Genomic DNA, 72,089 nt, shown 5'->3' on the forward strand with positions numbered 1-72,089 from the left:
ATCTAAGAGGGAGTTTTAATTGGTGGCATTATATACTAATGGCTCTTGGTTGTTTACTTGTAGGTAGCATCATTTACTTGTAAGAAAGTCATTTTTGTGAAGTACAGAAACCTGGCTCATGCTGTCAATTTGGATCCAACCAATTGGTAAATAGGGAAAGTGTGCTTTTTCTAAAGACACAAGTCACCACTCCAGCAATACCAGGCTTAATTTCCAGCATGCTCATTGAGGGAGGCCTAACAATTGAGAAAGCTCCAGAATTTTAGAACCGGTTCAGTCACCCAATAGTGAAATCAATAGAGCAGGTATGATGACTGGAGTAAAAGTTTGGCAGCAGCTTTCTAATGCCCCAGGTTTACCACGTTCACCATGTCACATTTAATCTCTAGCTCCAAATCTATCTTAAGACCAAATAGGATTGAAACTTAAGTAGATGGCTGCACTTGGAATTCAATGCTGTGTCAACCCATTTGAATTACTTCAACAATGTGGGTTTTGAAAACTCCATATGGATCCCATTCAATGAACTCATCTCAGATGTTCTAATGCTCAGAAGTAGAGGCACAGGACAAGAACCAGAGTGATTCATTTCTAGATTAAAAAAATAAGATTCTTTCACAGCATTTGTTGAAACAAATTAAACTTAGTGTGGTTAGTTTCAGGATTTAATGGTGTAGAGTTCAAAATAGTCAAACTCAGCACCTGGTCTTGTATGGTTAAATCACTCTACACATCACTAAATTAGTGTACAGGTGAGCATTTTGGTCTGTTCTGCAGGATTATTGCAAGTAACTCTCATATTAAGTGGTGTCTCACTGCTGTCAATCAGCAAAGCATTCAAATCTTCACCGTATTCGATAGGTAAGCATGCAAAAATCCAAGTGGTAACTCCACAAATCTGTGTTGTAACTAAACAGAAAAACATTTCAAAACTGATTGAGAAATGACAACACAACATTTCTTGACTTTTTGTTTAATCATCTTCCTTGTGAAAACCCTTTTTTCTACATCGAAGAATTTACCTGGATAAAATAATTCCAGAATAATATTCCAGTGAATATAAAGGGCTACATTTCAGTTCTTAAGTACATTGCTGATGCAAATGTAGGCATGAAAAAGCTTGATGCAGTACAAAGAGTGCAGTGAAATACAGTTTTAAAAACAAACAGTATTTGTCTTCTGTGCGAAGCAATTTGATGCCTACCTTGGCAGTGGTTTAAGTATTCTCAACTACTGATGATACAGTACACATACATACATTGGAGCAACAGCTGACACTTCTGCTAAACATGTAAACTTGTATGTGCTTTTTAAAAACATTTAAACCAGCCCAGCAAACTGCAGAGAATGGGGGAGGAAAAAAAGTATCCAAAAGGAAAAATCTTAAAACAAAGGTTAGGCTTTCAAAAGTGCCCAACACATCTATGTTGTGCCAGCAGCAAATATCTGTGCGTTTTCCTTGTCGACAACGGCCAAGTCTACCTGTCATTTTAGATGTTACAGTTAATACACAAACTTTGGTTTGACCTAATGTAGTCAGGAGACATGGTGATATTTTACTCAACTGAAGAGTGCAGCTTGGATCAGACCTACTACTGGATTCTTTTATTAAAAAGGATGCAACAACGGAAATGAGTATTGCAGTCCAATTAAGTTTCTATGGCATCAGTGCTGGCTTTTTGAATTTCAGTAAGTTGACCTTCTCTCACGGTGGTGTTTGCTAATGAAGTACTTAAAGAACTCATACACAGACCAGGCAATAGCTGTGGATGGCATCTGATAGATAACTCTGGCCTGTACTCCCTTAAAATATGCTGGGATACCACCCAGCCGGTAAACCGTCCTGAAGGCATTTGCCATGCCAGAAAGATGTCCACTGATGTTGAGGGAGTTAAGAGCCAAGGATTCCTGCGTGTTTAGTAGTGTTTTGCAAACATCCAGTGGTGTTGTTACCGCTGCTGAGACAGCGCCCGCCATTGCCCCAGAGAGCACATGTGAGGAGGGGTTGTATTGTCTGTGCGGATTCAATTTCTCCTGCAGGAACTCATAAGTCATGAAATGAACAGCTTGGAAGGGGATGTTCATAGTCAGTTGGGTGGTGTAGCTCCGATAGAATGCTCCAGCCCCTTCAGTTTTCCACACTGTCCTCATGCAGTCTAAGACTCGTTTGTAGGGCGAGTTGTACATCTGCATCCTTTGCTTCACCACTATGCAGTTCAACAACAGGTTAATAAAGAGGTTCCAGGTCGAAGAAAATGGGAGTGGAGACGGGGTTTCCATGGCATCCCAGGTCACATGCAGGCCATGTCAAAGAGAGATGGGTTAGAGCAACAAAAGCAAAACATTAAAACAAAGGGAGAAAATGGAAAACAAGTTAGTGAAACACATTCAGCAACTTTTTCCCCCTACCCACCCGCCAACTTAAAAACTGATTAATTTCTTTGGTTTCCAAACGCAAAGGCTCTCATCTTTTTCCTGATAAAAATGTAGTTTACTACTTTTTAAGCCAAAACTGTTAATGTGCAAAAGCAATTCAAATGTACAAAAACAAAAATACAAGTTAGGAATGCAGGAGCGTAAGTAATTCAGTTCCTTCAGCCTATTGTGTTTTTTAATGAAATCATGTCTAACCTATGACCAAATCCATACCTTTGTCTAACATCCTTCAATACCTTAGCTAACCAAAATAAACTATACTGCTCTAGCACAAATCAGTTTGAATTCTGAAGGTAAGTGAACCAGCCATATTTGACAGTCCTCAGCCTTGTGCTGAATATCCCATTTGCTGGGTAGGAGCAGAGAAGTTGATTAAATAAAAAAGTTTAAGGAGTTAATAAGATATTTTATAAACAACCAGTTCAGAGATACATACCTGTGAAACAGGTGGGACTTGAACCTGGGCCTCCTGGCCCAATGGTAGGGATACTACCGCCATGCCACACGATTCCCTAAGGGAGTTAATACATGCACTACCCCGAAATTGGCTTTACCTGTTTGGTACCATGACAGATGTGTTTATTTCCCTCCCAAGCTGCAAATACTCTTCATTGTACGCTTTGCCTCTTCTCCACATTTAAACCCAAATCAAAAATCCTATCCATCTCAACTGCCCTAATGTGCTGCACATTAGCAGGTTTTGACATATTAAAAGCCATTATCTACCCAATACACCACATAATTTTGGTATGGTCATACCCAATATACTACACTTTGAATTTTCACCCAGACGTCAGGTAAAACTTCTAATGCAAGCATCTACAATTTACAAAAAACGTTAACAATTAAAAATTCCAATAGGAGGAGTTCCTATTTCAACAGAAATACTACAATACCAAATGGGAAAAATAATGGTTCAAGTCATCTGCTAGTCTACATGTAAAGTAATGAAGGAGGTCATACATAAAGTTTTAAAAAAGTGATCATTTAACTGACTATAGATGGTGTCAATTTTTAGGCCAATTTTAAAACACCACTAAGATGTGCTGTTAATGACACTATTGGAATGATGTCAAACACAGGGCCCTTTTGGAGAAAAGGCCAAATACAAAGCAATGAATTTTAAAACAAATCAAAGTGGAAAAAATGTGCTCAAGTATTTGTAATTAACCCATCAAAATAGCAGAATGATACATACATAAACATACAAGCAACTAGCAAAAAACTACAGCTGCAGGTAACATTTCAAACCCAGCCTGGTTCTTTATGCACTTAGTAGCTGATTTTACAAATACAATAATCTGTGGAGGAGACGACAACAATAAGGTTCAGCAACTGTCCGCATCCAAAGGGTGGGGGCAAGATTTACTAAAGAATGACAGCAATGCTCACTGCAGCGTTCAAAGCCTTGCAGAAATCCTAACCTAAAATCTTTTTAAGAGACAAACTTTGTTTGCAGAGGGCTCTAACTCAATTGATACCGGATGTTACAGAAAAGGTACTTATTCATCAGCAGTTAAACTGCTTTAAGTTCACCCAGTCTGGTCAACAGCCAGTGCAGAAGTCAATTATTCACTGACTGATCTATTTTTTAAAAAAGTGTTTAGACAGTATGGTAATTAGGAATTTAAGAACATGTAGCCAGATAATGATTCTGCTATATGTCACAACTGGGGATGGACTTCGCTGGAAAGTTCCCCAGTCATCAGTAGCTTTAGAAAGTACTTCTTCCAAATAGCAACTTATCAATTTGAGATTCCAGGCAAAGCAGCCTTAGTGGTTGGAACTGCCCAGCTGTAATGGACAGACATCTTCTAGCACAAAGCAAATTGTGTTCTTTTTGTTTTCTTGTTCCAATGAACTGATCCAGCATTGTCATTTGTATTGACTTTACATAAAAAAGATATAATAACTCAGAATGATATCAAAGCTGGAAAGTTTCCTGATTGACAGCAAATCCATACAGCCAAACAAACGTTTTCCCACTAAGCCATAAGGGGACTTGTTTTAAATTACACATTCTAGCTTGCAGTATTTTAACAGCTGCAGCACTTACAAAGCTGTCAAGTTATACCACCTTTCAAAATAATGTGTGATGGCTTTGCTTTCATGTAATAAAAATCCCAAAGCACTAGTCAGAATCATTATGGAACTAAATTGGACACCCTTGGAGGTATTAAGACATATTTCTGTTAAATGAGATCACTTTTTAAGTATTCCTCCACACAATAGGAGCAAGATTGAGAGAGTTAAAGTCATGGGAATGAAAGAGATTGGTATCTTAGCAGCTGCAAGTATGGTTGTTCATGGTAGATTCACTGCCTTGTTAAATAACTTGAGTAGTGTTTGAATGACTCCTGCAATCTGCAGATAGGAATATGCCTGGCCATGACCCTCAGGGCTATGTCACAATGACTAGCTGACAGGCAGTCAGGTAACAGAGATAATGGGAACTGCAGATGCTGGAGAATCCAAGATAACGAATTGTGGAGCTGGATGAACACAGCAGGCCAAGCAGCATCTCAGGAGCACAAAAGCTGACATTGAGCCTAGACCCCTCATCAGGAGAAAAAAAAGCTAACATTTGTTCTCTACAAAACATTAAGCACATTAAGTCAACTGCAATAATTTGCAGGCTCTTTTGGAGCAAACTTCTGAATGATAAAGAAGTTGATTGCAGAAACACAACATTCAATAATTACTTATTGTTGTAACAGTTCTATTTTCAATATAACAAAGAGGGGCTTCGGCCGCAAAGCCAGTCAAATGAAAGTCAAGTTTCCCTTAAATCTTCAAAGAAAACTCTCCATGTGATACTGAGGCTTTAAATGATTTACCTCAAATCCTTCAGAGTAAACCACAAATCTTTATTCATCTTGATGTACCTAAGATTCATGATTAGCATGACAAATGCAGTAGCCACTACCATTTTTCTGAGGCCTAATATTCTGGGCCCAAACATTCCATATGATATTTCGAAACATGCAATTTCAAACTGACGTTGAAAAAAATTTATCCCCTAGAGTCTGAAAGCAATCTAAAGTAAACCCAACACTTGATTCCCAAATAGGTCTGAATTAACATACAAGTGATTCTGTTTTGGCATGCCAAAACAATGCAGGTTGTCACTTTAGGCTTGTCAACTTAAAAATATTGCTTCAAGTGTATTGCACATGTTTGAGATTGTATAATTTGCTGACAAGCTGGACACAGACAACACCTGCCTCTTACAAAAGCAAATCGCAAGCTATAATATCCAAGGCTATCACTCAGTCCCTGATAATAAGAATGCTAGTCAATGCCAAGTTTGGGTATTCTGTTTCATCTCATGTACTTTGTTTAAAGTATTGAAATGGCTGACAACTGATTAGAGATGGAAAGGATTTTAAAGCAAAATTCCCACTCCAAACTGTTCTCTATAGAAGGCTGCTGAAAATCCTTATATTTGTGTCCGTTGTATCAGCCAATAATACCGTGGCCATATTCACTGTGAGCTTGCACAGCAATTTCCACGCGTGTTTATGAAACAGAAAAAGAACTAAGGTGGCAAGATTCAAATAGTAGGATAGCAAGCAAAGCCCAAAATCAGTGAAGCTGGTCAGTTGTAACAGAGGTAGTCATGCAATTGACATTAAAAACAAAAGCCAAATTTGTTCCAGTACACAGTAGGTGAAAGAATCACAAAAAAGAGTGGCCATTAGAATTAGAATTGCAGACACTAATGGAATTTATACCTATACTTTAAGGAAATATGATCCCATCCAGTATAATAAAATTTCCATATTTACTGAAGGAACATTTTCACAACTGAAATTTGGGAAGGGAGAGAGAGAGGAAAAATGAGTAAGGAAGTTCCCATTCTAAATCATAGTTTATTTACCTCTGCTGGCAAAGACTTGGATGGATACTGGGGTAGAGCAACTGTTTTGCCCTTCACAGCTGAACAGCCCATTAGCATGAATATTTAGGCACCTTCATAAAAGAATGGCCACTCGGACATGATACTTGAGCAACAAATCCCCTACATGTAGTCAACACCTTCAGGAAAGTAGAGAACTGATGGTTGAGGAGGGTCAGGTGTAGAGGAGTAAGCTATATAGTGAGAAAAAAAAGGGATAAAGACAGCAGATACATCAAAAGTATGCAAAAAGCAGCCAAGTCATTTGAAACTGCAGCTGCAATGTGCTGTTTACATATTAAGCAGAATATTGCTGGTAAATCTTCGGAGAAAAAGAAAAGAAGGTGTTTTTTCAGGAAGTTCGTAGTGAATGTTATCTACAAAATATAGGTCACCCTGATCTAATACCCAACGCACCGGCAAAATCCTAAAGACCAGTCTTTCCCCAAAGCCACACGCAGAGGTTTAAGTGCGTTCATACAAATGACCTTGCCTTCACCAGCTGGGCATTCCCATCACAAGGTGACGCTAATTAAGCTATTTAAAACTTTAAATTTTTCTTTCAAAAAGCTAGCTTACAGCAACCATCTGTCACTTGTCATTCAACACCAATTCCCGCCGTCATTTGACCACCTGGCCATTACCTTGAACTTTTACTTTAACATTCTCATTCCAAACACATGCCAGGGAACACAAACTCAAGACTGCAATCCAGCAAGCTACTGGTGCTGAATCCTTGGTAAAATCAAGCTGAAGAAAAGTGCTGATCGGTGGAACGTATCTGCCAACATTGGATAGTGTCAGCATATGTTTGGCCTCTAGATGGAGTACTGATTTACAGACAGAGTAAACAACAGCAGCCAGCCAAGCTGCAGTCAAAAATCCATTACATCTACTGACCTGGCGTGAACCACTTGTCAATTTTAGTTGAGTCAGCTTAACACTTCAAATTACAAAGGAAACAACTTGGCAGGCAGGCAGACAGACAAACTATTCATTGTTGCATCTGCCTCACCCACACAAAAGTTGCAATATCATTCCCACTCAGTTCAGGTACCAACAATTAACTTGTTCTTTCAGGTCAGGACCATTCTTCAAAATCGAAACATAAGCTTCCCTGCTCTTCTGATGCTGCCTAGCCTGCTGTGTTCCTCCAGTTCCACTGCACCCCTCTGACTCCAGCATCTGCAGGTCTTACTATCTAAGCTAACTGGTTCTTAAGCCTTCTGCAATATACTCCTTATATCAGAGATAACTGTCAATTCTGTTCTTGAATGAACGTGTTTACGGTTGTGCCATGTTGCATAAAGCGTGCTTACACTTCGTACATGCAGAATGTCCAAACAAAATACCATTAGCATAACTCCTTGGCAGAAATAGAAATGCCAAGAGTTTCAAAATACATTGCAGCAAACTAAATACAGAATCAAAAAAATTCAAACCCTTTCTTCCTATGAATATCGACTAGGCTACAAGTTGTAATTTGACTTGATCTGTTAACCCATGACAGCTGGGAGGAAAATCACTTTTCACCACAAATGCAATAGCTTTATGGCAACAAACCTGCACAGTGCAAGCTGAGGGAGCCTGAAGTTTAAAAGATCACAAAAGTACCATAGTCAAATAATTTCACAATTGTATTGTCACGCTTAAAGATACAAAACTAAAACACAATTAATAATCCTGCAAAGAAAAAAACATTAGTTACATAGACATACTCTTGCAATTTTTAAAACTGCCTGCAGAAAACTAGAGGGCATAAATAATTCAACAACGCTATCCCAATCACATGTAAATTCAAAATCCCATGTCTAAGTCCAATTCTTAAAAGTGGTTTTATTTTTATTGACAAATATGCTTAAATGACCTGAAACACAAAAGTAGAACTGCATGTTAAATCTGATCAAAACTGAAAGAAGAAAGGACTGAAGGATATACATTACACATATGCTACATCTGAGCAGTACCGGAGGAAGCCAAGGGAACAAGCTAACTACACTCTTTAAATGCTCTAATGAAAAGGAGATAACAGACACAGCACATAGATTAAACAGAGCCTCAACTAATATTATCTGATTCCCTAAAACCAACTTTTGAGCAAAACGTAAAAATGGAAGACAGCAGAACGCAGATAGGAAGCGCATTTTTAGCTGAGGTGGCATATCAGAAAAATACAATTTACTTTACTGCTTCCAAGACTCAAAAGAAGCCCATTGCTCCAGGTATCCTTGAATGATTTTGAAAACTCTAAAGAAAAGGGGACCTCGATCTAGAACTTGTTATAAGAAGTTACAAATCCTGGAAAGGACAAGTTCATTTCCTCTTCTGAAAAGTTTGCCTTAAACTGTCATCGTGCTCACTGAGGTTACAGATTTGAATTGGTTCTATAGACCAAAATATCTTAATTTAGTTGATTACTGCTGATTAGTAATGTCTGAGTCATAGTATTGCACAAAGTGGATTCAACAGAGGATATCTCACATTTCATGTAAAAATTTGAAGCAGCCCATTTGTTTATGAGTAAATGAATCTGAGGGACAACAGTGCAGCAGTCATGTCATTAGACGGGAGATAAGTAATCTGGAGGCCTGTGGTAATGCTGGTAGGACAAGTGTTGAAATCTCAGCACAGCAACTTGTGGCACCTAAGTTCAATTAATTCTGCAATGACAGTTTGTCTCAGCAATTAAGTCCAAAAATAAGTAAGTGCCATCAAAATGCATCTTCAGTGAAATCCTTTGGAAAAATGAAAAATCGGCCATCTTTATAGTCTAGCCTACGTGATAGTCCACACCAGCAGTAGGGTGGCTGACCCAAAACTGCCCTCTGAAATAGAGTCATACCACGTGGAAAAAGAGACTGGGCCCAACTTGTCCAAGCTGACCATGTTCACAAACTAAACTAGTTACACCTGCATGCATTTGGCTCACCCTCTAAACCTTTCCTATTGATGCACTTATTTAAGGTGTCTTTTAAAATGTTGTAACTGTACCTGCATCCACCACTTCCAGTGACAGTTCAATCCACATGCAAACCACTATGAGAAAAAAAAATTGCCCCTCATAATCCTTTTTAAGGCAAGGGGAGAAAGATTTTAAAAGTGTGCCCTCTAGTTTTTAACACCTCCAGGTTAGGGGAAAGGCCTTTACTATTCATTCTATGCTCATCAGTAAGGTCACCCCTCAACATCCTACTCTCTGGTGCAAGTTGTCCCAGCTTATCCAGCCTCTCTCTACAACCCAGTCCTCCATTTCTGGCAACTTCATGGTAAATCTTTTCTGAAGCCGTTCCAATTTAATAACAGCCTTCTTGCAACACGGCAACCAGAAGTGCACACAGTCTTGCAGAAATGGCCTCAATGTCCTGTATAATCTTAACATGACATCTCAATTTCTGTACTCAAGATGTCAGACTACATAAACGCTGTAACAGCCTTGTCTCTCTGTTACAGAAATTTCAGAGTGTTATGTATGCCAACTCCCTCAGTGTCTGTTCTACAACATTACCCAGGGCCTCACCTGTAACTGTGCAAGTTCTGCCCTTGTCTGTTTCACAAAAAAAAAACACAATAGCTCACATTTATCCAAGTTAAAATCCAACTGCCACTCCTCAGCACATTGACTCAACTGATCAAGATTTCTTTGGAATCTAAGGTAACCACCTTCACCATTGACAATTTTAGTGTCATCCACAAACTACTAACCTGATCGTGCCAGTGAAACCTACATCTCATGTAACAAACAATCATTCAAACTTTAGGAAACAGTTTGTTACGTGATTGAATAAGATTCTTTCACAACATCCCGAAAGCACTTTACAGCCAATCCAATACATGAAATGTAATCAGTGAAGTACAAACAACTAATGAGCTTCAACTCAGTTTGTGCATACAAGCCCTCACAGACTATGAAATTCAAATTACATTCTATAACTTGGTCAGAATGCCAGAGAGGATAGTCCTACTCTTTGAGTGTCATGACATCATATGTCCGCCAGAAGGGCCAGACAGTTCGATTTATCACCATCGAAAAGATGGACCTCTGACACTGCAGCATCCCCTCAAATGCACTGTAGCATCAGCCTTGATTTCTTTTGCACTCAAATCTCAAGTTCTGCTTGAAACTACAACCCAAGTCAAATCAAAAATGCTACCAAAATGAGCTATGGTTGACAGTGGCTGAAGAGCAAGAATACAGGGCATTAAAACAGCCCCAGTATTTAAAAAAAAACACCAAAATGATAAAATCGCCTCCCCAATACAATTTTCTGATCAAGATTTGTACCTACGCAACACTACTGGACAACCACCACTCACACTTCATTCCCCAAAAAGGGGAATGGTCAGGGACAAAATGCAATGTCAGTCCAATTGCTAGCTGTACTGTTAAGTTTTGAAATACGCAGATGCATAAATTGTTTTTACAATGTATCTGCACCATTCTTAAATCAAAAACAATAGCAGAAAATCTTGCAATTAGATTTTTTAACCTTGTTAACATTACCTTCAGCAGGGTTCATGGCTGCATCATGAAACAAAGTCGCCACACATCCTGCTGCACCTGCAAAAGAAACTCCACACGTGAGTATGGATGAAGGTCACCCAGAGTAAATGAGACTAGTGGGGAAAATGGTACCCTCAAAGTCAAGGCTGCAAATCAACATTTAAGCAACTTCAGCCATCAAGTGCAAGCACCTTAAAGTGCACAGACTTCAGAAAAGACCAGAAATGTTTTAAATTTTGATCACAGATCGGTGCATTAAATCCAAGCATTTCCTTTCTGATGTCCACCCATGAGAAAACAGTACAAACATGAGCAGTAACCTCAACCATTGATCCAACCTAATGAAGGGGGAGAGTGGGAAAGAAATATTTGATTAAAGTTTGATTTCAGAAACTACATCTACAAAATTCCCCATAAAAATTAACCGGTATTCAACTCACATTTAACCCTTCTCTTCACCTTCAACACTGCGCTCAGTGAACTTCTACGAGTTGTCAAATGTCACTGAACAGTAGTTCAAAGATGCCAATTTCTAAAACCTGCATCTAATTTCTATCAAGTACCCAGTGAGAAGGGGCATCCATCCTGACAAGCAGAGGAACATGAACTGTAGATCTCAGTGCACTAGTTTGATTCTAAATACAAGGATTGGGCAGCCTCAACTCATGAGACAATGAGTTTGTAGGGCATCGGTTCCATCAGACTAGCTGGCAATTTCCAAACAACAGATAGCAAATGCTCTAAAAGACACACCACCACCAGGTAGGTGAGTTGGCATATCTGAGGCATGACAGCAGACATGTACATGCAGATGGAAATCGAGTGGGAGGGAAAGAGGTGCTCTCTGGGCCTTCATTATTAACCAACATCCTGCTGGATGTTTGAGAGAATGAGGTAGTAGGGGTGTCAAATAAGTAACAGCCATGGATGAATTTTCCTGATGACAGTCAGAACCCACCTGGCATCTGGGCTGAGTTAGGAATTGAGGACAGCAAAACACACCTATGCATAACTTTTGCAATCTTCTGTCTAGAAATTTGCTACACATTATTCAAAATTTACACTGAATAGTCATCATGCCTTTCTCATTGCAATAACAATGTTGCGCAACATGCTCAACTTCAGAATCTTTGTCCAAAGCTGAAAGTGACCTAGATGACTCATTCTCCAACAGTTGTTTGGGTTCGCAAGTGCAAGTGTTTTCTGGCAGTTAACAGCTCTCCGTTAACTAGTGGGCTGCAAAAACAACTCCAAGTGCCAGAACTTCAGGAGTCAAAGCATCTGATATGATGGGCTTAAAGATCTTGTCGTCCCAGTTTTTAAGATGTCAATGCATTAGATTAGCTTTCCAACAGACTAACATGAAAATTTTTTAAAAAGTGTCTAAAAAAGTTACAGTAAGACTGATTACATATCACTTGAACTAATGTTTAAATATACAAAGCATGCCTTCCAAGTTAGGGCTTGGAGGGAGATTTTGTAGTTCAATCTACTGGTCAACAACTCAATCACAATATGTGTCAGTTCATTACTTACCAAACATTATAACCTGAAAAATTAAAATCGGAACAAGGAGGGATAGAGGAGTAAGAGGAATTCAATGAAATGCTGAATGATAGTTAAAGCAAAACACTAGCTACAAATTTATGCAAAAGGGACCAAAAAAAATTGAGAAACATCAATGGAAGGTTTATTTGCTCCTCCCACTTGGAAATTTGCTAGTTATTGCAGATTATGTTAGCAAGCAAAGACAAGGTAACAGTGTTGGGTGCAGAGAATTATGGCATTTTAGGTTGAAAATTTAGAAAATTAACATCAGCCAAAGTGTCAAGGGAAGCAATGTAATGAGTAAAACCAAAGAAAAACAAACTTTATTTTTGGATGAGGGGTGGGGAGTGGACTGAAGAACTGCGTACCAGAATACAAGTTACACAGGGCAATATCACACGATTCATGGGGTTCTGAACTGCAGGGAACACAACCGGCTAACTAAGCAATGCAGAAACAGAAGCTCAACGAGACAGAATGCCAACACCATTCTAATTTCACTCAAGACATCTTCCAAAAAGAAAGGACTTTTGAAAAAGGAAGGATGCAACATTAGATGGAGGATAGCTTATTTAGTGAAGACTTAAAGAATCGTTATTGCTCCAAAGAAAGCACGGTTGAATCACAAGGAAAGGAAGGGGGCAAGGGGCGAGGGAGAAGTTGAGAGATCACCTACTTGTAGGTCAGAATTTAAAGAGATTGACATGAGAGACACTGTCTCTTAAAAAATGTTCTACAAGTAAACAAATAATTAAAAGAGGTAGAATTTAAATATACTAGTATAAGTAAATAGTAAAGCCAAAATCATAGTTGAATCAGAGTTTAAGTGATTTAAGAGTTATGTAGTTAAGGCACAAGTGAGACAGAGGAGTACAGAATAATTGCACAAGTGATCTGATCCTCAGACTAAATTCTTCCATGGCTAGTCAAATCTGCTCTATTAGTAATTGGAATGACCAAAGTTTCTACTCCAACAACAATCTGTGCAACCTCAAACTTTTCTTCAGTGTATACTTAAAAGTCACAAGTTAGTAATAAACTTTAAAATCTGCAATACAAAGTTTATTCATAAATTCAGTGAGTGCTATGAACATTTGGTTTTACCATCAAGAGTGATACTGCAAAGTGTCAAAAGCATAATATGAACTGAGTCACTTTCATGAACTAAAGGTGCAAAAGATGTTTTTAAGCTACATTTAAATTTTGCTGAAACAACCTTGATTTGCCAAACCAAAAGTAACCATTTAGCTTACGTTCCACGTAAGCCTCCATATGCCTTAAATAATCTCACCGCAACACATACTCATGTATGCCCTCATGGACCTACGCAGTTCCCTAAAGACATCTGTCTCACTGACAAGCAGAAACATATTTCACATCATACATTGTCACATTTTGCTTTTGAAAAAGACATTTACATTTAGGCTATTACTCATCACACGAACACATGGAAAGAAATTATCTGGGCTGTTGGCAGGAAACAGGTCAGGCCTACAAGTCCTGTATGCAGCATTACAAATATAAAAAAAATTGTAGAGCAAAGCTAGATTCCTAATAGCACAACATCAGGTAGTGCGTTGTGTTTGGCTGAATTCACCCAATTGGGTCCCAAAATGTATTCTCTAGTCAGTCACAATGTGTAAAACTATGTTACATCGCAGCAACAAACTTAAAAAAAGCAAGGCTAGAAAAAGACTAACATGCTTACAGGAAGGCAGATTAGTAGATTTAAAACCAGGACAGCACAAGTAGTTTTCAGCATTAGGTGAACATTCTGGTCAAGGCACCTGCACAGAGCATTAAGAGGTTACATGAAAGAAACAAACGGGAAGAAGGGGCACAAGGATGCTTAACTGTAGAAGAATCACTTAAGTAGTAATTAATACCATTAGCTATGTGACTATTGCCACCTGGATGGATGGTATCACTCAGTGTCTTTTTAATTTTTTCATAGCACGCAAAGTAGAGGGCATGCGCTGGCCCTGCACCAGTGGCAGTCACATTTAATCCCCTCATTGGCCTCCAAAACCCTTCGGTGCGGACAATCCTCTTCAAGGCATCCATTACATTCCTGTACCGGGCAGCAGGGTCTGGCTGTAGGCTCTGCATTCGTGTCTGAAATCAAAAGAATAAGCAATGTTTAAAGCAAGTGGAAAACCAAAACATCTGCCTGAACTACAGAGCTGTCTTAAAATAGAGCAGAATCATGCAGAAACATAACTGCGCATTAGGTACCTGATCTGATAGGCTAAGTAAATAAAAATGTGAATGAATAATAGTTTTAACTATTCAGACCTTGGAAAAAATACATGAACTTTTCAGCAAGATAAGTTCTTAGGGATTCATCGATCAAGTGATTTCAGTTGCAGCCATTACTTGGAACCTACTCATTTGCATAATGTTTCATTAAGCTTTGCAAACTTTCCCATGTTCTGCATTGGCAGGAAAGAGACAAACTGGATGCTTCAGAAACAACAATTTAGTTTAGAACAAACGCGAAATACTTCAGATGCTGGAAAAAAAGGAAAAACAAACCAAATACTCAGGACAAAGTAACAGATAATAAAACGTGAGGCTGGATGAACACAGCAGGCCAAGCAGCATCTCAGGAGCACAAAAGCTGACGTTTCGGGCCTAGACCCTTCATCAGAGAGGGGGATGGGGAGAGGGAACTGGAATAAATAGGGAGAGAGGGGGAGGCGGACCGAAGATGGAGAGTAAAGAAGATAGGTGGAGAGAGTGTAGGTGGGGAGGTAGGGAGGGGATAGGTCAGTCCAGGGAAGACGGACAGGTCAAGGAGGTGGGATGAGGTTAGTAGGTAGCTGGGGGTGCAGTGTTTTGGGGGGGGGGGGGGGGGGGAAAGAGAGAGAGAGCTGGGCTGGTTGTGTGGTGCAGTGGGGGGAGGGGACGAACTGGGCAGGTTTAGGGATGCAGTAGGGGAAGGGGAGATTTTGAAACTGGTGAAGTCCACATTGATACCATATGGCTGCAGGGTTCCCAGGCGGAATATGAGTTGCTGTTCCTGCAACCTTCGGGTGGCATCATTGTGGCAGTGCAGGAGGCCCATGATGGACATGTCATCAAGAGAATGGGAGGGGGAGTGGAAATGGTTTGCGACTGGGAGGTGCAGTTGTTTGTTGCGAACTGAGCGGAGGTGTTCTGCAAAGCGGTCCCCAAGCCTCCATTTGGTTTCCCCAATGTAGAGGTAGCCGCACCGGGTACAGTGGATGCAGTATACCACATTGGCAGATGTGCAGGTGATGCAGTATACCACATCACCAACACCTTCCACCCCAACCTTCAGTTCACCTGGGCCATCTCCAGCACATCCCTCACCTTCCTGGACCTCTCAGTCTCCATCTCAGGCAACCAGCTTGTAACTGATGTCCATTTCAAGCCCACTGACTCCCAGCGCTACCTGGAATACACCTCCTCCCGCAATAATTCCATCCCCTATTCCCAATTCCTCCGCCTCCGCCGCATCTACTCCCACGATAAGACATTCCACTCCCGCACATCCCAGATGTCCAAGTTCTTTAAGGACCGCAACTTCCCCCCCCACAGTGATCGAGAACGCCCTTGACCGCGTCTCCCGCATTTCCCGCGACACATCCCTCACAACCCGCCCCCGCCACAACCGCCCCAAGAGGATCCCACTCGTTCTCACACACCACCCTACCAACCTCCGGATACAACGCATTATCCTCCGACACTTCCGCCATTTACAATCCAACCCCACCACCCAAGACATTTTTCCATCCCCTCCCCTGTCTGCTTTCCGGAGAGACCACTCTCTCCGTGACTCCCTTGTTCGCTCCACACTGCCCTCCAACCCCACCACACCCGGCACCTTCCCCTGCAACCGCAGGAAATGCTACACTTGTCCCCACACCTCCTCCCTCACCCCCATCCCAGGCCCCAAGATGACATTCCACATTAAGCAGAGGTACCCTGCAGCCATATGGTATCAATGTGGACTTCACCAGTTCCAAAATCTCCCCTTCCCCTACTGCATCCCTAAACCAGCCCAGCTCGTCCCCCCCCCACCCACTGCATCCCAAAACCAGTCCAACCTGTCTCTGCCTCCCTAACCAGTTCTTCCTCTCACCCATCCCTTCCTCCCACCCCAAGCCGCACCCCCAGCTACCTACTAACCTCATCCCACCTCCTTGACCTGTCCGTCTTCCCTGGACTGACCTATCCCCTCCCTACCTCCCCACCTATCTTCTTTACTCTCCATCTTCGGTCCGCCTCCCCCTCTCTCCCTATTTATTCCAGTTCCCTCTCCCCATCCCCCTCTCTGAAGGGTCTAGGCCCGAAACGTCAGCTTTTGTGCTCCTGAGATGCTGCTTGGCCTGCTGTGTTCATCCAGCCTCACATTTTATTATCTTGGAATTCTCCAGCATCTGCAGTTCCCATTAACTCAGGACAAAGTATCCATTTAAGGGGATACACTAAGAGCATTAGAACTGGTTAAAAAGAGGAGACCTGAAAAAAAGTCACACACACAGCTTATTTAATGTTTCTAAAGTAATTTAGTCTAGCTTTTTATTTCTTTTCCACAAAGTAAAGTTTTGAAAGAAATTTCTTACTTTCCTACTCACTTGAAAATAAAAGAAACTCAATTTCAAGAATGTTGAAGTATCTCACCCAGCATATCTAAAAATCCAGCTGTCATTAAGTCTATGCAAACTGCTGAGTGGATAGAGGAATATTCTACTAGCACGTGCGCATTTGGTTAACCAGACCTGGAAAATTTATTAGGTGAATCCTGTATTCATTTGTAATATTTCAAATAAGGTACTTCATTTGCTATAAGCAATTCCAACAGCCACAGGAGCTTATATAAAAATGTTAGAATCTTTCCCTACATGAGTACTCAAACTAGAAATGCAGTATTTGCAACAGGAAAAAGTAAAGATATTGGATCCAAGTGAAAAACGTTTGGAGTCTGCCAAATGATAATTACTGGCACTTTAAATAGTCACGTATAAGGCAATCAACACAGTTTGCTACACTAGATCTGTAGACACTTGGTTAATCTTGACTAGAGATTGATCTGCCACGTTTACCCATCACATGAGTTCTCTTGCCTGAAAGAAGTCACTTTTCATGTAAAAAATAAGAAATGTTGGAACATTATATAAGAAAGAGCACAAAATGATGCAAACCAGAAAGGGTGTTAAAAAATCCACTGACCAGATAACGTTCCAGCTATGACCTTTCAAGCAGAAGGAATAAACACAAGTGACAACCAAGATCATTTCATCTTCATGCTGAATCACAAGTATGAAATCTAGCTGCCTGGCTACTGCGATGACGCTTAATTAGACTACCTACACAGTGTGGAAACGGGCCCTTCAACCCAACAAGCCCACACCACCCCTTGGAGCATCCCACCTAGCCTGTACATCTTTGGACTGTGGGAGGAAACCGGAGCACCCAGAGGAAACCCACACAGACACAGGGAGAATGTGCAAACTCCGCACAGACAGTCGCCTGAGGGTGGAGTCGAACTCGGATCCCTGGCGCCGTGAGGCTGCAGTGCTAACCACTGAACCACCGTGCCGCCGATTTTTGGCTTTAGAGATCTAGGCTTCAACTAATCACCAATCGACTGCACAGTACCTGAGTGCCTCAGCTTATTTCAATTGAAACATCAAGTGCAATGCTAATTTGCACAAGTTATACTTACAAATAAAAACAAAAAATTGTTAAAGTTTTTAAAGATGACCCATCACCTACCCTTACCAGAAAACTACACAGGCTATAAATACAGTTCCAGCTAATCTGTGAAACAGTGGCTTAAGAATAGTATTAGTGTAGCAGTTAAATCTTTCACGTCACCATCTTTTCCACTAGTCTATACAATGCATCCCCTTACTTGGCTTCATCTAATCTTAACCCATTTTCACCCTCTGCAATAAATATGGAAGTAATGTTCTCGTTTCACAGAAGAACCATGCTATTCCATATTTCCACAGCATTAATACAATAAGAGCAGCTTCTTCTAACAATGATGCAGGTGTTTAAAAGTGATACAGGGTATATCATCGTCAAAAGTACATAGGGTTTCCAAACAAAGTCTCCCATTTCAATTATGCTTTGAGGAAATTCACAAGATCATTGTTTCTACATTGTGTTGTCTGCAAAAGCAAAAAAAAACAAATTGCACATACCCCCCAAAAAAGTAGTGTGCTTACTGGATGAAGCAATAGGGCAAAGTAAGAGGAGCAAAATTAGAGGAGCAAAATAAGAATTCAACAAGAATTCACACCAAAAGAAAAAACACCAAACAGGGCACTATTGGCATTCTAAAAAAAATGTCCTTTATAATACATTACCAACCAGTTTAAACTGAAGTTTTTTTTTCCCCCTCTGTGGCTCAAGGCAGTACCCACAAGTACAACAGGAAAAAATAAACTAATACCAATTCTGACAAAATGCATTCAATCTTTCAAAACTGCATTTAAAAGCAGCTCATGGATATATGTTTAACAAAAACAGAATCCAATCGTCTACACAGCAGGAGCCATTTGCAGCTAATGGTCAATTTTCTGGTTTCAGTTTTCACTTTTTGCTCACTCTTCATAGTGGAACTGAAACTCAGTCAGTATTTGCTTTCTTGACAAATTTTAGTAAGGTCAATGTCAAATATTTTCGCTGAATTAAAATACTAAGTTTTCAATACAATCTAAAATGTAAATACTGTAGAAAAAGAAGCATGTACAAAATGAAAAGCTAACATCAGTACAGACAAAAAAACGCCAAAATTCAAAACAAATAACCTTGATGTTTATACTACAGGCGAAAAGCACGCAGGCTGGTTGGCAAGTGACTACCTGCGGAAATAAAAACAATGAAAAAATTGTGGAAAAATACAAACCTTTACCCGACTTAATAGTACTACAGTACTTTCTAATTTCATTAATATAACTTTAGATATTAGATTCAACCTACAAAAAAAAAGTCAACAGTACAGATAAACTTGGCTGAATTCATTTTGCGGAGATAAGCCACAGCTTAAAGGCTTGGTCTCTAAATTTAAGCTGTGCCAAAATCATACTTTCTTCCTACATCACCGTCCGTTTTTCTGTTCAAAGGATTTCACATCTGTGGTGACTTTGATATCTGCAGATATGTAATTTAACCTTTTGCATAGGTGCATCAAGGAGGTTAGTAATACAAAAGTAACTGAAATGACAATATATAAAATATTTTGTTAAAAATCTAGGAGAATTGATTCTATAGAGACAATGATAATTCCAATCAATTTAAGACGAGTTGTTGAATCAAATGGGGGTAAACGACAAAGGATAGATGTTTTACAAGTTCACAGGATTGCTTCAACTTAAGCCATTTTAAAATTAATCCTGTTCTACAAAATTGAATACTCAATCTATTACGAACCCAGATCTACACAAAGAAACAAGAGTAGACCATGTCCCCTTAAGTTTTTTTCCAGAAAGTGTGGTCAGTCAAAGAAGTCAGAAAATTGAACACACTGCATTCAGTTTAAGGAAAGGTTTGATACTGTTGTATGTAACACAACAAACAATACCTCTAACTAGCCGAGTGTAACTTTATGCCATGGCTACATAAGCCCAAAGACAACCCTCACTCCTTCCTTAAACCGGAGTCAACATCTTGAAGAGGTTTGACAGCATAAAGTGGTTGGCTCTTCTGACTGAGGAATCGAGAACAGTGGCAAGGCTCGAAGATAAAGGTTTGATCATTTAGGACCAAGATGAGAATTTCCTCTCGACTCCAAACAGGTACGAATCTTCACTATTCCCTATGTTAGGATTGTGCATGCTCCATTTTTTGAACATGAGTTAAAGTAGAGACACTGAATATTGGAGTCTTGAGGAAACGCAAGACATGGGAGAATGAACGGGAAAGGGGAACTGAGGCAGACATTTGTATGAAATGGTGAAACAAGCTGGAGGGTATGGTTCAATCCAGAGCACTGTTATGAAATGAACACAAACTTCAACTGAGAGATAACAGTGTGGAGCTGGAGGAACACAGCAGGCCAAAGGAGCAAAGTGGTCGTTTCAAGTCAGGACCCTTCTACAGAAAATTTCTGAAGGCTCCCAATCCAAAACGTCAACTTTCCTGCTCCTCTAAAGCCGCCTGGCCTGCTGTGGTCCTCCAGCTCCACACTTGTGACTCCAGCATCTGCTGTCCTACTATCTGTGAAACAAACTTTAACTGGCAGCTTGAGAAGTTTCTAAGTACCATATACCTGTAAGATTTTAACAGTTAGAAGTCAGAACATACAGGTACAGTCAGTCATATGGAATGAAGATCCAAAACTAAAAATTGGCTCGTGGTTCCAAAATTGAATTTTTTCAAATTTTAAACCTTACTGTTCTCTCTATCGTAATATTATTAGTTTGATTGAGATGGCAGCACCATGGCCCAAGCGGCATTCCTAGTGCTGATTACATAATCAAAGCTAACACTACAGGGGTACTGCCTTTCAGCCAAGGAGCTAGGAAAAAAACAGACCTGTTCTGGATCTGCTCAAATAGATTTGCAAGAAGCCAAGGTACTACTACACGAGGAGAAACTATTAGTTCAACAGAAATCTTTTCATGTTGCTCAAAGCTGCAGTGCTGAAACAATAAATACAGAAATTAAGTAAATGTTTGGCAACTACGCAGAATGAAGGAAGTAACATCTACAAAGACTCAGGTGTCATATCTGACTTTTTATTTCAGTATTATGTTTTTCTTTACATGTGAAGTTAATCTTCATCTGCTGTGATACTTGTAATAGTTTTATGATTACGCACATCCATCTAACAGCAATTGTACTTCAAAAGTACCCAACTGTTGTAGAGAACTCCAAGGGCACAGAAATATAACCCGATTCTTCCTCAGAAAGTGTTTTGAAGCATCAACACCCACACAAAATCACACTAAAGAAACTCAAGAGGGGCTGTGCAAAACAAGAGGGAAGAGAAAAGTTGCAACGACTGAAAGATCGTTAAGAAAGACATTGATCAGATATTTTGAAAGTCAGGTGGCGTAACAAGGCGATGGTATTGGAAAAAAATTGCAGAACCAAGTAATGGAAACATTTCAAAGAGACTGGTGGTATCCCATTTCAGCAGGTACTCAGTAATACTGGTAAACCTTCAAATCACTTAACTTGCACATATTTCAGATAGTGACCTCTCTGTAGCACTGCATGTGGCGCCGGGTTATGAGACGTGCACGGGCAGAACCCAATCATCTTTAAATAGTCCGTTTACACAGGCTACAGTCCAAAGCCCTTACAAAAACATGAATAAACTTTTAATATTTTTGTTTACAATGACTGTGGAAATCCATCATAAACAAAAGAGAGTCTGAAACACCATATCCTCCCACTAGAAGGGAAATTACACTGAAAGTCTCCGATAAGCCTTTGGAATTAGTCCACTCTAAATTTAGTGGTTTCTAAAAACTTAATGCTCCAGTGACTGCAGACTTCTCCAAATTATGTACTCCAGTGATCTTTTTATAATTAGAACTTGAAACAAAGCTTTTCTGATTCTGCATTGATATGCAAGTGCAAAAGAAGTTACTACTTAACAATAGTACCAAACCCCTCTTCTCTCCAAATCAATTGCAATGAAGGTTTTCATCCAACACTGAATAGCTTGATTTCTACAGTAATTTTAAAAATTCTTGTTGTCTATTCAAAAATCAAAACACTCTGTAGCTAATGAATTGCTGCTTTACAAGACAAATTACTGGTCGAGCACCAACAGGTCTCCACTACAAGTTAGAATTTTACGCAACAACATTACCACAATACAAACCTGATCAGTGAATTAGCTTCAACCAATATGGTAAACAGTAGGCACAGCAGTAATTCACTTCTGCATACACCAGTCATCTGAATGCCAACTTACACCCTTTTCCCACCCCCAAATATTTTTGTAAACCAAGGGAAAAAGCGTTTAACTAGAGCTGAAAAGTAGCTTTGAAATAGGTCTGCAGAGATCAACAGTAACTTCGAGAGAGATCGGCCTGTCCATGAGGTTTGCAAGGTGCAATAGCAAAATTTACCTAAAGTTCCTACCCTCATCGGCACCAACTCAAAAAAGAGGAAGTCTAGAAAATTGAGAATTTCCAATATATAAAACATGCAACAATCTACTTGACTTGGTCTACATATGGGCTCAGTTCCTCCTGAATTCACAGTAATACCAGTCAACTTTTCATGCACACGTGCATTTGTTTTGTGACTGACTAGATAAAATTTTAAACCAACAAGACCCAGATAAGCTCAAAAAAACCAACTCCCAGAGTCAGACATAATTCTCACTCTTTAGGAATGCATGTCATGAACCCACAATAAGCTTGAGAACCCCCCAACATGTTCTCTTGTCACGTTAATAATGATGGCCATTTTTATGGTCTCACCATAGCACAGAGATCCAGCTCAGCCAAACAGTTCTAAAATTTACCACATTTAAACAATTCCCTACAGGAAGGTTGCTAATAACCAATTTAACTACTCAATTACAGCCTTCAGTAACATGCAATTGCCAAACGAAGCTCATATTAAAGCCATCCAAGCTGGGAAAAAGTTAACATTATCAATCAGAGATCTTATCCTTCCAAAAGTGGCCTGTAGCTACAGTCTGTTCAGCTATGATATAGAATCCCAGGAGAAACACTGTTTCTGGTACTGATAATGGGAATAATTTGAAGTGGTGAACTGGCAAAACATCAAATTACATTAAAGTAGCCTCAATACACTAATTGCAAATAGATTTGTGACTAAAACATCTACAGCACTTCAATGCTAAGTGAATGGGACATGGTCATTTGTTGTTGGAGGCCCACGCTTTATGAACTACTGGTAGATTTACACACCTCTTTCCAAAATGCAGCAGTGGTTCTCTAATTAATTGACTCCCCCCCACCCCCGAAACCCAAGGGTACTTTTCAAATGGATTATTAATCACATCAGCCAGCACCAATCCTACCTCAGTTATATTACACTGTGCAATGCCAATTAGGAAAGCAATGCACATGAATGGTGTTAAAGTAACGCCTGATCTCTTAAAAGCATTCATACTTAGTGAGATAACAAGGTGTAGAGCTTGATAAACACAGCAGGCCAAGCATCAAGAGCAGAAAAGCTGATATTTTTGGGCCTAGACCCTTCTTCAGAAACCCTTTTCTAAAGAAAGGTCTAGGCCCAAAAACATCAACATTCCTGCTCGGCCTGTTGTGTTCATCCAGCTCTACACCTTGTTACCCCCTTCACACTTAGTGAGTTGGGTGCACCTCTTCTCAGTGCAAAATGTGACTATCCTTCACAGGAATAGAGTTGGCAGAAACATATTACTACATGTGCAGAAGCTTAAAAAACCAAGTATGCTCAGAGTGCAGCTGATTGGCCATCTCTTGGCCATGGTGCCTGAGGAAACTGCCCATAAAATCACTTACCAGCAAGTTCTGAAAGATATTTTTGGGCCCCAAGTTGAAATCCACTGCAGGACAGGGACAGAACAAAAGGGGAGGAAACTGACACCAGGTCATTATAGCGATAGGTCATCCACATTGACAGATTAAATGATAAATATTTGCAGTGAACAGTTAAGCCTGCAACCGTGACATCACTTCTTACAACGAGAACTTTATTCACCTGTTGAGAAAAACAAAACTACTTGGGCTATTTGTATGGTCTCACTAGCCCAAAAAAGGGAACGGGAAGACAGTTACCACACCCATAATCCATACACCAACCCAAATGTCACTAACCAATGCACTGTGGGATGGAAGTTGCCAGCTATGCTCAAGTCTAAAATAGACAGGCCCAGAAAAACAGTTTTGAATCTTAATTTCATGAAGTTAATAAATACCCTCAACAAATGCTAGAACTGAATCATTGTCAGTAAATGGAAGGACAGGCAGACAGCACACTTACAGGGAAAGACGGGGTGAAAAAGAGGGAAAACAGGGCTAACGTACAATCACACCAAGATTTTAATAACTGACCACAGATTGTCTCAATTTTGGAAAGCAGCCAGTTGAGAATCCAATAGTCCAATCCAAGGTATAATCTTCAATTGAGTAAAACTGTCACTCCATCACCTGATATCAATTCAAAGTTTGCTTGCAAAAGAAAAATGAACTTAATGGTTGACAAGGAAAAACACTGGGCCAGCAATAAACATCTGTACAATAATATACTGGGCACAAGTTCTAACGATAGTTCATCATTCGAATTGAACAAGGTGGTTCACTATTTTTACATTGTGTATATAACCTCAGTCAGATGCCATGTCTCATTTTGAGAAATGGAGTGCTTGAAGTGAATAAAGCAAGCATGAGATATGAAGATAGTGTTACTTCAATTAATACATCAAATGCAATCGCATCTTGAAAGAAAATGTAGCTGTTGGTTAGCCTATCCAAGCCAAAGTCTTCCATTAAAAAGTTTCCAACCACTTAACACAATGTCCCGTTTAAGCAACAGACAACTGGTTTCTATCTATATTGTGACATCTCTTAAAATCAGTAACCGAGAAACAGCCACTCTTCAAACACAGGCAAAATAACAAAGGCAGAGTGACTTCAGAATCAATAAGCATCTGTTTCAGAGCCGATCAAAGACAACAAAAAAAAGTGATTCCTTATTGGTGGGAAGAGACTGAAAACAAATGTTTTACATGCCAAATTTTCACCAGCCGAATGAGCAAAGTAGTTCTTTTCTTCCAAATCCTGGAAATAGTTTTGTTACCAATACTTGGATAAATCTACTTGGAATTCAACAGTTAATGCCAGGCTGGCAGCTTTTAGAGTATGTCAACACCATGTGATGTGAGGTCATTCCCAAAAGAATGATCAGGAAAATTTCCCTCAAGTCTAGACTAGTTGAGGGTAATTAATTTCACCTTCTCAAACAGAACCACATGCACCAGATATCAGTCGTACGCTGTTCTTTCAACTTAAAGTGTAGGGTAAACCATTTGGCCCAAATACTGCTGCAAGCTAGAACTACAGGATTAACAACTGGATGAGTACAGTTAGCTTCACAATACAGTACACATACCATCGTATTAAGCAGAGCCTTCAAATAAGCAGAATTGTTATCAATTATCAGCTGCTTACTTGATGGCCAACATTTAAAGGAGCCTGCAGCTTCTGCCATTATCAGAAAGTCCAAATAAATCTAAAATTTAGCACAGATTCCAATGAACTTTGGGGAAATGGAGACAAAATAGGGAAAGGACAAAGTAAATTACATCTTGAGAGCTCAAGTGTAATATCAAAATAGGTAAAAACTAACCATGCCAGCCAAGTTTGCTTGTCAAATTCCTCAAAAACAAACCCAGTTGACCTTTAAGACTACAGGAAAGATATAAGTTATAGCTGCTAAAAATATAAAATCAATGTTCTGCAGTACCATATTGCAGAGATATTCAAGGGTGAGAGTGTCAGTTGAGTCATACAAGATTGAACTCTGATTTTATACTAAGTACAGACATATTTGGAAATGCAGTTTCTCTGTCACTGAAAAGATAGCCAAACAGGAGCCGATATTTTAGTTGTAACCATACTGTAGAAGGCAATTTAACAATAACCTTTGACGCACTGAATACTCCATTTCTCCAGCCAACTTAACATATTCAAATTCCATTTCCCATCCTGTTAACGGTGTTAAACATTACAGCAATTTCACTGTACTGTTGACACCTAAAAGAACTCAGCTATGAAAATTAACAGCTCAGTATTATGGGCTCCCTAGAAGTTCACAACAGGAAATAGGTGAATAGGCCCAAATCTTCCAGTCTCAAGACTGAGATGCCAAAGAATTTGCAACCAAAGTTACCAAATGGGAAGTGTTCAAAGTTTCAGCGTCCAATGGGCAATTCCCACTACCCAGAACCCTCTACAAGAGGCAGACTGACAGTTAGCCAGGAAACTTAAAGACAGACAAAAACCTAGCTGCCCAAGACTTAGATTACCGAAGTGACACTGCAAATAACTCAAGACCTCTCATCAGGCATCCAGGTCACACTTTTGTTGCTGCGTCCCTCCTCTCCAACTAAACACCTTTTCAGAAGTTAGGGGAATCCAAAAAGTAGAGGGCACACGTTTAAGGAGAGAGGAGAGAGATTTGAAGAAAAGGACCCAAGGGCAACTTTTTCATGCAGAGGGTGGTGCATGTATGGAATGAGCTTCCAGAGGAAGCTGGTACAATTACAGCATTTTAAAAAAGGCATCTGAATGGGTGTAGAACCAGGAAGGGTTCAGACAGATACAAGCCAAATGCTGGCAAATGGGACCAAGTCAGATCGCAATGTCTGGTCAGCACGTACGAGTTGGATTGAAGGTTGGTTTCCGTGCGGAATGATTCTGTAGCCATCCACGACCACACGCTTCACTCACCCACCACCCCACTCAATTTGTGCATCCCTAAAAATGACATTACTAGTTTGTACTTCAGCTTTTTCCAAGAGTGAATTACTTCACCAAATCAAATGACTGCAGGGATCAAAGCTTTTACTGTCTGCAACACTTGCCCTTTTTTAAAAACCAGCAATATAAGCAGTTTACTGAAACAGGAGCCCCTTCGACACTGCATCCCAACTTTCAAGAACCAGCCTTCTTAATGTGTAAAAGCAGCATTCTGATATTTGGGAATTGAACCAACTTGGGCTCCAAGTTATTTGCAACAATTTTACATTGCCGTAGAAGTTAGAGGACACGCTGGTGGATTAAGTGCGAATTAAACAGCACAGGAAACATTTTCCTCTACAAAAATCCTTTATTTGCAAGATAGAGGAACACAAAGCTAGGATAATACTGCCAGTATTTCAAAGTTATTAACTACACTGTTATCCAATTAAGGGCTTGTAAAGGAATGTCAAAATACCACAAAGAACTTTTCATAGGAGGTTTATAGGGTGAAGTTTCACCACACCTTAACATGGCTTGCTCTGTAGCTTCCAGCATCCATCGAACAGCTAGTTGGGCGAGGTATTCAGTCCAAAGATGTGTAGCTTTTGTTTCAATAGCACGATATTACTTTCCCACAGATTTAATTAGCACAGAACAGATGCTCCAATTGCAAAGTTCAGGATTCACAAACCAGCAAGTAATTCCTGTGGCTGAGTGCCCTAAAATTGCAAATTTAAAACATTCATTGAAATACAAGCTTGTAAAAGTACCTTGTTTAACAGCAGTCAGGCAGGTGTAACACTGACTAAAAGCTGGCTGAAGTAATCTGTGGATCTGCATCCAGGAGTACTTGGATGTTTTTGTGCAAGTTACGAGTGGCTGTTCTATTAAATCATCTCTAACTTAAGGGTTCTAATGGCTTAAAAAGTGTTGTATTTTAAAACCTGTTAGCAGAGATTAACTGACATTAAATCACCTATTACAAAAATGGAGAACCAAAACAGCATTCTTTGCTTATGTCTAAAGCTTTGAGATATCAATGAGCTCAAATCCAGACAAGAGGTTCAGTTCTTAACTGACATTCAGAATACAGTAAAAGAATATCAAAAATACCTAACCGAAGTAATAAACATCTTAAGTACACAATTCCAAAACAGTACACAAGCACGACTTAACTGTGCACTTGTCATGTAAGACAAATAATGAACATCATGCATCAGGGCTGGTGAGGTGGGGGAGTAACATGGAAAACTGAAATTTATATCTAAAAAGCGAAAGAACTGCAGATGCCGTAAATCAGGAGAAAAAACAAAGTTGCTGGAAAAGCCCAGCAGGTCTGGCAGCATATGAAAGTCTAAAAAAAACAGGGTTAACGTTTTGGGTTCAGTGACCCTCCCTCAGAAATTTCTATCATGTCAGCCAAAGAACTTTCAAAGGTAAATGAGACGGTACCGCAAATACAAAAACTCAAGCCACTCCAAAGTGAAAGCATTCTAAAGTCAACCATCAGTAGATGCTCTTGCTACAAAACTAACCATACACCTTCAAACTCCACTGATTTGCCAAAGTTTGATAGAAGTAATAGAGCTAGAACATAACAGCACAGTACAAGCCCTTTGGCCCTCGATGTTGTGCCGACCTGTCATACCGATCTCAAGCCCGTCTAACCTACACTATTCCACATACATCCATATGCTTATCCAATGACGACTTAAGTGTACCTAAAGTTGGCGAATCTACTACCGTTGCAGGCAAAGCGTTCCATTCCCTTACTTCTGAGTAAAGAAACCACCTCTGACATCTGTCCTATATCTTTCACCCCTCAATTTAAAGCTATTTAAAGCGCCCTCGTGCTCGCCATCACCATCCTAGGAAAAAGGCTCTCCCTATCCAACCCTCTGATTATCTTATATGTCTCAATTAAGTCACCTCTCAACCTTCTTCTCTAACGAAAATAGCCTCAAGTCCCTCAGCCTTTCCTCTTAAGACCTTCCCTCCATACCAGGCAACATCCTAGTAAATCTCCTCTGCACCCTTTCCAAAGCTTCCACATCCTTCTTATAATGCGGTGATCAGAACTGTACATAATACTCCAAGTGCGGCCGCACCAGAGTTTTGTACAGCTACAGCATAACCTCGGTTCCGGAACTCGATCCCTCTATTAATAAAAGCTAAAGCACTGTATGCCTTCTTAACAGCCCTGTCAACCTGGGTGGCAACTTTCAAGGATCTGTGTACATGGACACCGAGATCTCTCTGCTCATCTACACTAAGAATCTTAACATTAGCCCTGTACTTTGCCTTCCGGTTACTCCTACCAAAGTGCATCACCTCACACTTGTCTGCATTAAACTCCATTTGCCACCTCTCAGCCCAGCTCTGCAGCTTATCTATGTCTCTCTGCAACCTACAGCATCCTTCGTCACTATCCACAACTCCACCGACCTTAGTGTCGTCTGCATCCTTCTACGCCCTCATCCAGGTCATTTATAAAAATGACAAAACAGCAGTGGACCCAACACCGACCCTTACGGTACACCACTAGTAACTGGTCTCCAGGATGAACATTTCCCATCAACCACCACCGTCTTCTTTCAGCAAGCCAATTTCCAATCCAAACTGCTATATCTCCCACAATTCCATTCCTCCGCATTTTGTACAATAGCCTGGTGTGGGGAACCTTATCGAACGCCTTGCTGAAATCCATATACACATCAACTGGTTTACTCCCATCTACCTGTGCGGTCACCTTCTCAAAAGAACTCAATAAGGTTTGTGAGGCACAACCTTCCCTTCACAAAACCGTGCTGACTATCCCTAATCAATTTATTCTTTTCTAGATGATTATAAATCCTATCCCTTATAACCTTTTCCAACACTTTACCAACAACTGAGGTAAGGCTCACTGGTCTATAATTACCAGGGTTGTCTCTACTCCCCTTCTTGAGCAGGGAAACCACATTTGCTAGCCTCCCGTCATCTGGCACTATTCCTATAGACAATGACGAGTTAAAGATCAATGCCAAGGCTCGGCAATCTCCTCCCTGGCTTCCCAGAGGATCCTACGATAAATCCCATCTGGCCCAGGGGACTTATCTATCTTCACCCTCTGTAGGATTTCTAATACCTCTTCCTTGTGAGCCTCAATCCCACCTCGTCTAGTAGCCGGTATCTCAGTATTCTCCTCGACAACATTGTCGTTTTCTAGAGTGAATACCGTTGAAAAATATTTAGCGCTTCCCCTATCTCCTCTGACTCCACACACAACTTACCACTATGATCCTTGATTGGGCCTAATCTTACATTCGTCATTCTTTTATTCCTTAAATACCTATAGAAAGCTGTAGGGTTTACCCTAATCCTATCCGCCAAGAACTTCTCATGTCTCCTCCTGGCTCTACTGAGCTCTCCCTTTTGGTCGTTCCTGGCTACCTTGTAGCCCTCAAGCGCTCTGACTGAGCCTTCACATCTCATCCTAACAAAAGCCACCTTCTTCCTCTTGAAGAGAGATTCCACCTCCTTCGTAAACCACGGCTCCCGCGCTCTACAGCTTCCTCCCTGCCCGACAGGTACACACTTATCTCAGACAAACAGGAGCTTTTCCTTGAATAAGCTCCACATTTCTCATGTGCCCATCCCCTGCAGTTTTCTTCCCCATCAGCTGTATGACCAATGTCCTCCATTTCCAAATCAAAGGCTGGATTTAAAAACTCGTACATTAGCTACAACTACGAGAATCACTATCCAGAATAAAACACAAGAAAACAACCTTAAGTTACCTGTTCATTGAAAAAAGGGATTTACAAAAAAAAAAGGCCAGAGCCCCTTCTCCAAACCACTGAAGATTTCTAAAAGTCAATAACCTCCATTATGAAACTCAACTGTGATGTCCTGCCCATTTTCAACTAACTTTTGTATGTGCAATGTCACCCAAATTCAAGACTTGGAAATAAAGTGTTCAGAGTTTAACCAGCAGGATGTCGTAAAGATTGGGAACTGAACCTAGCACAATCCTTTAAATTAACTGGTAAGTCACATGGAGGAAAGAGGTAGTAGAAATGAGGCAATTATTCCTTGGACTTAAACATCAAATTACAAACACTCGTACTTCAAAACACAATCCCTTAGGGGGTGTAACTTTTAAAACAGCGTTAATGAAATTTTTTTCAGAACATCTACTTTATGTCCTGTATGCGTTCCAACTGGTGGACAAGTCTATTTGCAAATAATAGACTCAAGAGCAGAACCTGTTTGCAACCCAGGAACCACCTGTAATTTCTACATGCCAGACAGGAAAAAGGGAGAAAAATCTTGTCCCAAATGAGAAAAAGGGTGCTTCAGCAATAGTCATTTCTGAAGTGAAAAGAAATTTAAGGTAACAATTTTTAAAACTGGAAAATACCTCTTGGATCCATTGGCAGTGTGCATTCTAAAAGGTGCCTGCAATTCCAAAGACTAGATGATAGCGAAGCACATAACGTCCAACTTCACTGGTATACCATATAAAGAGAGTTTTAAACATCAGATATCCAAACGGCATGCGCAGACTTGGAAGCTAAGAGCAATGTTACTCCACAGATTATAGAAAAGGGTATTATATAATTTTGTTCAATCCAAATTGATTTGCCAGTTAATTTCATTTCTGTTGTGGCTTAGTGGGTAGCACTCATGCCTGAATCACAGAATTATGGGTCCAAGGCCTGTTCCAAAAAGACTTGAGCACAAAATTCTCTACTGACATTTTGCATTGAGGGAATGTGGGACTATTAGAAGACACTAAACTAAGGTCGATTTGTGTTCTCAGGTGGGACTAAAATAGCCAATGCCACTAAGCAGCTAGTGAGTTCAACTGTTGGTGCCACTATTTATCCCAACATTGTCAGAATTACCCATCACTATATTACTGTTCATGAGATCTTGCTGTGTAAGGTGATATTCATGCTTCCTTACTTAAATAACTATTTGCACAATTAGCCATAAAGTACTTTGGCTATCGGAGTCATGAAAGATCATGACTTGTAAAGGAAACACCAAATGTTGAAATAAAGGCAAAATACAGTGGTTGTTGGAAATCTGAAACAAAATGCTAGAGAAAGATATTCAGGTCAGGCAGCAGCTGTTACAAGAGAAGCAGGTAATATTTCGAGTCTGGTATAACTTCTTCAGGAATTATACTAAACTGTTAACTTGGCTATTCAAAATTGCCAATGAGCTGTTGCGCTGTACTGCACGATGCAAATTTTGTTACACCACGATTATCCGTCACAGCAACAGCACCAAAATGCTGCAGACGACTGAAACCCGAAATAAAAACAAGAGCCATGCTCTGACACAAACCCCTTGGAAGATCAGTGTATATACCCTGCCACTGTTTTCTGGTGTGAATATTGGCCAAAGCAAAAGCAATGTACCCTAATCTTGTCAGGTTTTGATTTTACTGCATCTACTGTAGCAGCTCAATACACTTTTCAAAGTCTATACATACACATCAACTACATAATCTTTAAGAGATTTTGCAGAGTGCCAATGAAAAGGAGGTCAGATGCTAGGAATTCTCTAAACCATACCACTGACTTGGAATGAGTGTGACTTAGCAAAAGTGAAGGAATGGCAAACTCCACAGGCAAAGAGTTCTGAAGTGTCATATTGGATGTGACATTAATTCTCTCTCTCTCTCCACGGACGCTGCAAGATCTAGTTATCCCAAACTAGTTTTTCTGCACAAAAATTCTAATTAGCCCAATTAAACAAATACATTTTGCAGTTTTAATAAGGCACTGTTTCACTGCGATCTACACAAAGTTGTTTTAAAACAACTGTCTGTGGAAATACTAGCGATAACATTATCAACAGTAAACAATAATACTTCACATTTGTTGAAAAATAAAAGATTTGTAAGGCGAACACTCTTCCTTAACCAAAACATTACAATGCCATGACTCAAACACTACAATAAATGGCTTGCAGTTTTACAAGGCTGAAACAGTCCTCAATCTGCACTTGATCCAAACAGTATCTTAATTATTCAGCATTGTTTTGAGATTTTCTTCTTACGGGAAAGCAGAGTTGCTAGCAAGGCCAGTATTTGTTATTCATCCTGATGAGTCATCTACACTGAACTTGTTCTTTTTTTCAAAAAAAGGTAACTGATCAGCTGCCGTTACTTTTCTAGATTCTGATTTATGCTCGTAAGTACAGTTAACTGACGTTGTCACAGTGAAAGGTTTTGGAACTAGAAGTAAATGAAAAGGGAAAATCTCTAACAGATTGAATTGGGGGGCTGAGAAGAATCCAGCACAAATGGTCTTAGAAGGCACCCACTTTAATGTCCAAACTCAGGAATACGCAAATCCCAGACTGACGGAAACCACATCAGCAGGCACAGAAGTGTACACTTCAGCTGTGCGAAACAAATTTATAACTGTTAGGAAGGGTTTCTGTTGGGCCCAATTTGTTACATGCAGGCAACATTCTGAATTACAGCAATGCATGATAATCAGAGTTTATTGCTGAGCACCTTTCTCCAAGACAATTTAGATTTTTAAACAGCAAGATTAAAAAAATGCAAAACCTGTTCATTTATGTCTTCTTTCACCTCACCACCCATGGCACCAAATACTTATTTTGATGAAGTAGCAAGGTGATTGTGTTTTTGCCAGATAAAAAATGTGGAGCTGGATGAACACTGCAGGCCAAGCAGCATCTTAGGAGCACAAAAGCTGACGTTTCAGGCCTAGACTTGTGCTCCCAAAATGCTGCTTGGCCTGCTGTGTTCATCCAGCTCCACACTGTTGTCTCGGATTCTCCAGCATCTGCAGTTCACATCGTCTGCGTTTTTTACCAACTTAGCACACGGTAGACATGGTGAACGATGCAATATCGGCTACACTCGAGGCAGTGAACCCAATGGTCACTTTGCAGAACATTTCACAGCTGGCACATCACCAAGCTTTTAGTGGTTGTCATTTTAATCCACTGCCTTGCTCACATTTGTCCTTTGCTGGCTTATGTACTGTTGGGAGTTTAATGTAAGCAAGCAGGTTTTCCAAAACAAGTACTTATAGTCTCAAAATCAAAATCTACTTTTCAGCAGAATTAACCCTGTCCCCAGTTCTCCTTCTCTTTGAAGCACGCCAGTTCGAGTCTTGATTTTCATTTTAACTTGATATTTATATTGTGGACAAACACTGCTTCTTGAATACAATCACTATCACTCATTTTGCTTCTTGCTCCATAACATCATTACCATTTAATCTCTCCAAGCCTGTATTCCAACACAAGAACTTTGCGATGCTCATATGCTAAAAACCAAATATTTTCTTTCCCCAAAAGCACTGTCAAACTTCCTAGGCACTTCATGCCCTATTTTTAAATACATCTCACTCTCTTCTCCCATAACTTATTACTTTCCTTAACCTCTTGTTGAGCCAGAAACCCTTCAGATGCAAGGGATGAGATATTATGAACAGAAAAAAAAATCCTTCGTTTCAAATTTCCTAGTCTTGACTCAGGCACTGGCTACTGGCATTGTGTCAGAAGATCACAGATGGAAGCCTCGTTAGCAGAACAGTTAACATTATAGCATAGAACTAAAGTTTATTCACATGTTCTTGCAGCCTGTTTAGAAATAATAATTGGGGACATTTAAGCAACTCTTGGATAGGCACATGGATGATAGTAAAATATAGGGTATGCAGGGTAGTTTGATCTTAAATTAGGGTAATAGGTAGCATGACATCTTAGGCCAAAGGGCCTGAATGTGCTGTACTGTTCCATGTTCAAATTGTATACCTGCCCATATACTTTCTTTGAAAGAAAAATGCAGTGCACGATGGCATTTACAGCCCATTTTGTCAATCCACGCAGATTCACCCAAAATCTGATTCTCCTTAATCAAATTACCACCATTTTATGACATCTGCAAACTTTAACACTATGCTTTCCACACAAATCCAAATCAAAAACAGTCCTGCTAACTGAAGCCCTTAGGACATCAGAACATGCAGCCATCCACTATCGTCTGCTTGTCTCTTGGTTAGCATTGTTGCCACAGTGTCTCCTAAGCTGAGAAGTTTTAACTATTCTGCAGCTGTTGGGCACTCGATCACTTCCCGCTCCCACCCCCCACCCCACTCCAAGGGGGAAAGCAATAATCCAAACAATTATTTGGGGCAAAAGCAAATTTAAAAAATGAAAAAAAAACTTTGAAATAAGAAGAATGTTCTTTATGCTTTATCCAATGGCCCATATTGTTAGAAGCTAATCAATGTGGGGACAAATTCTTAACCACCATTCCAAGTTTCTAATGCATATCCTCAGGTAAATAATCATTCTAATGTTGCTTGCCATTCATTAGCCTGAAAAAAAGTTATCTAAAAACTGCTTAAAAAACACAAGTCTTCCTTGCCTCGAACAGAAGTCCTGGCATAAAATCTCTACAGCGTTTTAAGATGACACTCCCAGTCAGGGGATGCAAGTTTGTTTAGGTGGCACGGTGGCTCAGTAGTTAGCCCTGCTGCCTCTGAGCACTAGGGACCCAGGTTGGATTCCACGCTCAGGCGGATGGTCTGTACGGAGTTTGCACATTCTCCCCCTGTTGGCGTGGGTTTCCTCTTGGGTGCTCCAGTTTCCTCCCACAGTCCAAACAAAAAACATGTGCAGGCTAGGTGGAGCGGCTATGTTAAATTGCCCATCGTGTTCAGGGATGTGTCGATTAGGTGTGACAAGTCTGGGTGGGATGTTCTGCAGGTCGCTGTAACTTGTTGGGCCAGAAGAGCCTGTTTCCACACTGAGGATTCTGTTCTATTCCTCAGAAGGCAAAGCACATATTGTGCTTTCTTGATAATAAAATCTTCAGACACATGCATGGAGTGAGTGTAAGACTAAGCACAACAGGAAGTTAACAAAGCAAACCTCAGATCTCCAAACACTTCCTTTTCTGTATATAGAACTGTTAGAACTCAATTATTACACATTTGCACCTATGTGTATCTATGAAACAAATAGTTCAGTTAACCTGGGCACTTAAAAGTACAAGTCACAGCACTACAGGCTTACTTGGCAAAAATTAATAATGCTCATTTTGCTGTGAATCACCTCTCTCAAGAAAGGCAACTGTACACTACTCATTTTTCCTAGCTTCCTTTCAACTGGAAATAATTCAAAGGACACCATGAAACATCACCTGCTGAATAGGTTCGACCATTCCTGAAATTACACAGAGTGCAGAAAACCATTTAACATTAAGTGCAGACATTCGAAAACCAGGTATGTGAAAGCAGTTTCAACTACAGTTGCATTACCAGCTTTAGTCATATCCCTGAACCAAGATCTGCATACTTCAGCCTGAAAATTACACAAGCACATAAAAGATGACCCGTTTCTTTGGAGCATGACCCAATTAAAAACTAACTACCTCTCAACTACTTATTTCTTTGCAATCCAGCGCCCAATAGTTGGAGATCACGTACATTGGGTGTACAGGAGCACAATTAAAGAGAAGAAACCAAATGAAAACAAGCACATGCCCTAACAAGTGACCATACAAAATAATTCTGATTAGGCTATGGGATTTCACCACTTGTGGTTCAAACAAATACTTCTCGACCAAAATATTAGTAGCGCAGTCATCATCTCCAAATGTTCACACTCTAAAATTTTCTAAGTGGGTTTGGCAGCTTCCTTCCAGTCCTCTGCAAGGGTTGAAGCAATTAGCTTACCACAGACCAAGTGTTAGGATAAAATCCCATTGCTAAATGATGCGACACAGGACTCTCCACACTTCAGTTTGCCTGCAAGCCTACTAGCCATAAAGGAATGTGCAAGAGAATGTGGACGGCACGGTGGCTCAGTGGTTAACACCGCGGCCTCACAGCACCAGAGATCCAGGTTCGATTCCAACCTCGGGCAACTGTGTGGAGTTTGCACATTCTCCCCGTGTCTGCATGGGTTTCCTCCTGGTGCTCTGGTTTCCTCCCACAGTCCAAAAGATGTGCAGGCTAGGTGGATTGGCCATGCTAAATTGTCCGTGGTGTGGGTTAAAAGGGGGTGGGATGGACTTGTTGGGCCGAAGGGCCTGTTTCCACACTGTAGGGAATTTAATCTAATCTTAAGACCAGATCCACGTTAGGAAGCTATTTCTTATTGGTTCAGTCAGACCAACATAAGAGCACCACAATATTTTAAGAGCATCTCATTAAGCTTTCCTCTGCATTGCAATTTAGGACAGTTAATCCAAAATCATAATGCAGGTTAGAATTTAAACTATTAAAAATTATGGTGCAATGCAAAAGCCTCCAGCCTTTTAAAGATCCAAACGCACTCAATTTTCCAACTGTCAACTTCACACAAAGAAAATTTAAAAAGTTGCCCAAAACAAATAAATTTGAGCCTAAAACTCATTTACTAACTAGGAACTTTGAAACTATTTCGCCAGAATCCCAAGACAATACAACCAAGTTCTCGAAAATTTTTAAGAAGTTAAACAAAATAAAAAAGTGGCTCATAACAGATGGAGAGCTGCAGAAAAGTATGAAAATTGACAGTACTGTACATGGTAAAACATAACACTACATTTTGTACATACAAGGTGCCCATTTAAAAAAGAAATTCAATTTCAAAAGATAGTAGAAACTGCAGATGCTGGAGAATCTGAGATAACAATTTCTAAAGGTTTATTGCAAAGACCAGTTAATTTTGAATTTTCCATCTTCATATTTACCAGGATGTTGCCTGGTATGGAGGGAAGGTCTTATGAGGAAAGGCTGAGGGACTTGAGGCTGTTTTCGTTAGAGAAAAGGTGGTTAAGAGGTGACCTAATAGAGACATACAAGATGATCAGAGGATCAGACAGGGTAGGCAGTGAGAGCTTTTTCCCCCCCTCGGATGGTGACGGCTAGCATGAGGGGACATAGATATAGGACAGATGTCAGAGGTAGATTCTTTACTCAGAGTGGTAAGGGCATGGAATGCCCTGCCTGCAACAGTAGTAGACTTGCCAACTTTAAAGGGCATTTAAATAGTCACTGGACAAACATATGGACGATAATGGAATAGTGTAGGCTAGATGGGCTTCAGATTAGTTTCACAGTTTGGTGCAATAGAGGGCCCATATTGCGCTGTAATGTTCTATAACAAAGGTCACCATATACGTGTTTCCAGATGGTGCACCCTTCGTCCACTAGGTAATGCTCCAGAACGCAAGACAGTGATAACAATTTTGTTGCTCACATGGTTACCTGGGAAACCAATGCAGCTTCAGTTTGAGGCTGCATAGGAGGGTAAAAAAGGCACCCATCAAGCTACTATGTTCTTTTAACAAAAGCCTTCAATGAATTATGTAAGGCTATTAAGTAAGCAGTCATATTAACATACACTGGTGGTGGGCCATGGTAAACACTGGACTGTTTTCACAAGTCAAGTCAGCTCAGCAAAGAGAAAAATTCTTAACAGACGCACAAGTCATTGTCAAGTAACGTCAAGAGAAAAAAGATTAAGAGATGTGATTCTATATTACATGTTTTCCACGAGCTCACTCACAGAAGGCAAGAAAGAAACAGCCTAAAGGACAAAAATCAGTCAGGTACAACTTAAAAAAAAACCAATGCAGATCAAGGACTTTTGAATCGTTAAAGTGATAAATATCACCTGACCAATGAAATAACTTAATTACCGTGATCCAAAACTACTGAAAACTTTTAACATCCTATAAACCAGCACACTAGATAAACTAAACTGTACACCTCAAATACTGTGAAATTTACTGCATTATTCTGTCCCATTACAGTTTAATTTATCCAAATGTAAATGTTTGTTCAATCAACAGCCAAAATATTAACAGCCCATTTAATTTCAATTTCTCCTCAAATACTGCAATCTACCACAAAGTCCAAGTAGTCAGTTGAGGGTGCAAATGAGAAACTTCCGATATTAAGTTTCATTTAAGGCAAAGTTGCACTAAACTGGGAAAACAATTGGATGGTTGAGTGTGAAATCAGTTACTGTAGTTTGTGCCATGAGATTCATCATGACTTGCAAGTTTGTAAATTCCAGGGTGTTGACTGTCTTTCAGAAAACATTGCTATACTGAGACAGCTAGCTAGCATAGACTTGTTATACCAGTGCAACCATAAACGAGAGGATGGAATAACTAAAGCACTGACCTGAGGTGATGGCATAGTGGTATTACTGCTAGACTAGTAAGCCATAATAAAAATCAGGTCATGTTCCAGAGATCTGGATTCAAACCCAACTACTACAGCAGATGGAGGACTTCGAATTCTGCAACAAATCTGTAATTAATAAGCTAAGTGAAGAAGAAATCAGTGCTGATTGTCAGAAAAACCCATCAACTCGCTGGTGTCCTATAAGGAAAAACTGTCATCCTTATGTAGTCTGATCAACATGTGACTCTAGACCCACCCAACGTAGCTGACTCTTAAGTGTTCTGGGTAATTAGACCTGTGCAATAAGATGCTAACCTAACTAGTTATGTACACATGCCATCTATGACTAACTCACTGATCAGCCAGTCATTCTTTGAAGCCTACGTAGGCCAAGCTCCTGCAATCCAGAAAAGGTACTGTACTATTCCTGGCACATTCACCACTGGGAAAGGCCTTATCTGAAACTGTAACATTACAAATTACTTTTATTCTAAAAGCCGGGCTCCCCCCCCCACCCCCCGAATCTACTGCATGTACAGCTAAACGATTCTACAATAAAACAATCTAACAAAACTCTGTTCCCAAGCACTGTTGCAATCGGATATATCTGCTTTCATACGATTCAGATCAGCACTTCAGTTATTCCATTCCCACTCATATTTATGATTGTACTGGCAGTACAAAGCCCAAACGAACTAGTTATCTCACAGCACAGCAACATTTTCGAGAAGACAGTCAACACCTTGGGATACATCAAAAAATGCAAGTCACGATGAATCTCATGCACAAGTTACAATATTCAACTGCACACACTTTAAATACCAAAGACATGTAAGCCCCACACACAATCTCACCTATATCTGAAAGCTACAACATACAACACGTTTTACTTACAGGTAGCACGCAAAGCCAAGTACAACAGTAACACACCTTTTACCAAACAACCATTTTGATCTTTTCCTCCTCTATTTAATAGAACATCATGTCTCAGTAGTGCCAGGGTCCTAAGGTATTTTTGCTCAAGCCTAAAGACTAAGTGTATTAGTTATTAACACTAGTTCAAGACACTGCATTCCTTTACACCTGTTCGAGCATAGTCACTGACATAACAAAGGAAACAGCAAACTTGAGTTCAGCAAAATCCCACAAATAGCAATGGGACCCAAGTCAGATATCCTGTTTTAATGTTGTCAGTTGAAGCACAAGTATGAGCAAAACACAGTTACAGAATAGCTAACATGCAGACGGTTCATACACAAGTGTAAATGTTTAAATTACAACATATTATTCAATCCAAAATAAAATTTCATTCATGTCAACCTGCCCTACTTTACAAATTGGGTGTCTACCAGATTCAGCTGTCATGAGGCAATCTACAAGGTTATTAAGATTCTGGCTCCCAGATCTCAGGCACACTTTATTGAATTGCAATCCTACTGTAAAGGAGAACTTGATTGGAATTATTTCTCGAACCATTTCAACTCCCCCCTCCCATTCGTCAGACAACACGTCCATCATGGGCCTCCTGCAGTGCCACAATGATGCCACCCAAAGGCTGCAGGAACAGCAACTCATTCCGCCTGGGAACCCTGCAGCCCAATGATATCAATGCAGACTTCACAAGCTTCAAAATCTCCCCTTCCCCCACTGCATCACAAAACCAGCCCAGCTCACCCCCTGCCCCCACTGCATCCCAAAACCAGCCCAGCCTGTCTCTGCTTCCCTAACCTGTTCTTCCTCTCACCTCGAGCCGCACCTCCATTTCCTACCTACCACCTCATCCCGCCTCCTTGACCTGTACGTCTTCCCTGGACTGACCTATCCCCTCCCTACCTCCTCACCTATACTCTTGTCTCTACCTATCTTGTTTCCGCTCCATCTTCGGTCCGCTTCCCCTCTCTCCCTATTTATTCCAGTTCCTTCTTCCCATCCCCTTCTCTGAAGGGTCTAGGCCCAAAACATCAGCTTTTGTGCTCCTGAGATGCTGCTTGGCCTGCTGTGTTCATCCAGCTCCACACTTTGTTATCTTGGAATTATTTGTGTTGACTTACACAAGCAAACACTACCTGCATAACAGCACATTTTCCATCTTTGGTTAACTGCCTGTAAATAGAGGAACAGCATACACAGGCAACCATAATGTAACAGCCAGGTGAGAACTGGTCAAGACATTCTGACAAGTTAATGCACAACACCAGTTAAGGTGAGTAATACCTCACCAAGCTAAAAAGTTCTCATGTGACTGACCATAACCAAGCCAGCTACCAATGTGCACATCCAATCACTAACCACAAGTTAGAAAACAAGACTGTTCATTGGGTAAAAAAACTTCATCCAGCATAGTGCTATGTTCCCATGATTGTGTGGCATGGGAAATAAACAAAAAAAAACAGGATATTCACATTTCTCCCCCCCACCCCCACCACGCTCCCCTGACAGAAAAAGCAGAGAAATGCCAAATCAGAGGCAGCACAACCAATTCCAATCAAGCTAATTTCTCACATTTAATTACATTTGTATTTTTCCTGTAATTTTACTTGGCTTATACAGGACTGCCTATGTGTTTCTACGTCAGATACTCCCACAATTTTTTCTTACCTATATTTATGCTCAGCCTTGGCACATTTGCATAGCCACTTAAAACAACTGCTTGTTACAGGGAGGAGATTTACAAAGCCCCAAGCAGGCTAAACTCAAGTACTGGTTAACTGCCCTATGCCCTCCCTACATCTCTTGTTTTTTTTTTGGGGGGGGGGGGGAAGAAGGAGGGAGGGAAGGGTTGGAATTCAGCCACTCCTGAATTATTACAGCCTTCAAACTCTAAATGAGGCCTTAATGTTTCAACATCCATGACAGAAAAGCCAGCAAAACCTATGTCTAAATGGGGAGGTGATGTCCTAGTGGTATTATCGCTGGACTGTTAATCCAAAGACCCCGATAACATCCCAAGGATCCAGGATCAAATCTTGCCATGGCAGACAGTGAATTCAACAAGCTATCTAGAGGTGAGAATCTCATGATGACCGTGAATCCATTGTCAATTGTTAGAGAAACCCATCTGGTTCACTGGCGTCTTTTAGGGGAGGAAACTGCTATCTTTACATGGTCTGGCCTTTATGTGACTCCAGACCCAGCGCCATATGGGCAACACTGAACTGTCCTCTGCACAATTAGGGATGGACAATAAATGCTGCCTAGTCAGCAATGCCCTCATCCCGTGAATGGAGAGAGTAAAAAAAAAACCATGAACAATTATGACTTTCAATGTACTAGGCATCTCTCCTTGCATCAGTTAGTGAACAAAGCAAAGCCATTAAATGTTCACACAAACCTTCAATACAGCACTCATGTACCATCAACATTCCTTGTACAAATGCTAAGGATCTAATCTCAGTGTTAGTTATGCAAGTGTCGTGCATGGTAACAAAACTACTTTACAAAGGTTAGCCACAGTAACAAAATGACTTGACAATGTCTCCTCTTACCAGAGTAGACTTTGGATGGTATCCTGATTCTGGATATCCCACTTTATCAAAATCACAAAAAGCACTTTTAATTAAACAGAGTTGAATAGCAACATTAAATCCACATCGGCTCCTTCGCAAAACACTTTCGAATAGAAGTTTCATTATGGTGAGTAGTTACAAATCAGGAAGATTGTATTTAAAAAGTATACCTCAAACACTGAGCTAAAGTAAGGAGATACAGACCAACCCAAAGAGTTCTCAAAATATGGTTCAAGATAGATGGATTTTAAAGCTACCATCGTGTCAATAGAAAGACCACAAATTGAAGAGTATTTTACGTGCAGTTTTAAGGGTTTCAGCTTTTCTAAGGTGCAGATTTAGGAGGGCCATCAATTAGGGACTTGCAAAAGAAACTCTCCTAACTTCTTCACCCGCACATCAATTAATGTACTGTACATCTGTTCAGTTAGTTTCCCTCACGTAGGACATTTGAAGTTTGCTGGGATTCTTTTGTGGTATCTTTCAACTGTGTTCTACAGATACCATTAAAAGATAGCTCAATACCATGATTCACCGCCACTAAGAACAGTAGCAATTCTCAAACAAGCCTCAATTGTCCAAAAAACAAGTTTGCTTTCCTCAGTTAGTACTTGGGGGGAAAAAGAAAAAAAAAGTGTTAATTTACTTTAAGCTCTGGTCTTTCTACCAATATTTAGAAAAAAAAGTTATTGAAATATAGTTGTTTCTGTTCCCTCAAGTTTATTCAGTAGTTCTCCACAGAAATAAAAGACAGCAAAGTACAGACTGATGTGTAGTTATGGCGAACTTGTTTGCTCCACCTCGACTTCAAATTGTACTTCTACAATTTCAATCTATCCAAGCATAAAAATAAAAGCAGAATACACCTGTCCTCACTCAACTACAAGAAAAGAAACAAACAAAAGTTATCAAGTGCAGCTTCAGAGAAGACAAAATGAAATCCTGATCAACAGGTAACATATTCTTATAAGTTTCGTTTGGAGGGAAATCTACAAGTTCAAGCCATTTCATCCTACATGGCTGCAGACAGCAATCTTCAACTCACTCAACTCTGCAGCTTTAAAAAAAAATCCATAAACAAGTTACACTCTACAACCTGATCTTCAAGGAAGTAAGACATTCATCGAGAAGGGTATCAATGAGCCTGGTGTGTTAAAATGAGGAAATAATTGTCGGGAATTGTTCTCACCCGAGGGCTAAAACTGGAAGCGCCGGCGCTTCGCAGTTTTCTGCTGATAAAGTTGGTGCTCTCTCTCTCCTGGCTATGCAATAAATACAGATAAACGGATAGACAGACAGACAGATAAGGAAGGGTGAAAGTCGTTCCACACGGTGCACAACTCTGGGCTTTCTTGACAAGTAAGAGAAATGAATGCAAAGGATTTGTAAGTGATATCTTCTGCTTCCCCCACCCCCACCGGTCAGGCTGCACAGAGCGAGGAGGCGGCGGCGGCAAGCGGGAGCCTGATACCTTGACGCAGTCGATCGGGTACATCACGCAGTGCTCCAGGACACCGGCCACCGCTCCGGCGATCATGTGGGTGGAGGTGGAAGCGGTCTCGGGAAGGCTCTCGTACTCTACCTCGCTGCTGCTGCTATTATTCTTCTCATCCGAGAAATTGTCCATAATATTTAAAAGACGGCTGGGTGGGGACGGCGGCTTCACCAAGATGTGGAAGAGAGCTGGTGGGGAGGCGAGGGCTGGCGAGCCCGCCGCGATGCTGCTCGGGGTGTTGGCCTTGCCGTTACCGTTGGCGATCGCTTCGGGCCGCTCCGGTACTTCGATCCTCACTCCATCATTTTCAAATTCCATCGGGAAATTAAAAAAAACAACACGTTTTGTTTTCTTTCCCCTCCTCGATCTTCGAAATTTTTTTTCCCCTTCCTCACCTTCCACACTTTGAATCACTTACTCGACGCTCCAGCCTTTTATAAGTGGCCGCCACCATCCTCCTGCCTCACGATCACCATCCTCGCCTCAGCCGGACTTGCAGCGGGACGGAGGCAAAATGGGGGCCGAGGCCCTGTGACGTACCTCCGATTTCCCAACCCCACCCCGACTCCGCCCCGCCTCCATCACTCATTCCCTCAACATCGATTGGTCTAAACCGCTGAGGGACGTCTAGATCACCTTTTCCATTGGCTACGACCGCCGTCAATTATCTCACTTAGCCCCACCCCGCACCTCCAGGGGCGAGTGGGAGGTTTCGCACTCCAACCCGCGCGCGCTCTCTATCAAACTTGATGGCTTTCCCAGCCCCCACCGCGACTTCTCCCCCAAGGATTGGACGGTTGTGAGGCCGTCCTGTAGCTCTTCTAGTTTGGATTGGGTTATCACACTGTCACTCAAGTCAACGGGTTAGGTTGCGAAGGCGGCGTGTGTTCACGAGGCAGATATTCCAATCAGTGGCGGGAAAGCCTGTCACATGACTCCCTGCAGCCTCCTCATGTTGCAATCAGTCTGCCAGCCGTTTCCCAGCAAGGACAACGGGGAAAGGTCATTCATTGCACTTTATTTTGAAAGCGTGCTGGTGTCTTGGCATTTCGCATCATCATCATCATCATCATCATCATCATCATCAATGCAAAAATACCAGAAATATGCAATATTTTGCAATGATGTATCTAGTTTTGAAATCGCCTAAACGCATTTCCTTGCCAATTTTCGAATTGTAAATGAGTGCATTTCCAGTTTAACATTATTTTAGAAACTGCAATAGCCCTTTGCTCGGTGACGAAATGAGAGGAATGTTTGAGAATGTCACAATTGTGAACCATTTGCTTATTTGTGAGAGCAGAGTACGACAGATGAGTGGCACTGTCTGTATGAGGTTAAACCTGGAAATTTCAGAACTGTACAATAAGTCCTAATTTAAATGTGTAGACACTTACTACATAGAGTGTAAATAGCTATTTTCATTTTCTTTATTGTGCCTACTTGTGGAGCATTGACATTAGCTATTAAAGTGTCTGTATTTAAGCCAAGCCACCATCTCTTCAATGGTTCTCCAACCGCATCCCATTGCCATATTGCTGAAAATTCATCATGTAACAATATAATTTCCAGAATTAAATTTACAGGAATGTTTAATATTGGAACAAGAAAGTAATTCAACTCAACGTGCATCTCTTTTTCAAGAGTAATCCATGAAGTCACTCCCCGACTTTGCATGAAGAATGGAAAAACAACCGTGATCAACATCACAGAATGTCATGAATGGCTAACACTATTTATAAATCAAAGTTATAGTCAAAGGGATGGGCTTCAAAATTTTGACATCTACAGCTCACAAACCAAGCCAAAATTTTTTTTTTTTTTTTAAAAATCACTTAAATTCACTGAACACATTTTTAAAAAGTATTTGTAAAAATTACACAGCTGACAGGTTTCCTCCAGGTGCTCCAGTTTCCTCCCACAGCCCAAAGATGTGCAGGGTAGGTGGATTGGCCATGCTAAATTGCCTGCAGTAACCAGGGATGTTTAGGTTAGGTAGGTTAAACATGGGGAAAATGCAGGGGCATGGGAATGAGTCTTCGGAGGGTTAATGTGGACTTGGGCCGAATGGCCTGTTTCCACACTAGGGATTTATGATTTTATGATAGTGCAACTTACTAAGAAAGGTAGGAATTGTGTACCACAGGGCCTAAAGGAGAGTTTGGTGGAGGTGTAAGTAAAGGTGGAGAGAGTCAGTGAGGTCAATCCTGATAGATTTTTAAAAACATTAACGATTACCTGAATAGGAAGAGAGACACTGCAGAATGCAACACCACTAAACATTTTGGAAGTCCTTGTAGATGAAACAAAACGTGAACATGCAGGTACAGCAAGTAATTAAGAGGGCAAATCAAATGCTGGCCTTTATTTCAAGGAGGATAGAATATAAAAACAGCAAAGTCTTGTTACAACTGTACAGGGAAATGATGACACTGCACCTTGAACATGTGATTTAAGAAAGGATACATTTGGTTTGAAGACAGTTCAGACTAGGCTGATTCCTAGGATTAAGGGGTTGTCCTGTAAGGTTGAACAGATGTGTCCTACACTCATTAACACTTGGAAGAATAAAAAGGTCATCTTATGAAAGCATATAGATTCTAACAGAGCAGATGCTCAAAGAATGTGACCCCTCACAGTGGGAATCTGGAACCAAAGAGTGCAGTTTCAGAATAAGGAATTGCCCATCTCAGCTGAAGATAAAGGAGTTTTCGCAGAGGGTGATAGATCTTTGGAATCCTCTCCCCTAAAGAGGTGTGGGCACTGGGTCACTGAATATATTCAGAGCTGAGATAGAAAGATTTTTAAACAATAGGAGAGTCAAGAGTAATAGGGAACAGAGAGGAAGAGGAATTGAGACGAGGATCTAATTGAATTTTGCAGAGCAGATTCAAGGAGCCCCTTAATTTACTCCTGCTTCTATTTCTTATGCCCTGTAATTGTCTGTCAAGTTTTTTCCCATATTTCTGCAGGATTTTCTTTTGAAAGAGCATAGGAACTAGGAGCAGGAATAGACAATTCAGCCATTTCATACAATCATAGCTGATCACATCTCAGCCTCAAATTCATTATACTGGCCCTCTCCTTAATCCTTCAACCCACACTAATTAAACATGAATCTACCTCCTCCTCAAATTTACTCAACGTTCCAGCATCCACCATGCTGTGGGGTAGTGAATTCCATAGATATATTTGAGAAGTAATCCTTTTTCTTTTTTGTTTTAAATCTGTTAGCCCTTATCTGAAAATTATGGCCTCTCATTTAGAATGCCCCTCAAGAGGAAACATCCTTTCTACATCTACTTTGTCAATCCCCTTTCACATTATTTAGCTCAATAAAATAGTATCCTTTTAAACACTGGAGAGTAGAGCTTAAAATGCTCAATCTCTCTTCAGAAGATAACTCTTCAACTCTGGAATGAATCTAATGAACCTCCTCTGAACCACTTCCAATGTGACTACAACCCTCTGGTAGTAAGAGGGCCAAAATTGTATGCAATACTCCAGATGCAGTCTCATTAATGCTTTGTACAGTTTCAGCAGTACTTCCCTATTTTTATACTCTATTCCCTTAGCAATAAATGCCAAAATTCCATTTACCTTCCTTATTATCTCAGAGTTCTCTGTGATTCATGCACAAGAACACTCAGCCACCTCTGCACCAAAGCACTCTGAAGTTTCTCTCCATTTAAATAATTAATTGCTTTTCTAGTTCACTGACCAGAATAAGCAACATCACACTTATCCACATTAAACTTGATCTGTCAAATTTTGGCCCATTCACCTTACCTACCTATATCCATTTGTGAATTTCTTATTTCTTCATTGCAACTTTGATTATCATTATTTCTATCCCCACATCCAAGTCATGAATATAAATTGTAAATAGCTGGGGCTTGAGGCACCCTATTAGTTACATCTCACTAACCGGAAAGACAGCCACTTGTTCCCAACTCCCTGCTTTCTGTTGATTAGTCAAGCCTCTGTCAAAACTAATAAAGTACCATTAGCACATGTGATCCTTATTTAGGTATCAACCTTTTGTGTGGCACCTTATCAAATGCCTTCTGGAAGTCCAGATATGTGACATCTACAGGGTCTACATTTTCCATGTTGCTTGTTACATCTTTAAAGAACCCCAGCAAATTAGTCAAACATGATTTATCCTTTATAAAACATGCTGACTCTGATGTCCTGTTATTCCTTCCTCAATAATGGATTCTAACAATTTCCCAAAGACACATAATAAACTAACGGGTCAGTAATTTCCTGCTTTTTGCCTCCCTTTCTGAAGAAGTGTGTTATATTAACATTTCTTCAATCCAATGGAACGTTTCCTGCAACCAGGGAATCTTAGAATATTAAAACCAATGGATCCACTGTCTCTGCTGGAACTTTCTTTAAGACCTTAGGATAGAGGTTCTCAGGCCCTGGGATTTGTCTGCATTCAATCTCAATACATTGCTCAGAACTTTTGTTTTGGTGATGATTACTGAGTTAAGGTCCTCTCTTTCTCTAACCTCTACATTGCCTAGTACTATTGTGATGGTACAAGTGTCCTTCACTGTGAAAACCGAAGCAAAATATTGATTTAGTAGCTCCGCCATTCAGTATTGCCCACTCCCTAGTTTCAACCTCCAAGGGACCAACATTCACCTCAACTTCCCTTTTGTACGTATTTGAAAGCTTTTGCTACCCATATTTTTATATTTTGCGCTAGTTTTCATTTATTATTTATGTTTGATATTTTTATCACTTTTTAGTACCCTTCATTGAGTTTTAAAAGTTTCCCAATCTTCCAGCCAGACACTTGCCTTTGCAATATGGTATGCCTTAGGTTTTGTCTTTATATTATCTTTAACTTTCTTGCTTAGCCATGGATGTTTTTGCCCCTCTTACAATCTTCCTTCCTTCCATATATTTTAACTGGAAGCAATTGAATATCTCCTTAAACATCTGCTGCTGCTCATCAACTGTCCTACCTTTCAGCCTTCTCACCCAGGGCCCAGGGCCAGACTTGTCCTCATGCCTATGTAATTACTTTTGTCTAACACCAGAAGGCTAGTGTGGGACTCCAGTTTCTCACTCCCCAATTGCATTTGAAATTCTAGTCTGATACAATCATTCTTCATGAGAGGATCCTTTACTATCAGGTAATTAATTCATTCCACTTCATTATACAATGTCATGGGGTGGCACGGTGGCTCAGTGGTTAGCACTGCAGCCTCACAGCACCAGGGACCCAGGTTCAATTCTAGCCTCAGGTGTTTGTCGGTGCGGAGTTTGCACAATCTCCCCGTGCCTGTGCATGTTTCCTCCCATAGTCAAAAGATGTGCAGGTTAGGTGAATCGGCCATGCTAAATTGTCCCATAGTCTTCAGGGATGTGTAGGTTAGGTGGGTTATAGGGGGATGGGTCTGGATGGGATACACTGAGGTTCAGTGTGGACTTGTTGGGCCAAAGGGCCTGTTTACACACTGTAGGGATTCTATGATTCTACCAATTCCAGGATAGTCTGCTCTCAGATAATAAAATGTGAGGCTGGATGAACACAGCAGGCCAAGCAGCATCTCAGGAGCACAAAAGCTGACGTTTCGGGCCTAGACCCTTCATCAGAGAGGGGGATGGGGGGAGGGAACTGGAATAAATAGGGAGAGAGGGGGAGGCGGACCGAAGATGGAGAGTAAAGAAGATAGGTGGAGAAGGTGTGGGTGGGGAGGTAGGGAGGGGATAGGTCAGTCCAGGGAAGACGGACAGGTCAAGGAGGTGGGATGAGGTTAGTAGGTAGCTGGGGGTGCGGCTTGGGGTGGGAGGAAGGGATGGGTGAGAGGAAGAACCGGTTAGGGAGGCAGAGACAGGTTGGACTGGTTTTGGGATGCAGTGGGTGGGGGGGAAGAGCTGGGCTGGTTGTGTGGTGCAGTGGGGGGAGGGGATGAACTGGGCTGGTTTAGGGATGCAGTGGGGGAAGGGGAGATTTTGAAACTGGTGAAGTCCACATTGATACCATATGGCTGCAGGGTTCCCAGGCGGAATATGAGTTGCTGTTCCTGCAACCTTCGGGTGGCATCATTGTGGCAGTGCAGGAGGCCCATGATGGACATGTCATCAAGAGAATGGGAGGGGGAGTGGAAATGGTTTGCGACTGGGAGGTGCAGTTGTTTGTTGCGAATTGAGCGGAGGTGTTCTGCAAAGCGGTCCCCAAGCCTCCGCTTGGTTTCCCCAATGTAGAGAAAGCCGCACCGGGTACAGTGGATGCAGTATACCACATTGGCAGATGTGCAGGTGAACCTCTGCTTAATGTGGAATGTCATCTTGGGGCCTGGGATGGGGGTGAGGGAGGAGGTGTGGGGACAAGTGTAGCATTTCCTGCGGTTGCAGGGGAAGGTGCCGGGTGTGGTGGGGTTGGAGGGCAGTGTGGAGCGAACAAGGGAGTCACGGAGAGAGTGGTCTCTCCGGAAAGCAGACAGGGGTGGGGATGGAAAAATGTCTTGGGTGGTGGGGTCGGATTGTAAATGGCGGAAGTGTCGGAGGATAATGCGTTGTATCCGGAGGTTGGTAGGGTGGTGTGTGAGAACGAGGGGGATCCTCTTGGGGCGGTTGTGGCGGGGGCGGGGTGTGAGGGATGTGTCGCGGGAAATGCGGGAGACGCGGTCAAGGGCGTTCTCAATCACCGTGGGGGGGAAGTTGCGGTCCTTAAAGAACTTGGACATCTGGGATGTGCGGGAGTGGAATGTCTTATCGTGGGAGCAGATGCGGCGGAGGCGGAGGAATTGGGAATAGGGGATGGAATTTTTGCAGGAGGGTGGGTGGGAGGAGGTGTATTCTAGGTAGCTGTGGGAGTCGGTGGGCTTGAAATGGACATCAGTTACAAGCTGGTTGCCTGAGATGGAGACTGAGAGGTCCAGGAAGGTGAGGGATGTGCTGGAGATGGCCCAGGTGAACTGAAGGTTGGGGTGGAAGGTGTTGGTGAAGTGGATGAACTGTTCGAGCTCCTCTGGGGAGCAAGAGGCGGCGCCGATACAGTCATCAATGTACCGGAGGAAGAGGTGGGGTTTGGGGCCTGTGTAGGTGCGGAAGATGGACTGTTCCACGTAACCTACAAAGAGGCAGGCATAGCTGGGGTATCAATGTGGACTTCACCAGTTTCAAAATCTCCCCTTCCCCCACTGCATCCCTAAACCAGCCCAGTTCATCCCCTCCCCCCACTGCACCACACAACCAGCCCAGCTCTTCCCCCCCACCCACTGCATCCCAAAACCAGTCCAACCTGTCTCTGCCTCCCTAACCGGTTCTTCCTCTCACCCATCCCTTCCTCCCACCCCAAGCCGCACCCCCAGCTACCTACTAACCTCATCCCACCTCCTTGACCTGTCCGTCTTCCCTGGACTGACCTATCCCCTCCCTACCTCCCCACCCACACCTTCTCCACCTATCTTCTTTACTCTCCATCTTCGGTCCGCCTCCCCCTCTCTCCCTATTTATTCCAGTTCCCTCCCCCCATCCCCCTCTCTGATGAAGGGTCTAGGCCCGAAACGTCAGCTTTTGTGCTCCTGAGATGCTGCTTGGCCTGCTGTGTTCATCCAGCCTCACATTTTATTATCTTGGAATCTCCAGCATCTGCAGTTCCCATTATCTCTAGTCTGCTCTCAGGTTGGTTCCACAACATATTGTTCCAAGAAACAATCTCTAATGCATTCAATGAAGTGTCTCTCAAGGCTCAATGGCTTCCCTCTGTACCATAACAATTCTGTGAAATATCAAATATAAGTCTAGGTTCCACATAGAGTGACCATACTATTTAGGACCCTGGAAGCAATCTACAATGGGATGGCAAATTATTAACTATGGTACATCACTTCTTGAGTTTTACATAGAAACATAGAAGATAGGAGCAGGAGGAAGCCATTCAGCCCTTCAAGTCTGCTCTGCCATTCTTCACAATCATGGCTATTCGTCACACTCAATAGTCTAATCCTGCTTTCTCCCCATAACCTTTGATCCCATTCATCCCAAGTGCTGTATGTAGTCACCTCTTGAATACATTCAATGTTTTGACATCAGCTACTTCCTGTGGTAATGAATTCCACAGGCTCACTGCTCTCTAGGTGTAGAAATGTCTCCTCATCTCCGTCCTAAATGGTCTACCCTGGATCCTCAGACTGTGACCCCTGGCTCTGGACACACCCACCATCAGGAACATCCTCCTCTGCATCTACCCTGTCCAGTCCTGTCAGAATTTTATAAGTCCTTATGAGAACCCCCCCTCATTCGTCTGAACTCTAATGAAAACAATCCCAACCTAGTCAATCTCTCCTCTAACATCAGGCCTGCCTTCCCCGGAATCAGCCTGGTAGATCTCCGCTGCCTTCTTGAAGTGTAAAAATATACCTGCAAAAATTCCAGAAACATCAGCGTTTTATTGGCATAAACTTTTATTTCTTTGATTCAGAATTGTTCTGTCACAGACCCATGCTAGGTACCAAGAAAGGAGACTTTGCATAATGAGTTTACTTCAAGACACACAAAAAAATGAAGAATTGGATAAATCTAGATGTGCCTCTCTCTGTCATGTATGATCCTTTGGCTGAGCAAATCCAATCTCGAGTGATGACTAAATATCCCACCCACAATAAAAACCGAAAGAACTGTAGATGCTGTAAATCAGGAACAAAAACAGAAGTTGCTGGAAAATCTCAGCAGTTCTGGCAGCATCTGTGAAGAAGAAACAGAGTTATTGTTTCGGGTCTGGTGGACAGATTCTGAGAAAGGGTCACCATACTCGAAACACTAAGTCCACTGTTTCCTCACAGGTGCTGCCAGACCTGCTGAGCTTTTTCTGTAACTTTTGTCACATCCACAATGTTGCAAAAAGTTCAGGGGAATTTCAAAGCGACTGTAAAGTATTTTAACATCACAAGGTCCTACAAAAATGCAAAATTTGACACTGATGCACGTCAGGAGTTACTTGGTTGAAGAGTTAGTCTTTTGAAGGAGAACAGAGAGAAAGAGAGGTTTAGGAGGGAAATCCAGAGTATACAGCCCAGGCATGTGATAGAAAGGCACCAATGCTGGGAAAAACTGTATCCAAGCTGTGAAATGAGGGGAGGGGGAAATAGACAATGAGCAGGAATTCGGAAATAAATTAGTTATCATGACATAAACACCAGTTGAAAAGATTGGTTTGGAGGAGAAGTTTGAAAGCAAGGAATGCAAATACTCAGTATCAGTAATGAGAATTTTATAATGTGGAAGCACAATGACATTGGTGCTGAAATAGAGACTAGAAAGTCCATAGTAGATGAGAAATGGATGACTGAAAGGAGATGTTTGCTTGGGTAAAGTGTGAAGAGTCCTTGCAGGGACTTGTAAAAGAATTTGTGAGATTTTGAAATCCATTCACTGACAGATAAGTAGTTAGTGAAGGTCAGCAATAAGAGAGGTTACAGGGAATGGGCCTGGGAGGCAGGATAGGAAGTAGGTGATAGGGGTTTGGAAAGATAAGAATTCCTTAACCCGGATTGAACTTTACAGTCCAGTAATAAGAGCAATGCAAGAACCGGATCTTGTCAGTCAAAGCCTTGATAGATTAGAAACTAATTTAAGAAGCAGACAGGCCATCCTGTGGTTACACTTTAAACAATATACTTACACCTACACCTCAGAGTGAGCACTCAATGGTCAAGAAGTCTGCCTTTAATTCTCCAGTCCCCTCATCAGTACACTCCTGGGTCCATGGGGGGCTGGTGACTCTGTAATTCAAAATACAAATGTGTAGGTTTTGTACGGATCAAAGTCAGTAACTATCAGTAGGTCTTTCAACAAGGAGAGCATCAGAGAAGAGCTCAATTCTTACATGCATGCACTTTTTACACCAAAACCACTGGTGGAATAACAATCTGCTTTTGCTCGTCTGAGTTCTGAAAAGTATCATTCATATTCTGCCACATTTCTATGGGTAGTGCTGGATAAACCAGACATGATCTGATAAAATGGTCATCCTGATAATGCAAACCCTGTAGATGGCACTAACCTAGAGGAATGTTTTGAAAATTTCAAGTGATTGGGCTGTGATTATTTTCTTTGGCAGCAGTGGTACTTTTGCTTAATGTTGCCAAGGCCAATTGTAGATCCTTTACTGCAACATTGGACTTTGCACAGACTGCAGAACCTGGCACATTCGTAGCCTCTGTGACTCAGTTCCATACTGGAAAAGGCACTCGCCTCTGACTCATCCGAGAGCACAAATGCCTCTTTGATGTCAACCAGCCAAGTGGGACATTTCCTCTTTGACACGTAACAAAGTTTGTAAACCTGTAAACCAACTCTTTCTGCTCGGCTGCAATTATCAGAAGTTTGGCAATGAGAGACTTGTGCCCATTGTACTGACCCACTGCTGGCCCCAGAGAATGTTTGAGCTGGAGGGAGGAACACGTTCCTCATACAGCCAAACTTTACTCTCAGTTTACTGGCAGAAGACTTGATGATGCAAGTTAGATTGAAATGACATTGTGAAAAAATAATCTTGTGGGCCAGTCACTGCATATAAAAAGTAGTTTTGCCAAAGGCATATTATTTTTTAAACATATATATGCCTTTTGCACATAATTGTTTGCAGATATTTGGATGAAATTTCACTGTCTACAGTTTACATGTTTATTTAAATTTCGTAGTTTTATAACTAAACTGCATAGCATAATTTCAAAGCCTCTGATATATAGGCATTGCCGAAGTAAACACATTCCAGGGCTATATTGGACTCAAAATATGAATTCTGTTTCTCTCTCCACAGATGCTGCTAGACTTGCTGAGTTTCTCCATTACTTCTGTGTTTGTTTCATATTTCCAGCATCCACAGTATTTTGCTTTTACAGCAGGGAAATGGGCCTTTTGGCTCATCGAAACTAACCAAACAAACATCAAACTATACTAAGATAACACGGTGTGAAGCTGGATGAACACAGCAGGCCAAGCAGCATCAGAGGAGCAGAAAAGTTTGACGTTTCGGGTTGACACCCTTCTTCAGAAAAATTTTTGAAGAAGAAGGGTCTCCACCCGAAACATCAAACTTTCCTGCTCCTCTGATGCTGCTTGGCCTGCTGTGTTCATTCTGCTTCACACCGTGTTATCTCAGATTCTCCAGTATCGGCAGTTCCTACTACCTCTGTACCAAACTGTACTAATTCCATTTACCCACACTTAGTCCATAGCCGACCATGCACGTGCATTTTAAGGCCTCATCCAGATGCTGAAGGAAGCAGACTTTCATGGGCAATATGTACCACTTAATGAACATCCCTGAAATCAGGTGAGCTGGCCTTTATCACATAGCTAATATAATAAAATGTGAGGCAGGATGAACACAGCAGGCCAAGCAGCATCTCAGGAGCACAAAAGCTGACGTTTCAGGCCTAGACCCTTCATCAGAGAGGGGGATGGGGGGAGGGAACTGGAATAAATAGGGAGAGAGGGGGAGGCGGACCGAAGATGGAGAGTAAAGAAGATAGGTGGAGAGAGTGTAGGTGGGGAGGTAGGGAGGGGATAGGTCAGTCCAGGGAAGACGGACAGGTCAAGGAGGTGGGATGAGGTTAGTAGGTAGCGGGGGGTGCGGCTTGGGGTGGGAGGAAGGGATGGGTGAGAGGAAGAACCGGTTAGGGAGGCAGAGACAGGTTGGACTGGTTTTGGGATGCAGTGGGTGGGGGGGAAGAGCTGGGCTGGTTGTGTGGTGCAGTGGGGGGAGGGGACAAACTGGGCTGGTTTAGGGATGCCAAGATAATAAAATGTGAGGCTGGATGAACACAGCAGGCCAAGCAGCATCTCAGGAGCACAAAAGCTGACGTTTCGGGCCTAGACCCTTCATCAGAGAGGGGGATGGGGGGAGGGAACTGGAATAAATAGGGAGAGAGGGGGAGGCGGACCGAGGATGGAGAGTAAAGAAGATAGGTGGAGAGTGTGTAGGTGGGGAGGTAGGGAGGGGATAGGTCAGTCCAGGGAAGACGGACAGGTCAAGGAGGTGGGATGAGGTTAGTAGGTGGCGGGGGGTGCGGCTTGGGGTGGGAGGAAGGGATGGGTGAGAGGAAGAACCGGTTAGGGAGGCAGAGACAGGTTGGACTGGTTTTGGGATGCAGTGGGTGGGGGGGAAGAGCTGGGCTGGTTGTGTGGTGCAGTGGGGGGAGGGGACGAACTGGGCTGGTTGAGGGATGCAGTAGGGGAAGGGGAGATTTTGAAACTGGTGAAGTCCACATTGATACCATATGGCTGCAGGGTTCCCAGGCGGAATATGAGTTGCTGTTCCTGCAACCTTCGGGTGGCATCATTGTGGCAGTGCAGGAGGCCCATGATGGACATGTCATCAAGAGAATGGGAGGGGGAGTGGAAATGGTTTGCGACTGGGAGGTGCAGTTGTTTGTTGCGAACTGAGCGGAGCTGTTCTGCAAAGCGGTCCCCAAGCCTCCGCTTGGTTTCCCCAATGTAGAGGAAGCCGCACCGGGTACAGTGGATGCAGTATACCACATTGGCAGATGTGCAGGTGAACCTCTGCTTGATGTGGAATGTCATCTTGGGGCCTGGGATGGGGGTGAGGGAGGAGGTGTGGGGACAAGTGTAGCATTTCCTGTGGTTGCAGGGGAAGGTGCCGGGTGTGGTGGGGTTGGAGGGCAGTGTGGAGCGAACAAGGGAGTCACGGAGAGAGTGGTCTCTCCGGAAAGCAGACAGGGGAGGGGATGGAAAAATGTCTTGGGTGGTGGGGTTCGATTGTAAATGGCGGAAGTGTCGGAGGATAATGCGTTGTATCCGGAGGTTGGTAGGTGGTGTGTGAGAACGAGGGGGATCCTCTTCGGGCGGTTGTGGCGGGGGCGGGGTGTGAGGGATGTGTCGCGGGAAATGCGGGAGACGCGGTCAAGGGCGTTCTCGATCACCGTGGGGGGAAAGTTGCGGTCCTTAAAGAACTTGGACATCTGGGATGTGCGGGAGTGGAATGTCTTATCGTGGGAGCAGATGCGGCGGAGGCGGAGGAATTGGGAATAGGGGATGGAATTTTTGCAGGAGGGTGGGTGGGAGGAGGTGTATTCTAGGTAGCTGTGGGAGTCGGTGGGCTTGAAATGGACATCAGTTACAAGGTGGTTGCCTGAGATGGAGACTGAGAGGTCCAGGAAGGTGAGGGATGTGCTGGAGATGGCCCAGGTGAACTGAAGGTTGGGGTGGAAGGTGTTGGTGAAGTGGATGAACTGTTCGAGCTCCTCTGGGGAGCAAGAGGCGGCGCCGATACAGTCATCAATGTACCGGAGGAAGAGGTGGGGTTTGGGGCCTGTGTAGGTGCGGAAGAGGGACTGTTCCACGTAACCTACAAAGAGGCAGGCATAGCTGTTTGTTAAAGCTTGGTGAGCAAAAAATGGCTGCCGTGTTATCTACATTGCAATAGTGACTGCAACATGCTGTAAAAGTGCCTTGGTTTGTCCTGAGGTGGTCAAAAGCATTTAACAAGTTCTTAAGAAGTTCTCAAAATTTTAAAATCCTTTAGCACCTATTTGCCTTGATGCTAGTTTGACTACAGTGCCGTTGACAAAGCTATTAATAATGATATCATCACCTTCAGAGTACTGCTCAGGCCCCGGGCCTGAAAAGCCAGTTTACAGAGGTAGGGAGTGGGAGAAGCATCAATACTGTCATTGACAGCCCCTCCATTCAAGCCCGCTTGTAAGGTTCCCTAATTGAAGGATTCAGGGGTGTCAGGCTGTGGGAAATGAGGCGTAGAAGAACGTGAAATTACACAAATGAATGTGTCGCTTCTTATGAAACCAGCATGGAATCTGTCTCGGCAGAGGGTTATCAGAAATCCAGACCAGCCTGTTACATTGATGTTGCTCTCAATATCCCTAGGACAAGTAGGTGGAGAGAGACAGACAGACAGACAGACAGAGAGAGAGAGAGAGAGAGAGAGAGAGAAAGAAATCAGACATGGTCCTTTCGCCGTTACGGTTTTTCTCCAAAGACTTAAACTAAATGTCTAGGAATGTTATATGGATGCAAGAACTGGTTGTTCAGCCCCTCCAGTCTGTTCTATCATTGCTTCCCAAACATTTGTCCACTGTAACCCCGTTTTGAGGCTTGAAAGTTACTGCCACCTCGGAGTGAGAATTCTGAGAGCAGGAGGGGTGGGGGTACAGGGAGCAGGAGCCTATTTAGAGAATTGCATTTATAACTCGTTCAGAGCTTCACAGCAGCTATCACTGCCTTGAGGCTCACGACCCCAAACTTCCAGCTGGTGACCCAACTTGCAGTCCAGACCGCTACTTTGGGCAGCTCTGAATTAAATCATGGTTGGTCATTGTCTTAACCCGATCTATTCCGCTCGGTTCTATAACTCTTAATAACTATGTCGAACAAATATCTATCACTTTTTTGAAAGATTAAACAGATCTACAGCCACTGCATTATTTTGGAGACAATCCCAGATTCGCACAACCACTTTGCAGAAAGGAAGTGTTTTCTGATGTCACCCGTGAAAGTCCTCGCTCTTGTGGTAAGAAGATATCCTCTTATGCTGGACTCCCCCACTGAAGGAAATAGTTTCTCCCTATCTATCTTATCAAATCCTTTAATCATCTTAAATGCCACAATTAGATCAGCCCTTTATCTTCTATACTCAAGGGAACCCAAGTCTAATCCATGCAACCTGTCCTCATTATTTAACCCATTTAATGCAAGTATCATTCCACATAAATGTGCACTTAACCCCTCGAAACCCTGTATACCTTTCCTGAGGTGCAGTGTGCTAGAACAAAAAGTACCAGTGCAAGCAAAAACTTTAGAATAGCTTTATGCAGCAAAAAACACAACTTTCATGTTGACATCAGGCATTATTCCCCCAAAGTCAGAAAAAAACAGACAGTTCAAAGTAGGGCTGAATGGACCTGAATGGTTAACTCTGATTCCTTTCCACAGATGCTGCCAGACCTGCTGAGCTTTTCAAGCAATTTCAGTTTTGGTGCAGAAATGACTGTTTTTATGTAAAACAATTCCACAGACTGTTGACAATGAGGTCATTCTTCCCTCAGCTGCCCTCTGTTTAGGAATACACCAAAAGTCAGACCCTCTTCTTAGGTTGTCTCTCTAAGACTGAGGGTGACTTGCTTCCACTCCAGTTCAATGGGCTCTCAGGTGGCTGATCAGTCCAAAGCGCAATCTTCAGATTCTGCCACATGCAGGGCAAGTGGCTCTCAGAGAGTTGCTTGGAGGTATCTGTGTTCACTCCAATGTTTCAACTTTGAAAATTCCCAATTAAATCTCAGGATGTATGTGTTTCCTTCTTGAATAAGCCTTCTCTATCCTGGTCGATCATAATTCCATCAGTCTGCAAGCATATCTGACCTCTTGAGGAATGCTTTGTGGGTATTTCTAAAGTGTATTCACTGTCTCCTCAACCAGTTAATGGCTACAGTCATTGTTTCCAATGTCAGGCACATGAACAATGTGTCCAGTCCAGCAGAGTTGGTTTTGAGTGACTATTGTCTCCATGCTGGTCAAGTTGGCCTGATGGAGAAAGTTGCAGTTGGATTACCTGCTGTTGAATTGGGAGATAGTAGTCTAATGGTAGTATTGATTGATTAATTATTTATTGTTACGCATTCTGAAATACAGTGAAAAGCTTTGTTTACAAGCAGTACAGGAAGGTCGCAAAAAGCAAAGGATGTACAGATCAAAAAGGCGTAGAGGCATACACGTTATATTGCATTCAACAGTTTGGTAACAGCCAGAAACAAGCTGTTCCTGAACCTTCTGGTGCATGTGTTCAGGCTTCTGTACCTTCTGCCTGATGGAAGAGATTGTGGTAGATCATAACCAGGTTGTGATGGGTCTTTGATAATGGTCACCTTTCCATGGCATGTAAATGGAGTCTATGTTTGGGGTTAGCTTCATGATGGTCTGGGCTGTGCACATCACCTCCTGCAGTTTCTTGCAGTCCTGGGCAGAGCAGTTGCTATACCAGGCTGTTATGCACCCGGACAGTTTGCTTTCAATGGTGCACCTGTAGAAGTTAGTGAGGGGCCTTATGGACGTGGCAAATTTCCTGAGCCACCTGAGGAAGAAGAGGCGTTGTTTGCCTTCTTGACTGTCACATTTACGTGGGAAGTCCAGGACAGGTCGTCGGTTATTGTCGCTCTGAGGAGCTTGATGCTCTTCAGCCTTTCAACCTCAGTTCCATTGATGGAGATGGGGGCATGCTCTCCTCCTTCCTTTCTGAAGGTGATGATCAGTTCTCTAGTTTTGCCGACATTGATAGACAGGTTGTTTTTGTTGCAAAATAGTGATCGAAAATCCCAGGGTAATGTTCTCGGATTATGGATTTGAAATTCATCATGGCAGATGGTAAAATTTAAATTAAAAAAACAAAATATCTGATATGATAAAAAGCTGGCCCAGTGGCGATGATGTAACCACTATTGATTCGTGCAAAATCCCATCTGGTCCTTAACTCACGGAAGGAAATTTGCGGTCCTTATCTGGTCTTGCCTACATGTGACTCCAAACTCACAGTAATGTGACTGACTCTTAGCTGTGCCCCCAGCAATTTTGGACGGTCAATAAATGGTGGCCTCGCATTTGGAATAAAACAAAACCCTTCTTGCTGACAAGTTTGGAGAATACAGTGAAGACACTGCCCATGATACTTCTCAAGTGTTTTGAAGTACCTGCTGTAGGTTACGGGGTTGATAGAATGGCAAACTGATGGAAAAGCTGGTTTGCAAGATTGCAAACAATTGCACTGAAGCCCTGCAGTGAAAGCCATCAAAACTTTCACCGGAAGCTGCCAAGCAAGCAGTGCTTCAGGCATGCATAACATTCCGGGAAGCCACGACACAGATGAACCCTGCTACACCCAACAATTAACTCTTCAATGGTTGCCGACTCTGACTAGCTGGGTTAAAATCTACCATGAAAGTAAACATGCCTCACACACGCAAAGTAATCCCTGCATTTTTTGCTTTCTCCCCAACCTGACTGAAACTGGTTTAAACATGCTGTCAAACAGTTGCCCGATCTGGAAGATCTGAGAGTGTAGAAAATAATGCATCTGCAGCTGTGGTGGTTCAGAGAGACATCAATACAGAATAGTCACTGAAAAAGATCCAATAAAGAATTCAGGATATAGTATTTTACCCTGAATACTTAAAAGGTAGAGTATGTTACTGCAGACAACAAAGTGTGGAGCTGAATGAACACAGCAGGCCAAGCTGCATCTTAGGAGCACAAAAGCTGACGTTTTGGGCCTGGACCCTTCATCAGAAAAGGGGGATGGGGAGGGGATTCTGAAATAAGTAGGGAGAGAGGGGGAGGCGGACTGAAGATGGATAGAGGAGAAGATGGGGGAGAGGAGAGTATGGGTGGGGAGGTAGGGAGAGGATAGGTCAGTCCGGGGAGGACGGACAGGTCAAGGGGGCGGGATGAGGTTAGTAGGGAGGAAATGGAAGTGCGGCTTGAGGTGGGAGGAGGGGATAGGTGAGAGGAAAAACAGGCTAGGGAGGCAGGGACGAGCTGGGCTGGTTTTGGGATGCAGTGGGGGGAGGGAAGATTTTGAAGCTGGTGAAATCCACATTGATGCCACTGGGCCGCAGGGTTCCCAAGCGGAATATATGAGTTACTGTTCCTGCAACCTATGGGTGGCATCATTATGGCACGGCAGAAGGCCTAGGATTCCTGTCGTCTCAGGAATGGGAGGGGGAGTTAAAATGGCTCACGACTGGGAGGTGCAGTTGTTTATTGTGAACCGAGTGTAGATGTTCTGCAAAGGGGTCCCCAAGCCTCCGCTTGGTTTCCCAATGTAGAGGAAGCCACAATGAGTACAGTGGATACAGTATACCACATTGGCAGATGTGCAGGTGAACATCTGCTTGATGTGGAAAGTCATCTTGGGGCCTGGGATGGGGGTGAGGGAGGAGGTGTGGGGGCAAGTGTAGCACTTCCTGCGGTTGCAGGGGAAGGTTCCGGGTGTGGTGGGGTTGGAGGGGAGTGTGGAGCAGACAAGGGGGTCACGGAGAGAGTGGTCTCTCCAGAAGGCGGACAAGGGTGGGGATGGAAAAATGTCTTAGGTGGTGGGGTCGGATTGTAGATGGCGGAAGTGTCAGAGGATGATGCATTGTATCCAGAGGTTGGTGGGGTGGAAAGTGAGGTCTAGGGGGATTCTCTTTTGGCGGTTATTGCAGGGAGGGGGAGTGAGGGATGAGTTGCCGGAAATGCGGGAGACATGGTCGAGGACATTCTCGATCACCGCGGGGGGGACGTTGCAGTCCTTGAAGAACGAGGACATCTGGGATGTAGGGGAGTGGAATGCCTCATCCTGGGAGCAGATGCGGCGGAGGTGGAGGAATTGGGAATAGGGGATGGAATTTTTGCAGCAAGGTGGGTGGGAAGAGGTGTATTCTAGGTAGCTGTGGGAGTCGGTGAGCTTGAAAAGGACATCAGTTTCTAGGTGGTTGTCTGAGATGGAGACAGAGAGATCCAGGAAGGTGAGGGATGTGTTGGAGATGGCCCAGGTGAACTTAAGGTTGGGGTGGAAGATGTTGGTGAAGTGGATGAACTGTTCGAGCTCCTCTTGGGAGCATGAGGCGGCAACGATACAGTCATCAATGTAACGGAGGAAGAGGTGCGCTTTAGGGCCAGTGTAGGTGCGGAAGAGGGACTGTTCCACGTAACCTACAAAGAGGCAGGCATAGCTTGGGCCCATGCGGGTACCCATGGCCGCCGCCTTTGTCTGTAGGAAGTGGGAAGAATCAAAAGAGAAGTTGTTGAGGGTGAGGACAAGTTCGGCTAGGCGGACGAGGGTGTCGATGGAGGGTTTGACTGCATACTGGGTTGGGGTGAATTGCATTGGTGGCATTCAGGGAAGGCTACATAATTAGATGAGGCAATAAGAAATACAAAGATTTTTGGATGGGAGAGATGAAGGAGTTTGAGAGTAGGTTTGCCTGGAGGATAAGGACCAGCATAAATTGAATAGCTTATTCCTGTATTAAAGACTCAATATAAATGGCAGTTTCACAACCAACTATAGATTTCTTCTGCACTTTATTGTGATATATGCCATTTGCAAGTATTTATTAACAGACTTTCTCTGGGGCACAATCCACCACAACACCTATGCAAAACTGACAAACACTACCCCATCACAGGGGCTGCAGAATAACAATGAAGGGAGGAAAGGCTCATTTATTGTTTAAGGATATCTTGTAGGAATGCTTCAAAGAATACACAGACAGTGGCAAACCACAGAAAGCAGTTGAGGCCAAAATATCAAATGCGTTGTTCTTAGGGCTAAAGGAACCAAACGGTATATGGCGAAAACAGGAGCAGGAGTTGCTATGATCATAGGAAATGTCATAGCAGGTTTGAAGGGCTGAATGGTCTATTCCTGTTCCTATTTTCTATGTTTCTATGAGATGATGAAAACTGAAAATATTATTTATATGGTACATCTTCCACTTCTTGGGGTTGCTTTAAAGACTCCATTTTTTAAAGAAGTGTTGGGAGCTTTCCTGGAGTGTTGACCAACATTCCTCTCAATCCTAGCATGTAAATTCTGTTTACGACAGTCTTGTGGCATTGTAGCCCATTGTTTCATGTGCAAATCCACTCCAAGTGTATGTTAAGTGCTCAGCATTGTGCCGAAGTGTATAAAGACAAGCTGTTCTTCTTCAGGAAAGTCTCTTATTGGGTTATTAATATTGGTTTTATGTATTCCTAATGATTTCAGATCTCCTCCCTTCACCCATGCTGCTCAATAAAGATCTTTCTTCTTCCTAACTAAAATATTTTTACTAAATAAGCAATGGTGTCAGTGCAGTTATGCTGCTGCAAGAGGGATCCAGAGATCCACATCAATCATCCAGATTCATGAGTTTAAGTTCCACAATCATGGCTGGGAAACTTGAATTTAGTAAATTAAACATATTGGAAGAAATGAAGCAAGTATCAGTGATAGTCATCACAAAACTATCTGCTTGCTGCCAAAACCTAGCTGGCTCTGTAAGATCTTTCATGGAAGGATATCTGCCATCCTTGCCTGGTCTGGCCTACAGACCCAGAAGTAGATCAGTTGGCTGGATAGCTGGTCTGAAATGCAAAGTGGTGCCAGTAGCATGAGTTCTGTAGGCCGAGGTTACAATGAAGGAATTTATTTCTCAACCTCTCTCCTTGCCTGAGGTCCAGTGACCCTCAGGTTAAACCACCACTACTCATTACTCTTGGTAATGAGACACCAGGAATACAGTGATTTTACCCTTTACATTCCAGAGCCAGAGCAATATGGTTGACTCATAATGTATGGTTTAGAAGGGGTGGACGCTAGGAAGTTGTTTCTGTTAGGCGGGGAGACTAGGATACGTGGGCACAGCCTTAAAATTAGGGGGGGTAAATTTAAAACTGAAATGAGACGACAATTCTTCAGCCAGAGAGTGGTGGGCTTGTGGAATTCATTGCCACGGAGTGCATTGGAGGCCGGGACGTTGGATGCCTTCAAGGCAGAGATCAACAAATTCTTGATCTTAGAAGGTATCAAGGGCTACGGGGAGAGTGCAGAGAAGTGGAGTTGAAATGCCCATCAGCCATGATTTAAATGGCGGAGTGGACTTGATGGGCCGAATGGCCTTACTTCCACTCCTATGTCTTATGGTCTTATGGTCTTCTGGTCTTCTGAAAACCCTTAGTGGGCCATTAAGTTACATAAAAGTAACCAATAAAAGCTGGCCTTGACATTGATATGATAGCATCCTGTGAATGAGGGAATTGAAACTATTTTCACCTGGAGTTGCTCATAATAGTATGTAGGCATTTAACTCTGAGGTACTCCGGGTCAATCGTATGGATGGTTGGCAATCCTAGTGAGGAGATTGCTGGATTACATCTCTAGAGAGGATGTGGTGACAAGAATTTCTTAAAGGGAGTGAATAGGGAAACTTTTTTATGAGAACTAACTGCAATTTGGGATGAAGCAATCCTGACTAGCCTGTAGCTTACAGGAAAGAAAATGTTGAGGAAATTGAATAGGTCTGTTGCAACTAAGGGAAGCCCAGGGATTTCAGTTTCTTTTTGACTGTTGAAGTTGTTCTTGTTTTTAAATGTTTGCAAAATGACTGACTGCAGATCCAACAAAGGGGAGACTTGCTGCTCCTGGCCTCACAAAGATGACTCTGATCTGTGCTCCTGAGGATTGTGCTCCTGAGATGCTGCTTGGCCTGCTGTGTTCATCCAGCCCCACATTTTATTATCTTGGAATCTCCAGCATCTGCAGTTCCCATTATCTCTGACTCTGATCTGACTCACTTCTATACTTTGCTGTGTGGTAACACTTGAAGTTGGGTTTTTGTGTGTATCAAGGGATAAACATATCAATCATAAAATCATCAGTACTTTAAAGAGAGGTAGTAAGAACTGCCGATGCTGGAGTCAGAGATAACACAGTGTGGAGCTGGAGGTTTTGGTCGTTGCCATTTTGCCTTAAAATGTCACTCTTTCAAGAAAAATGCCCAAAGCCAATTGGCAGCTGTCAAAATCCAAGCAGGAACGTTCACTGTCATTGTTCCCTTTGCAAAACATAGATCCATGGTGTAATAACTCAGGAAGCCTGACTGGAAAGATACACCAAAATAGAACCACTGGTCATGCCATACATAGGCTAGTCCCAGCCTGGGACAAGCAGTTCTGCAAATCTAACCCCGGGTCGGCTTTTTTAAAAATCAACTGTTCAGAGATGTTATGGTACACATCAGCAGCAAATGAGATTTGAACACAGGCCTCCTGGCTCAGAATTAAGGATTTTACTGGTATGCCATAAGAGCCTTCTAGGTCTGTTTTATATTTTCTAATCAATCTGTTCTGAGATGTTATTGCATATGTCTGGAACGGATCGAGGCTCAAATCCAGGCCTCCTAGCTCACAGGTAGGGACTATTGCTGCACCACAAGAATCCCTCCTGGGGCTGCTTGATTTTTTTTTCCCTCTTTGATTTTTTTTACACCCAGAAATGCGAGCACACGGAACTGAACGATTTTCCCACAACCAAAATCACTGTGACTACTTTTAACCGTGTTTTTCCCCTTTTATAACCAGCATCAGTATTCACCTGTGTAGCCAATTAAATGTTTACAAGAAAAGCCCATTAAGGGCAATGCAAACAGTCAAAAGTGAGGGAGTGGTAGGGAGAGTGGCACCGACGGCATTGTGCGCTGCCCCTCCAGGGAGAAATGCAAGGAAAACTTGCCACACGGAGAATGGGGGGTACCTGGAACACACTGCCAGTGGAGGTGGTGGAAACAAGCACATTAGCAATGTTTCAGGCCTATCTTGATTAGAAAATAGGTTAAAAAAATCTGCAACAGGCCACCCCAGTGTCAAGGGGTTGGGAGGGCCTCCCTGGCTAGGCTGACTATAAACAGGTCCAGGCACTGGGCTGTGGAGGGGCGTCACCTCTGCCAACTGTCTGCCCCTCTTCCATGGTTACATGTTTCCCCAGGTGTCAAAGAACAATACAGCACGGGAACAGGCCCTTTGGCCCACCAACCCTGCACTGATTCCTAATCCTTTTTTTGTTTAAACTCACTAATTATTGCCTACACATGGTTTCTATCCCTATGTTCACCTCCCATTCATTTGTCTCTCAACCTGTTCAGAAATGTTATTAAACACTTCTAGAGCAGGTGGGGTTTGAGCCCAGGCCTCCTTACCATTGCTTGCTATCAAATGAACACATACAAGAGCTCCACACAGAGAAAGATTAGCAATTCCCCAAGGGCCATGTAGGGGTTATTACACATGTCTTAAGCCTAACCCTCAATTTTTTGACTTAGCACTGCATCTGGTGCCAAATTTGTATCTTAAAAGATCAACTGAGATATGTGAGACTTATTTCACGTAATGATTTCCATGTTGGGTTGATTTTGTCCACTCCTACTGTTTACTCACCCAACTTGCTGAAGTATTTCTGATGTGACAACTTTTAAACGGACTGTTGTGCTGTTTCCTAACCTGAAAATGTGCCTGACGTTAACTCATGCAGCCACAAGAATGAAATGCCCTGCGGTGCATAATGTAAGCTGCTAATTTTGCTTCTGGCATGATGCATACATAGTTAAGGAAATGACCCAGTCTGGCTGGTACCTATTTTGGCTAGCGAGAGATAAGGACACCAGGGAGCTGAATTTAACTGCATCTCCTTATTATCGTCTTTATGTTTCACTTCCAATCCGGCAGCTGTCCAAATTGTCAGTCTGGCCATCAGCTGCAAGTCAAATCCAGCAACAGGAGGTTGAAAAATTGGAAACTGGAGTTTTGGGGAGATTGAGACGGAGAGGATGGATGGAGGAGGACAAAGATTTCCTTAAGGACTACAGTGAGGTCAAAGAACAGTGGGGAGAGCACTCCTGCATCTTTGAGAAGTGCTATTCAAGGTACTTACCTTGTGCAAATAGCAGTTCTTGCCTCTGCCTCACTGATGGGTTTCCCAGTCCCTGGGAAATGAAGGGACAGCAATGTAGTTCTAATGTAGTCAGTTTGGTGAGCGGCTGGAAGGGGAACTTCCAAGAAGTAGTGTTCCCAAGCGTCTGCTGCCCTTGCCCTACTAGGTGGTCGAATTAGAAGATACTATTGACAAAGCATTGCATGCTGCAGTGCGTCTTGTAGATAGTATACATTGCTGCCACTATTCTTCAGTGGGGGAGGGAGTGGGCTTTTGCAAATTACTGTCTTGCATCCTAAGAAATTAGCTGATCTCACTGTTAAGATCAATCTTTATGCTAATAGTTTCCTCATGCTAAACCGGATTGTGCTCCTACTCCTGAAGTCTGTTTAGTGATTTCAGCTTGAAAGTCAGAGAGCTTGAAAGATGAACGTGGATGGGAATTAATTCTAAAGTGTCAAGTTGCTCTAGCCCTAAAGGAAATAGTGGAGGACTGCGGAAGGTTGCGACTATGCAACCCCAGGAGCAAGTAAGGCCGAGGCCTGAGAAAAGGAAAATGGACCAATTGCAAGTTAACTTATCAAGAACCTGCTTCCCAACATCATGGGTTTTCAAGCTCTACTTTGAACTGAAGAGTTCTGTGCATGTAATTTGCTGTCAGTTACATTACATTATTGACTACAAGAGAAGCAAATTGGATTTTAATTAAGCTTTGCATCTGCTTCCAGGCCACAGTAATGTAGTATATGAATCCTTTCGCATTGAGTCATGCCATTAAAACCCCATCCATCGGGGGAATTAACCAACAAGCCAGTGATTTCTGCTCACGTAACGTGTTACATTCCGCTTCCTCACCTCAAGAAAGGCAAGCCTGGGCTTCAATCCAACTGTCTCAACTTCAACACCACAGGGACCTCTGGTCTTTTCCCTTTAATACATAAGCTTTGATTCTGATTTTTATGACTCTGAGATGCCATGCCATGGTTGCCCTTGACCTTGCAAATCTCTGGCTATAGCTAGCCTAATGGTTAGCACAGTATAGAATCACAGAATAGGGAGGCCAAAGATACAATGTCTGATCCGTACTGGGTTATCTTCCTGCAGGCACCAGTTGGTCCTATAACTATTTTCAAAGAACTGGTAAAGGTTATAACATGGTGTCTAGTTTGTCTATTGTTTCAACTGCCTCCTGAAATGTTTAGTAGGTAAATAATATGCCTTTTACAGTGTTTGGAAGGGCAGGATGATTGATAGCATTCCATGATCTGGATTTCATGGCCACAATCCAGTTTGCTGCCTTTTCTCCATAGCTCTTGATTCCCTAGCTGATTAAAAATCTATCTCAGTCTTGAATATACTTAATGACCCAACTTCCACAGCCACCTGCAGATTCATTCCACTCTGAAACAAGAAATTCCATCTCATCTCTATCTTAAGTGGGTGACTCCTCAGGTTATGTCCTCTGGTCCAAAATCTTCCACAAGAGATAACAACCTCTCTGCATCTACTCTGACAGAGCAAGAACTGCCAATGCTGGAGTCAGAGACAACACAGTGTGGAGCTGGAGGAACACAGCAAGACACGCAGCATCAGAGGAGCGGGAATGTTGGCATTTCAGGTCGGGACCCTTCTTCAGAAATGTGGAGGGGGTAGGGCACTGGGAAGTAAATCGAGAGGGCGGGCACTGGGGAAGGTAGCTGGGATGGTGATAGCTGAGTGCGGGTAGGGAGTGGTGGGGATTGGTCAGTGAGGTGGGAGAGAAGGTGGACAGGTTGTGACAGGTCTAGGAGGTGGGGATGAGTCAGAGGATTGGCCGTGGGATGAGGCCAGGGGGTGGGTGGAGAGTTTTTAAAGCTGGAAAATTCCATGTTTAGGCCATTGGGCTGTTCGCTCAAAGGCAGAATATGAGGTGTTGCTCCTCCAGTTTGCGTGTGGCATCATTGTGGCACTGGTGGAGGCCCAGGATGGACATGTCATCCAGGGAGAGGGAGTTAAAATGGTTGGCAACTGGGAAGTGTTGTTGTTTGTCATGTACAGAGCTTAGATGTTCTACAAAACAGTCTCAGTGTCTACTTGGTCTCACTGATGTAGAGGAGGCCACATCCGGAGCAGCAGATGCAATAGACCAAGTTGGAGAATGTACAGGTGATCACCTGTCTAATATGAAAGGTTTGCTTTGTGCCTTGAATGGGGGTGAGGGGAGAGGAGCAGGGACAGGTGTAGCACTTGCTGCGATTGTGGTGGGGTTAGTGGCGAGTGTGGAGTGGACGAGGGAATCGCAGAGAGAGTGGTCCCTACAAAAGGCAGATAGGGCTGGGGAGGGAAGTATCTCCTTGTTTGTGGGGTCGGATTGTAGGTGGCAGAAGTGGCAGAGAATGAAACGCTGGATGCAGAGGTTAGTGGGGTGGTACATGAGGACAAAGGGTTTATTTTTGTTGGGGGGAAGGGGTTTGAGGGCAGATGTGTGGGAAACACAAGAGATGCAGTTGAGGACATTTTTGACCATTGAAGGGGGAAAGCTGCGTTGCTCGAAACAGAAGGACATCAGGGATCTTCAGGAGTGGAACGCTCCACATTGGGATCAGATGCGGTGGAGGCAGAAGAATTGGGAGTCGGGGATCACATTCTTGAAGGAAGGTAGGTGAGAAGAGGTGTAGTCCCCTTCTCTCTCTCTCTCTCTCTCTATTTATTTCCTAGTGCCCTCCCCCCTCCCCATTTCTGAAGAAGGCTCCCAACCCGAAACGTCCACTTTCCTGTTCCTCTGATGATGCTTGGCCTGCTGTGTTCCTCCAGCTCCACACTGTGTTCACTCTGCTTCTACTTTGTCAAGTCCCTTGAGAATCTTCTATGTGAGAGTAAGGTTCATTCTTCTATATTCCAACAAATACAGGTCCAATCTACTCAACCTCTCCTGTCAAGTCAGTCCCTCAATACTTGGTATATCTTTCCTTAGATACGGGGGCAAAGACTGTTCACAGTACTCCAGCTCTGTCTTGTACACTTTTAGCAAAACCTCTCAACTGCTATATTCCCTTCCTTTTGAAATAAAGACCAATATTCAATTTGCCTTCCATATTTTTATTTTTTATTTTTCTTGTTTAAATTAAGAAGGACTTTAATGTTAATTAAGGTCTTAGCGAAAATTTGTAGCTCGGGTTGTGGATGCAGTTGTGTGTTAGCTCGCTGTGCTGGTTGTTCTGTGGTGTGCAGATGTTTCGTTACCCTTCTAGGCAACATCATCAATGGAACCTCTAATCGAAGAGTTGGTGTTCTGCTTCCTTCTGGATTTATATGATCCTCTGGTGTGGTGGTCTTCTCACTTTCCAGTCCTGTCGTTTCAGCAGTGGTCTATGTGTTTGTTAATAGAATCCTGTGTGGAGAATCAGGCTTCCAGAAATTCCCTAACATGTCTGATGTTGCTTGTCCCAGTGTGTCCCAGGACTGGAAGCGACAAGATCATCACACCAGAGGATCAAATAAATTCGGAAGAAGGCAGAACACTAACGTTTCAATTAGAGGTCACACTGATGATGTTGCCAAGAAGGATAACGAAATGTCTGCGCACCACAGAGCAACTAGCTCAGCGAGCTAACAAACAACTGTTTAATGTTAACTCTTACTTTATTTCTTTATTCTTCTACTTATACAATGAGAGCCTATAATGCTTAATTTTATAACTTCTGCTTTTCTCTTCTATTAATTTGCACGTGCATCTTTTGTTTTTAGTTACGTTTGTAGCCAAAATGGCACCATGTGTGGCAACATTGTACACTTTTCACCTGTACTTCAGTACACATGACAGTAAAATCTATATCTAAATCTACTACCCACTGAACCCGGATGTTAGCCTTTTGTGATCCATGGATGAGGATTCCCAAAGTTCTTTGCTCTGTAACTTTCTGCTGTCTTTCTCTAGTTAAATAACATTCATCTCTTCTATTCTTCCTGCCAAAGTGTAAAACATCACATTACCCCACATTATACTCTCTCTGCCAAGTTTTTTCCCCGATCACATAACCTGGCTATATCCCTCTGTAGATTCTTTGCGTCATCCTCACCACTTGCCTTCCCACCTATTTTTGTGTCATTTGCAAACTTGGCTACAGTACATTTATTTTTTTCATCCAAGTCATTAGGAACTTTGAAAGAAATTGTAGACCAGCACTGATCCTTGTGGGACACCACCAGTTGTGGAATGAGAGTGACAAGACTTCATGTGGGCTTACTGCTCAATGTACTAAGTGTACTTTGGATGGAATGCTGGGTAAAAATGAGACACACTGCAAGGCAGTTTTAAGTTAACCTGTATGTTGGAAAATTGATGGCATTTTATTGAACTCTTATATGAGGTCAATGGGATATCTACCTCACACTCCTCCTCATTTGAAGTATTGATCACTCAGTAAGTAAGGTGATTATTCAACCAGAAATGCAAATTCAGCATCAGAACATACAAAATAGGTGCAGGACCTGGCCATTCGATCCTTTGAACTGTTTTGCCACTCAATCTGGCTTCAATTTCACTCTCCTGCCTGTTGCCCAGAACAATTCAGCATGCAGTGTCATTCAAAAGTTGATCTCAGCTTTGAATATATTCAATGACCCAATCCCCACAACAGCATTTGGAAGAGAACTCCAAAGATTCATGACTCCCTGAGAGTAGTAATTCCCTCCTATC

The 72,089-nt window shown here is 42.3% G+C and overlaps 1 protein-coding gene across 5 annotated transcripts; it reads right to left on the reverse strand.

The window, feature by feature from the left end:
* Positions 1–957: 957 nt before the first annotated feature.
* On the reverse strand, positions 958–44,514 carry slc25a28 (solute carrier family 25 member 28). Of its 5 annotated transcripts, none has more exons than XM_048551341.2 (4): positions 43,942–44,514; positions 14,270–14,498; positions 10,836–10,892; positions 958–2,207 (listed from the first exon to the last, which is right to left on the reverse strand). In XM_048551341.2, exons 1-4 carry the CDS (start codon positions 44,281–44,283, stop codon positions 1,687–1,689), a joined length of 1,149 nt encoding a protein of 382 aa, XP_048407298.1. In that variant the 5' UTR covers positions 44,284–44,514; the 3' UTR covers positions 958–1,686. The 5 variants fall into 5 exon arrangements, with proteins under 5 accessions (XP_048407298.1, XP_048407303.1, XP_048407302.1 ...); XM_048551346.2 differs by lacking the exon at positions 43,942–44,514 and adding an exon at positions 43,660–43,682; XM_048551345.2 differs by lacking the exon at positions 43,942–44,514 and adding an exon at positions 41,563–41,585.
* Positions 44,515–72,089: the final 27,575 nt, after the last annotated feature.

Source organism: Stegostoma tigrinum, chromosome 20 (genome assembly GCF_030684315.1).
Source record: "Stegostoma tigrinum isolate sSteTig4 chromosome 20, sSteTig4.hap1, whole genome shotgun sequence".
NCBI lineage: Eukaryota > Metazoa > Chordata > Chondrichthyes > Orectolobiformes > Stegostomatidae > Stegostoma > Stegostoma tigrinum.

Bases quoted from the DNA above. Each gene is read 5' to 3' on its own strand.
- slc25a28 (XM_048551341.2), bottom strand. From the start codon at position 44,283: ATGGAATTTGAAAATGATGGAGTGAGGATCGAAGTACCGGAGCGGCCC. The intron at 14,499-43,941 runs GTATCAGGCTCC...TTTTGATTTCAG, and splicing joins ACCCGATCGACTGCGTCAAG to ACACGAATGCAGAGCCTACA. The intron at 2,208-10,835 runs GTAATGTTAACA...TGAACTGCATAG, and splicing joins AGCCATGAACCCTGCTGAAG to TGGTGAAGCAAAGGATGCAG.